This window comes from Pimephales promelas, chromosome 20, assembly GCF_988280905.1.
Source record: "Pimephales promelas chromosome 20, fPimPro1.hap1.1, whole genome shotgun sequence".
NCBI classification, from domain to species: domain Eukaryota; kingdom Metazoa; phylum Chordata; class Actinopteri; order Cypriniformes; family Leuciscidae; genus Pimephales; species Pimephales promelas.
This window is the reverse complement of record NC_142788.1, coordinates 14655212-14727300: the sequence shown is the minus strand read 5'-3', so window position 1 is coordinate 14727300 and position 72089 is coordinate 14655212. Positions and strand designations below refer to the sequence as shown.

The following is a 72089-nucleotide window of genomic DNA, read 5'->3' as shown; positions in this document are numbered from 1 at the left end:
GCCAAGTCAGAGATAAATCTTCCAGAGCCAGCACACCTGCACCTGAAATAAGACAAGAACATCATGAAAACAAACCAACTGTCGACCTAATGGAACGAGACTTACCTGTTGACAAAACAACTGAAGAGCTTGGGTCCTTGTACAGGACCTCAGAGGAGAAAATCAAGCACCAATTCACCAGGACGAAGTGACGGCCACCCAAAAAGTTTACAAATGACAAGTTTGGGACCCCACCATGCTACAATGTGCAGATGGTGGGAAATCATCACATCACTAGTCACTGTATGGTCTGTGTTGAACGTATGAAATGCCACTATACACCACATTACCCAGAAACTGTTTATTGCCCATAATGACAAAAAAAAAAAAAAAAAAAATTAATGGACTGTTACCAAATATTAGGAAAATGGACTGTTGAAACTGTTGACACTTTTTGAATCTTTTTCTTGGATGTTTTGTTATTTTTGGCTGGACAAATTAATGGACTGTTAAAGAGTGAGTTTGTTTCCTCTGTGGTTTAAAAATTACTTTACTACTCTTGCCTATTAAATATGGACTGCTGTATGGTAAAATGATTGTTTGTTGCAGAAATACTGAAAAAAATAAATGCTGTGCAAGGAAAATGTTGGTAACGGTATTGTAAAATCTGATGTTGTATACAACAACTGCTGGGGGGAGTTAAAAACTGTAAATTGAGCGTTGCTGTAACTGATTATTTAAGCAATGATGTCGGGACGACATCTTATTTTGAGGGGGAGAGTGTGGTATGCTAAATAATCCTCATTATAATTAACAGCTTATTTACAGGAGTATTACAGAGGCATGATCTGAGTCACTACACTAAAGTATGCCCATCATCTCTTCTATTTTCTTATTTCTTATCTTTCTAAAAACGAATTCACACTCTGTGCAGTATGGTTATGCCTCTGACCCCTCTATTTTAGGTTGAAAAATGGAGGTAGCTAGCACTTTTAAATGTTAATATCTGAGCCAGTGCTCCCAAAAGCACTGGGAACAACAACAAAGAAAGATGATTACTTTAATACAAACTTTAAAGGTTACTTTTTAGTTTGATATTACCAGCTGGAATGTCGATACACGATTTCTCCTTGTTTGGCTTTTCCTATGTATTTAAATATCATGTTGGATATAAACTAGATAAAAATCAATGAAAACTGCAGTCTTGCTGTCTGCCAGGTTTTGCAGGCATCAGGGTGCTATATCAATGTCAGCAGCTCCATCTTGAGAGTCTGGAAATAAACTGCTTGATAAAATATACTATTTCAATTGATTCAACTTTCAACCACAAGAATGCATTAGAGGGACATACTGTACAGTGGGGTCCACATAAAAAATCTGGATTTCAAAATATAATTTGAACCTGTAAATAAATTTGGTTTATAAGTCACTAATCAAATAAGTCAATTTGTGACATTGATCATGTCATTAATCATGATGGTGATTTCTGCTTCTATCGATTTGCATCTTGCTTCAGTAATAAGTCTCCACAAGCTTTTTTGCTTGCCAGATTTCAAGAGTTTAAATTCCCCAATGTTAGCTTTTCTTTTATGGGGAGGATCACATCCTGATAGTAATCACTAAGTAATTGAGGATACTTTGTGTTCTTCCTTTACTGTTACAAGTATTGCAATAACTGATAAGCGAACAGATTTTCCATGTAAAAATGTGAAATGGCTTATATAGAACACGTGAAGCTGCTGAAGAAATTAAGCCAGCGGACACAACATTAAATAGCCTATCATCTGCAGAGTATTTTGCTTCCCTTTACCTGACATTATCCTTCATTAACGCTGCAGGAAGCAATTGCATGAACCGGCATAACAGTTTTATTCTTGTACATGCACTAAAACACAGACAGTTCCGTTCATAGGTGGGAAAATGTGAACGTGCAGAACTGCTTGCGTTTCAGTGCGTGCGGATGGAATAAAACTCTCCGTAACATTTCACTGGCTATTGTCTCTGCCGCTTCAACTCTCAATGTACTGCACTCAACTGCTCCTGATGCAAAATGAAATGATTTGGCAGTTTGACAGTGTTGGATTTAAAGCTACAGTATGTCTTTTTTTTTCAAAGCAAGGGGTCACTAACCTCTTAATGTTACAAAGGTGTAGGTTGATGACGCATGAGAGTAATTATGGAACTTGTCGTCATGCTGATGGATCTAGTAATGTTTCTGGATGAGTGAATAGATTGATTTTGAAAAAAATCAAATGACTGTGGTATGAAGCAGGTCGTGATTGCTAATGAGAGACAGATATCAGCGCCACACGCGAGTTCATGGATATAAAGGAAGAAGGACATTTCATTCTATCTGACAAGTTCTCAATTAATACTCACACAGGTAAGTTTATTAGACGAATCAAACTCGTGAGGTAACACAACGCTGTTTCACTTGGTCTACACCACTGGCGTAGGCAGAAATTGTATTTTGGACGGGCCAGTGAAAAAGTGACCTCAGCTCTGGGCTTCTTGACCTCAGCTCTGGGTTCCTTGTCCTCGGCTCTGGGTTCCTTGTCCTCAGCTCTGGGCTTCTTGACCTTACTCTGGGTTTCTTGTCATTTCTCTGGGCTCCTTGTCCTCAGCTCTGGGCTTCTTGTCCTTAGCAGTGGGCTTCTTGTCCTCAGCTCTGGGGTTCTTGTCCTCAGCAGTGGGCTTCTTGTCCTCAGCTCTGGGCTTCTTGTCCTCAGCAGTGGGCTTCTTGTCCTCAGCAGTGGGCTTCTTGTCCTCAGCAGTGGGCTTCTTGTCCTCAGCAGTGGGCTTCTTGTCCTCAGCTCTGGGCTTCTTGTCCTCAGCAGTGGGCTTCTTGTCCTTTCTCTAGGCTCCTTGTCCTCAGCTCTGGGCTTCTTGTCCTTAGCAGTGGGCTTCTTGTCCTCAGCTCTGGGCTTCTTGTCCTCAGCAGTGGGCTTCTTGTCCTCAGCTCTGGGCTTCTTGTCCTCAGCAGTGGGCTTCTTGTCCTCAGCTCTGGGCGTCTTGTCCTCAGCAGTGGGCTTCTTGTCCTCAGCTCTGGGCTTCTTGTCCTCAGCAGTGGGCTTCTTGTCCTCAGCAGTGGGCTTCTTGTCCTCAGCAGTGGGCTTCTTGTCCTCAGCTCTGGGCTTCTTGTCCTCAGCAGTGGGCTTCTTGTCCTCAGCTCTGGGCTTCTTGTCCTCAGCAGTGGGCTTCTTTTCCTCAGCTCTGGGCTTCTTGTCCTCAGCTCTGGGCTTCTTGTCCTCAGCTCTGGGCTTCTTGTCCTCAGCAGTGGGCTTCTTGTCCTCAGCAGTGGGCTTCTTGTCCTCAGCTCTGGGCTTCTTGTCCTCAGCAGTGGGCTTCTTGTCCTCAGCTCTGGGCTTCTTGTCCTCAGCAGTGGGCTTCTTGTCCTCAGCTCTGGGCTTCTTGTCCTCAGCAGTGGGCTTCTTGTCCTCAGCAGTGGGCTTCTTGTCCTCAGCAGTGGGCTTCTTGTCCTCAGCTCTGGGCTTCTTGTCCTCAGCTCTGGGCTTCTTGTCCTCAGCAGTGGGCTTCTTGTCCTCAGCTCTGGGCTTCTTGTCCTCAGCAGTGGGCTTCTTGTCCTCAGCAGTGGGCTTCTTGTCCTCAGCTCTGGGCTTCTTGTCCTCAGCTCTGGGCTTCTTGTCCTCAGCTCTGGGCTTCTTGGCCTCAGCTCTGGGCTTCTTGTCCTCAGCTCTGGGCTTCTTGTCCTCAGCAGTGGGCTTCTTGTCCTCAGCTCTGGGCTTCTTGTCCTCAGCTCTGGGCTTCTTGTCCTCAGCTCTGGGCTTCTTGTCCTTACTTTGGGTTTCTTGTCCTTTCTCTGGGCTCCTTGTCCTCAGCTCTGGGCTTCTTGTCCTCAGCTCTGGGCTTCTTGTCCTTAGCAGTGGGCTTCTTGTCCTCAGCTCTGGGCTTCTTGTCCTCAGCAGTGGGCTTATTGTCCTCAGCAGTGGGCTTCTTGTCCTCAGCTCTGGGCTTCTTGTCCTCAGCTCTGGGCTTCCAGGCATTGATTTAATGATGTATCAGTATCCAAAGAGGCAATCAGCTCATATTCTTTTATAGTTTCCTGTCGTTTATCCCCGATTAGGTTATAATCTTCTTAACTCAATTTGTAACTTTACCAAAACCAAAATATGACCACACCTCAGATTTGGACCTCTTAAACTGCTGAAAACTCTCCTGCGCATGGTCACTACCTTCCGCCATTCCTTCTCGAATATAAGAAAAAAAAGAATTGCGTGCTATGCACCTGCGTCAAACTGTGTACATGATTTTACTGTGTACGTGAGTTATTAAAATCACGATAATTAAACACAGTTCTAATGATAATTAAATTTTAAACGACAATACTAACCGTCAGTACATTTTATCACGGTTTATAATGAAACCGGTAATCGTCCCATCTCTACTACAAATTTATTAGCAATGACATACCGCTTGAGACTTTTGCCATGATATTGATTCAGTATTGGGTATCGACTACTCTCTAGGTATTTTAGTCAGGTATTGTATCGAAGTCATAATTTTGGTATCGTAACAACAGATAGCATCGTTTTGGACATTCAGTAAGTTCTGTCGCAAAATATACCCCATAAACGTTGAACACTAAGTGAGCGTTAGATTATGATAAATGTCATCTAAGTTAAGTGATGTCTTAGTATTAGAAGTGAAAATCATCTGAGACGTTACTCACCACACTCCCACTCCAAAAAGACATCAACATGAGCGAATGACTCACTGACACATTGGCTCAGTGATGTGTAACCACAAACAAACAAAATGGATGCCTACCCTACATAATTTTAGGTGTGTACTTTGTGTAGGTCTTTTTAGCTTGTCACTAATTAGTTTGTCACTAAAAAGACAGTTTTGAAAATTAAAGCATGCTTACTAAGGCAAACTAATATTTTCTTATGTAACTCCACAGTCTCTGAAAGAAGATGAATAACTCTTGAGATGAACTGCTCTTCTTTCTCTACTAGATTACAATAGACATCATAGTGCAAAACAGCTCCCTGTGCCAGGTTAAAATCTATTGATGGACAAAAACAGCCCCAGGGAAACATACTCAACAGTGATTACAAACAATTGGTTTGTTTCTCAGAGCAACACTTGGGACCAATGGATGGGTTTTGTTTTCCCAGCCAACTAAATTTAATTGAGCAAAAGAAGAGCTTAATAAGTGCTTAAATCAGGTGTGCAAACAATAAACTCAAACTAAATAACATGTCTTGTGCCTGTAGGTCATAATCTGGCTAAAAACTGACAAGAGATTGAGCTGCATTTGGGTACTTACACAAACTAGGTGAAAAATTTGCCCCATTCACTATTTTTTCCTTGTGAATCAATAAATTCCTTCAGTGTGACAAATATTAGTTAATATTATAGTGTATTCAATATAGTCTACTCAAGACTGTAGAGAGGTAAATTTAGTCAAAAATACAGTTTGTCTTCCTCCCCAATTACAGTCAGTCCAGTTTATCTACAATTAACTACCACAATGACCCATTATTGCATATTTTGCTAGATATTGATAAGCCAACCAATACTTTCATGTTATGTCTGATAACCATTGAAGGAGACCAATTATTCCCCTCTTTACAAGTTTTCAGTCTCAGAATGTGTCTCAAAAGTTTCAGCTCAAATTTTCACACAAATTATTTATTCCAAGTTACAACTCGTAACTTGGAATGAATAATTTTTTTTTACTCGTAAATACAGTTATTTATTGAAGTTACTTGTGCCTCAAATACTCTGCCAACAACAAATAGAACATCTGTTTGTTTTTGATTACCATCTCAATCACAGTTAAGCTCATGTGACATTGCAGTTCTTCAACATCATGCAATTTTATTATTTTATCAGTTCTGATACGCAGTTTCCTTCACGTAAGCGGACGCACGTGACTGTGACTGTCAAAAAATCCGACTGTCACACGGCACTTGTGATCACTAAACAAAGTTCTCTTTCACATCATATTGTTAACCTGACAAATACACACAGAAGATCACATGAATCACAGTCGGTTATGTCTACAAATGTAAACAGCAGGGAAAGAAATCATGTGTATAGAAAGTCAGCATGAAACGTAATACAGTATATTGTTCATCCCTACACTCTAAAAAATGCTGGGTTGTTTTAACCCAACATTGGGTCAAATATGGACTAACCCAGCTGTTGGGTTAAATTTTTACATTACATTTTTAACCCAACATTTCGGGTTTGTCCATATTTGACCCAAAATTGGGTTAAAACAACCCAGCATTTTTTAGAGTGTATTAACTACCCATGTGATGAGAGATATTTTATATCAGTCTCAATATCAGAGCACATGAAATACATGAAGAGTTCAGATGCAAAAGCCTCTAAGTGCCATTTGAAATTTTCATCTAGAATGATCATTTTTATCAAGCTTGTATATTTAAGTTCAGTGATTTCACTTAAATGGCAATGATAATTACCTATTAATTGTTATTTAAGTAAAATTACTGAACTTAAATATACAAGTTTGATAAAAATCATCATTAAAGAAGAAAATTTCAAATGGCATTTAGAGGCTTTTGCATCTGAACTCTTCACATGTGTGCTGAAGCTGAGGACATTTTAGCAAGTTGGCACCTGTTTTCTGAATACAAATAGAAAAGTGCACTCCTGTGGGAATGAGATCTGTAGATGACTCTAGCCACCTCTTCCCTTTCCCTCTGTCATGTTTTTATCAAAGCTGAGCAATATCTCTGTCTGACAGGTGTGGTATGGCCAGAGACTGAGAGATATTCTGGAAAAGATGACTGATGGGGAGAGGGAATGAGAAGGACAGATGCCAAGGAGTGTCAGACCACACCATGAGATCCAATCAAACTCGGTCACTCCGCTCAGCACTGCAACCATCTGACTGGTAAACATGAATACTCAGCCAAACAACCTATGCATCCAGTCCCACCTGTATTTTAAAACTGGTCCCTCTCATTTTCACTCTTGTCAATGCACCAGAGGAAAACAGAAGAGTTCAGATGTTTCTCTAAGTAAAATAGATGCAGTTACAAAAATATAATAAAAAATGAAATGTATAAATGTACATTATGATAACTGCATAAAAAAATACAAACCAAAATTTGGTTAAAATAAATTGGCAAACCTGTTAGCCATTCTTCTTTTCATTGTTTTTTGTAACTTTTTTTCCACTTAATCTTGATGTTAATTTAATGTTTATTGTTAGAAAATTATATATTATGATTATAAATTATATATTTAGATTATATTATACAGATTTAGTAAATCCTGGTAAGAGAGTTGCAAAAAAAATGAAACCTCACATAATTAATATTTTAAAGGTCCCCCTGATATAGGGTTATTTTATTTGTTTTAATAATGTTAGTATGTTTTTTTTAGATCAAAATAGGCAATTTTCCTAGCCTGAATTTACCCTCTGATTTTAATGCTGTCTGAAAGGACATGTCTGCTGTGGGATGCAGTGTAGCCATCCACTGCTGTGATTGGCTGACATGCTTGCATATGAAATAGCGAAACTTTCTCGAATACATTTACTACAGCTATTATAGGTTTTTACTATTACAGCTATCGATATTAATGAATCATGAGAAGTTTTTAAATAATTTAGATCTATACCCATAACATAAAATGTTGCCGTGATGAGCATTAAGCAAGCAGAGGACAGTCTCTCGATCGCGAGGATGAAGATCTTATCTTTGCAACGCAGTTTCTGCACTCTCTATAATGCTTTCACCAATGCAGACATGATGATGTACATACAGTAAGAGCTTCATTGTGCATTGATTTCATGAAGAGTTGTCCAGATAAACTCGTGCTGTGTGGAAAGATTGTTCTTTGATTGCTTTCTGTATAATTTGTTCAGAATTTCAAAAGATTATTTTCATCCTACTAAAAGAAAGGATGTGAAGTTGATATTTTAGTCACTGGCTTGACTTACTAGTGCATAAACAGTATTGAACGATTTTGAGAGAAAGATTAACTTACCTGTCTGAACTTGAACAATTAGGCTACACATCAGAAATTGTTGCCTGGTAGCTCGATCGATTTATTTTCAGACGTTCATCGAGTTGAGTGAAATTTTTGGACCATACAAAACTTTGGGAAGTTGTGCCGGCGCATGTCCAGAGAAAATAAAATGAACCCATTGTTTCTTCAGAGGCTCAGATGAAGGAACTAAAAAATACTTTTGTGTTCAATTTGTACATCCGAACACTGATCAACTGCCATGCTTCGCTCGTTTGCAAGCCATGATATCTCTCGAGGGAAAACTCAATTCTCAAAGGTATTTCTCAAATTGCACTCGCGCGTTCGAACTTCCGCATTTTCTCATAGGCGAGCCAAATTCTCTGGGCAGGCAAAGCAGAGAAAGGGGAGGTAACCTTTCCTTGTTATGACATAATAACGAGGAGATTCACGATCAGCGCATCTGAGCTGCAGCGAAGAGAACAATAGCCAAAGCTCGGTTAACACCAATTGAAAATTCTAGACACAAGGGGACCAAATAGAGGCTAGGGGAACTCATATTAATGTTAAAAAAACCTTTAAAAGCCTTTAAAAAGAAATGTCATTTAATTATCTGTCTTATGAGTTTGATCCCCTAACAGAAGACATGGGGTGCGTTTCCCGAAAGCATAGTTAGCCAACTATGATCGCAAGTTCGGTCGTTATCTGCATAGTGTAACGAGCCGGTGTTTCCCGAAACCATCGTTCCAACAAACATTCGGAAACAGCATCGCAAAGTTGGGTGGTTTGAACGGCAGCTTTTGACCTGTGGTTAGAGGCATCGTTTCTATATTGCAACACATTTGGATGTAATAAATCCTTATCTTGAGCAAAATAAGCAAGCTGACATTCAGTACAACCGGTGCCATTTATTCAGTATACATACAAATGTAATTTACGTCTTTTAGTTTTTCAAAAGATTTGAAGTAACGTGTTTGAAGAGTGCGCATGTGCGCATGTGCTCTACTATGTAAGAACGAGCCAATTTTGAGTCTGGTAATAAAGCAAATCAACTGAGAACAATTAGAAATAGTCCTTAGATGACATGTCTGTAATTTATATTAAAAAAATCTAGCGTTTATTGGATCTCAAATAGTTTCATTAAAAGTAGTTATTACTCCACCACGTGCGAAACCAACGTGGTTGAACGATACTTTGCGACAGTGGGTTTCGTGAAACAGTCGTGACTAGCTAGTTGATTTCTCCAATGGTGCATTGTACTATGGTAGTGAAGCAGCAAACTACGTCATTGTACGGGAAACGCACCCCAGATCTATACCGACAGACAGCAATATTGGCATCCGCCTCAGTCCCCTAGACCCTGCTCTGCTTCTTGCCATCTCCCAGGACTACCATCCAATGGAGACTTACATAGAGGAGAAAAATGACCTTATTAAACACATCAATTCATGCAAACATTAACATTAAGTATCAATATTGGTAGTGCAGTTGCACAACAAACCACATAAAATAGATATTAAAATAGAATATATAGCGTCTTGTCTTTGTTGGCCATGACCTGTAAAGTGCTTTTTCCGGAGCTGGTCGACAGAGAGAGAGAGAGAGAAAAAAAACTTTATGAGTAATTGTAAGGCAGGCCATAAATCAACAGATACCACTGAACATGCACAGACACAGACACAGAGAGTACACCAACACACAAGCACAAAACAAAAGCACAACCAGCATTGTCTTTTTTGTACTGTGGTGGTTTTAATGCACTGAAGCCATTTGATTTATTTATAAGACACTATATAAAAGTCAGCACAGAAACAGACGGATGCAAGGTGAGTCACAAGGTCTGTTTATGAGCGTTTTTACGTGTGTCCCTCACAGTGGGTGCCAGAGGTTTGTCCTTTACCGGAGCTTTCAGCAAAAGTAAGAGACATTCGAAAGTATTAAAGACATCCATCATCCATGGACTAACATGCTGAGTTTGAGACCGTCCAAAATGAAGGCTATGTAATAATGTGCAAAGCAAACTATAGAAGAAGACTTAGAAGAGAGACTTAGAAGAAGACTTAGAAGAGACGTTTAGAAGAAGACTTAGAAGAGACTTAGAAGAAGAAGAGAAATCTGAAAAGCCACTATTTACTTCAGAAACACAGACAAACACTGTCCAACTGAACTCTTTTGTGAAAGAGCTTTTCATGTTTTATAGCCAACTCTCTTGACAGTGTGTGATGTTATTGCATGTCACTTATCAAAGCTAAACTGAGATAGACCAAAGGGCTCCAATAAATAGACTGTCTCCTAGCAACACCTTGACTGGTGACTTTCCTTCTCTCGCAGGTTCACCCTCAGTCCGACACTAGTGGATGACATGGGGGGATGGATATATATATATGGGCAACTTGCTCCTCAGTGTCCTAAGCACAACAAGAAATGTGTCCGTTAACTTGAAATGACATGACACAATTATATTTAAAAAAAAAAATGAATTACACCAATATTTAGACCAACAGAAATTAGGGATGTACTGACATTAAAATCCACAATAATCCAATTTCTGTCAGGACCGATATCGTCAAATACGATCAGCAATTAGCATACAGCTAGGATTCGCGGTATAGTTCTGTTCTGGGCATTGCAGTCTAGCAAGCATAAGAGCAGGGGAGCAGCAAATAAACCCGCAAAACAAAACCATATGATACAAGCTTGACTAACGTGACCTGCCAGAACTGACGCCACGCCCCTAATAATTACTTTCACGTTATGGCTGATAGCTAAATATTTGACTGTCAATTGTGAAAAATGGGAAAGTCAGGAAAGAAATCTTTATGACAGGCCAAGAAGCTACATTTCTAACGGAATACAGGGACACAATCTGGTTAACCCTTTTGTCACCATACCTGTTCAATCTGTACAATAGACCAACGCCACTTTTGCGTCATCGAAGGGTAACGCCCCCTTTTGGGGGAAAACACCTCTATACTGTCTATGGGAAAACAAACGGATTCCCATGAGAACAGAACTCGCACTAGATCTGCAAAGTTTCTTGATAGCAAAAATGGCACAAACTTAAAGAAGCTAACGTTACTGAATACGGGGTTACAGAGGTGTCCCTTTGAAATGGTCGAAAACTGGATTAATGACCCCACACAGCGGCCAAATATGGACTATTCAGACATCTAACGTTACAACTATCTCGTGGAATCACCAAGTAAGCACGTAGCTAGCCTTTTTTTTCATTAACACTCACAGTATGACAAACTAGACAATGAATGGATCATATTTAACTTGATTTAAGCTATTGACATAGTCTAATAAGGTAACGTTAGCTGCTAACAGCTAGTCTTTCTAATAGCTAGTCGACAACAAAACTGTCAATAGCTTAAATCAAGTTAAATATGATCCAAGTGACATTGCCTCATTGTCTAGTAGTTTGTAATAGGCTACTGTGAGTGTGTAAATGATAAATAAATAAAAAAGGCTACTTACTTGGTGATTCCACGAGATAGTGGTAACGTTAGATGTCTGAATAGTCCATATTTGGCCGCTGTGTGGGGTCATTAATCCAGTTTTCGACCATTTCAAAGGGACACCTCTGTAACCCCGTATTCAGTAACGTTAGCTTCTTTAAGTTTGTGCCATTTTTGCTATCAAGAAACTTTGCAGATCTAGTGCGAGTTCTGTTCTCATGGGAATCCGTTTGTTTTCTCATAGACAGTATAGAGGTGTTTTCCCCCAAAAGGGGGCGTTACCCTTCGATGACGAAAAAGTGGCGTTGGTCTATCTGTTCAAGCAATCTGTACGACAAAGCCATATTCCGAAAAGCCACTGTAGAGGAGGATAACATTGGAATACAACTAGGAAGACCGATAAACAATATGAGGTATGCTGACAACACAACATGACAAAAACAATTGGAGATATGAAATATCTCCTGAGGAAAGTCAAAGGATGGGACTAAACATGAAGAAAACCAAGATCACGTCAACTGATAACTTTGATAAATTAGAGCTCGATATATAGAATAATTTAAGATTGTTTTGAGAATGAGCCTTTTAGGTGCCTTTGTGACCATTGATTCGACTAGTACTCAAGACATATCACATTATTTGGCCATGCGGGCAAGATGGCTATGAAATCCCAAAATATTCAAAAGCGGAGACATCAGATTTCAGACGAAGATAAGACTATCTGTGCTCTTTGGCATTTTAGTACATTAGTACATGGATGGTTTTATGTTTTTTCTTGTTGTTCTGTTGGTTTTTATTGCAATGTACAGCACTTTGCAACTACGGTGGTAACCTGTATGGTGCTGTATAAATAAATAAATTAAATTAATGAACGAATGAATGAAATGAGCATGAGCCGTTAATTGATTCCATTTGAAATTGTATAATACCAACATATCAGGCAACCCACTAAGCAAAAACATGATGATTAAGGCCAAGAGAAATAAAAAATCATTGTGATCCTCTTAATTGTAAAAACTCCATAATGTGCATGAACAATTACCATATAATTTCAATAACAATTATTCCATATTAAATATAAAACCTTTTTTTATGCAGATTTGTGAGGCATAACTAATTTAACAGAATGAGAGCCGGAAAAAAGCTCCAGTCGTTCTATGAAATCAAACATAGTGCAGGTGGAAAGGCTTGTCACTTACAATTAGCTTGTATTTATACAACTCTACACTGCAAATTTGATGGATGGAAAGAATGAATTAAGACAGAGGGAAGAAACGCTGCGAGGAAGCTAAATAGTAACGGTAATGTAGGCAGATGGCTGATTGTCAGAATGAAAAGATGATTGGTGCCAATTGAAGCCAGCAATGCTAAGCAATTTTGTTTTGTCAAAGAAAATGCTTAGTGTTAATTGGGTTCTGTCTCGTCTTCAATGGAGAAATTGCACCATATGCCTATTCGTTTTATCAGTGTGCACTATTCATAGCAAGAACTGTCACATTTTTCTATTGCAACCACATTACATAAAAAATAGCCACATTTAATTGCTTGTGTGAAAATTGTTAAATGGCAGATTTGGCATCTATTTATTCTGTTTAGCCTTTTCCCAGCCATTGGCTTCTCTCTCTGGCTGTTAGTCTTCTTTAGATTCCTGTCCACTTCACATGAGACTTTTCTTTAAACACCCACTTGGCAATGTTTCACTTCAGCTACTTTCATTTTTTTTTCTCTAGAACAGAATAATCCACACATCACACACAATTATCACTCACAATGTTTGATCTCCAGCACAATGAATCCATGAGCAGTCTGATTGATTGGCGTATCTCGTTTTAGGCATTGTTTTCACGTTCCTGAAACCGGCCTCTTCTCATTTTGATGATCCGTGCACAGCTGTGTGTAATTTGCAAAAGCAATGGGACTTATTCACGAAACACAATCAGAGGACAATTTGGTGTAATTTTCCATTGAATTGAATGCAACAGTTAGTTTTACAGGTTTTAGGTGCAATTTTACACAGAATTTTTTTTTTTCATGAACCATCCCAATTACTGTTTTTAAACCGGTTTCACAAACACTCAGTCTGCCTTTGGTCAACAAACAAATCCACTATGAATATTTGGTTATACCTGCATTCTCTATCATTAATGTTCACTAAAACTAGCGATGCACGATACATCGGCCAACATATTGCTATCGACCGATATGTTATTTTTAAAATATTATTGTTATCGACCTAATAAGTAAATTAGGCTGATATATTTGAGCCGATATTTGTGCTGACATAAGTTTTAATATTATGTTTATGTTGTATAAATTATATGATTAAATGTCATATAGGTTTCGTTGAGTTAATTAACACGCTAACAAATCGCTTCAGTGTCCCGGTGGTCATTTAAATCTTCAGCTTCAGCGTGCATTTTCAGATCGGTGTGTTCTATATTAAAACATTACATTTTGATTGCTTTTCTCTGATAATATTTCACAATTACATAAATGAAAGCTTTAGCATAAGTTCTGCCAGTAAGACTTAATTACTGCGTTACTTAAATCTATCCAATCACATCCTTATTCTTACTGTATAAGGGTGGTATTTACACATGTTTGAGTTCGCAGATGGCGACGCGACAACAACCTCCATCCTCCCCACCACCACCAGGATGGTCCTGTCTATACTTCCTAGGGGGTCGGCTGCGCCCCTGCCTTCGTCTTCAGACAGGAGATGCTGATCCGCTAATCATGACATGACATATGTTATGAATATGAAGGAAGTTTTATGCATGTTTGTGACAACTGTCATTAAGTGTCATTGGATCAGTTTTGACATTTTTAATGGAAATATGACATTGTTTGAGATGTCTTTATGACACCTTGACATAAACCATAACATCATAACCTGTCAGAGTCTTTGTCATGACAACTTGACATTACTTAGACAACACAACCTGTCATAAACATGACATAGCAGATTGATTTTCAAACTTAAGAAACTACCCAACTTTATTGGTTAACATTACATTTAACTGTCAGGTGGTTGGTTTTGACATTGGCAGTCATGAAGTCATTATAACTTTTTAATGACAAATTCAATTAGTACCACTGTAGTTGAGGTCACGAAAAATATTCATGACACAGTTATAATGGCCTCATGACAGCCAATGTCAAAGCCAACCACATGACAGTTTAACTTAATTTTATGTCAAGTTGTCATGACAAAGACACTGACAGGTTATGAAATTATGGTTTATGTCAAAATGTCATAACAAAGACATCTTAAACAATGTCATATTTGCATTAAAAATTTCATTATTGAGCGAAAGTCACTTAATGACCTTTGTCAAAAACATGCATAAACCCATATCATGGTCATGAATGTGTCATGTCAGTCTTATGCACACCCCTTCAAGTCAAGTGTTACCCAGACTTCTGGGTGAGCAGTCCCTCATTTCATTAATGTGAACATACCTTTACTCATTATTTGTCATTTATTTGTCTTTGTCATTATCCCAGCATATATTTAGCAGATTGAAAGAAAGAAAAAATGCTCAATTTGCTCTTGGAGATCTAATTGCCTGCCTACTAGAGTTTAGACCCATAATTAAACACACATGAACCAGCTAATCGAGGTCTTTGGGTTTTCTTATTAGAGGCAGGTTAAACCTTAGCTCTGCAGGAAAGAAGATCTCCAGGACCTGGGTTGAGCACCCTTGATCTAGATCATAAATTAGGTTGGATCACAGAGCTAATGTGTGTGTGTTGAGAGCCACTGCAGACTGTGCAGCGCTCAACCCCTGGGAACTCTAAGGTTGTACAAACCAGACAAGGCAATCACCCCTAGATCAATACCTTAGCCTGAAGCCTGGAAAAGGGCTTGGAAGTAATATAAATCATTAAAAGCAAACAACTAGCCACAAATGCTAAACACGTGGGAGGACCAGAGACCAGCTCAACGGTGATCAAACGCTCAATGCTGGAACCACACTTGACCCTTGGTCCTTAGAGTAAAATCATAAAACATACACACGTAAGGAGGAAAAGGCCTCAAAGGCAACATGGTTCAAACATAGTTCCAACTCGGACTGTTTAAGAAATGGAAGCTTTAGCGTTAAGTTCTCCCAGGAAGACTCAATTGTTGCGTCACTAATTACCTTCTCATATTCAATCGTGTCTAATACTTTCAGTGTAAAAGACCGGTACTTACACATGTTTGAGTTTGCAGATGCTGACGCTTTCATTGACCTTCCCTTCCTTCCCTTCCATCCTCACCACCACCACCAGGATGGTCCCTTCCCGTACCTCACAGGGGGTCGGCTGCGCCCCTGCCTTCGTCTTCAGGCAGGAAATGCAGAGTCCGGACCCTCGGATTGCGAGCTATGGACGGGGCCTACTCCAAATAACTTTATTGCTTGCTGGGCTATCAATAAATGTATTTATTGTTACAGTATTTATTCTCCCGAGTCTTTCTGGTAGAACTAGCTAGCTGTATAGTGTGCTATCTCTGTCTTTCCATTGTGATAGACCACACTGAACGATTGTAACCTTGAAATGTTCCCTAGGATTGAATCAGAAAAGGATGGTTTGGCGCGTGACATTTAAATCAATCTATAGCCCACAGTAATATACACACAAATGTCAACTAGAGAAGTCTTTAATTCATCAAAAATGTCAGTTCTGTTATTATTTTGGCTACTCACCTGTGTCGATCCAAGTTTTCTTCTTTTTACAACTGTTGTATACAAAAAAAGGATTTTTTTTAGGAATTTTCAATATGAAAGTGAACTGCAAAGTGCAGAATACACCTTCTAAATAAAAGAGCCAACCACTGATCAATGTCACAGAGTTCAACAGTGTTCACCCACTTTATCATCGCCCTTGTCTATAGTAAGTAAGTAATAAGTAATAAGTAAGTAATAAGCTTGAAAGCCATAAGCCCTAAAATACAGTTACACTTTGTTTAGTATATGTGTAACTGTATTTTAACAGTATTTTAAGGCTTCTAACTTTGAAACAATAAAATTGGGAGGTCAACAACATGGGTAGATGCTGTGTACAATGATACTCTAACAATAGTATATTTTGCAGCACAGCAAATCACCTCAGCAAAATTTGCACTTGGCTCATCCATGCGGGGTACAGCCAATTAATCACAGCACCCTGTCATTATATAGCCTGTTTTAGACAAATAACTATTCTAATTGCATGGCTTCTGTTTTATATTTACAGTATCTGAGATGTTGTAAACCTATTATCTGGTCTGGGGCCACACCAATAACAGCACCAGTAACTCATTCTAATCTTTGTGTAATAATCTCACTCTATTAATCACATCACTCTCAAAAAACACACACACATACACCAGCAAACAAGCTACAAGATACACAAGAAGCAGCTGGCAGATGGAGAGAGATCTAAAGTCCAGACAGTACAGGGTGAAAGAGGACAAAGCATATCATCTTTTCCAAATGAATTTCAATCCTTAAATACCTTTGCGTGCCAATGAGACATTAAGCTATTTATTTATGCCTTTATTTCTTCTTTCAAATCCTCTCACTTGTCTGATCTATGAATAGCTGCTCAAAAGGGCATCTGCAATTACAGTATCCGAGTGTGATGCAGTGAGTGCAAGACACAGTGCAAAGAGATGCTCCCGGCTCAGACGAGTGCCTTTTGACCTTCTTTACACGTTTAATTGAAATCCCAGCAAGTATCATCAAGATACTTTGTGAAAAGTAGGCAGGCCTCCTCTTCTTCAGATTCTCTTTGTTAAGGCCCCTCCTCCTCATAGCCCTGTGAGGCTAGCCTGGTTCAACCAGACTCTAGTTCATTTCATTTCCACATAGAGTCTGGAACCGCTCCATTGAGAAACGTTTCCTTCCTTGTAGGCGGGTTCACTATTAAAGTTCAAATCTATTGGATCTGCCCAAAGTCACTCACGATCTGCCATAGCCAATCGCTAACGGGGTGTCGTGAGTGACGTATGTCGCGCGCCGAAGAGGATTATGTTTACAATAGGATTTCAGTCAACGAGCGCCGCAGGTTTTGTTAATCTAGGAACAATTATTAATTCGAAATGTATATTTGACACGAAGGACAGTGATATATTCATCCAACGGTGGAAGCTGTGTCTAATCATTACAAATACGCCGCTGTGGTCGTTTTCTGATCTGCCGCAAATGCTGTAACGTTAGCTGCTACAGTGAATGATCAGTCTGTCTCTATCTGCAGATGTGTAATAAACAACAATTTTTCATATTACGTCTTATTGTTTCTTAATTACCTTAATTTTGGTCTTCAAAGTATGTGTTTGTACATTTTTATATGGCATTTAGTTTTTTTAGTAAAACAAATCAACCATTGCCATCTAAAACTGAAAATCAAATATCTTCAAAGTATGGTTTTTCACATTTTTATTTATGACAATTATTTTTTTTTAAATCACAACCAATTTGTATGATTTACAACATGTAAAACTGACACACCAACCTCCTGCACCAGTGCACAAAGGGGCTCAAAATGTTCTATTCATCACAAGAATCAGTAAATATACAGGAATATGAGCGACTGACATGACTCCTGAGCGGATCTTCAACAATAGTTTAGCAGCCAGGACTCGGGGCTTCCGAACACCGCGAACACCAGGCTAATAAACCGTCCGTCCAAAATGTCACGGTCATCGTGCACGAGCTGCCCAGCACAAACTTCCAAACTTTCTGCCTCCTTCACTTGGTCCTCAGTTGTGCAACAAGAGGTGAGACGATAACAATCCGGCTTTAAATTCTGTATATTCGGCAGTTTCTTTTCCAACAACGGACCGAATAGCTTTTCTCACGTCTTTCTCCGCTGCCATTACTGAACTGAAACTGACGCGCTTACATCAACGTCATCGTTCTCAGCCACTCCCTCTATTCGCTGATTGGTCCTACAAAAAATTGATTTCTGGAAACCTAAGGATATGGAGCGATCCCAGACGCAGTACTGAAGTAAAATGAAATTGAGCGGAAGTGCGTAGGAGGGCGCAGCCAGGCTACTGTGAGGCAGTATATGTCTCTAAATTCGAGACAGTGGTAAAATCAGTGGTAAAATCAGTGGTAAAATCACTGGGCAGTGGTAAATCACACTCTTAGGATGACGTTGCACTCCCCTAATTAGCAAGGGTGTTTTTCCTGAACACCCATTGAGTAAAGGGTGGTCCTCGGCTAATGACCCTGCAGCCAGATCTGTGGCACCGGAGGAGGTGCGTCAAGCAGGAATACCCAGCAGGTGGGCTCACCATGCTTACAACTAAACACCAATAGAATTAAATAATCAAAATTAATTTCATTGCATAGCAATGGGCTAAAATCACCCAGAAGACAGCATAGCAACATCCTGGAAATCAATCAAAACACATAAGAATCATGCTAGCAAGGGCAACAGAACTTTTCTTCAGAAAAAACAAAACACATGCCATAATACTGAACGATTCAAGCATTACTCAAGCTTGATGAACTCGCATTACTTTGGGTGATTGATTAAGTCATTGTCTCTATTAGTGAGCGAGTGAGAGATAGAGTGAGAGACCAAAGGCTGACAGCTATTGTGTGGTGGGTCTGCACTTGCTTGAGTAGCTGCATACTTTGTCTGTCCTTTTATTTATCTTTGTTTGCTTTCAGCAGCAAACGAAACATGAAAACTGGACAACTTAGCTTTTGACTGCCAAGGCCCAAAAGCAGTTGGCTATAGCTTTAATTGTGTCCTGTCCACTCCATTTTTCCACACTCCTCTTTTTCTTTGGAATGTGTAGACTGATCTTTGGAAAAAGCCACTTGTTGCTTCTGTCAGTTGAGTTTTCTCCAATCTTTAAACACTCAGGGGTAGGAACTCCCTTTCAGGGTCACATTTCACCAATTTTAAAATGTTACATTTATATTTTACATCAGTGCTAGATAAGTGAAGATAATTAAGATAAGTGAAGTAATTAAGGTGTGAGATGTGAGATGAGTGAAACCTACTAATGTGATATGCAACTAAACCTATATCAATCTGTGCATTGTTCCTCCTACATCATTTCATATTTTCTTCATCCTAAAGTCAGTACATCATTATGCATAACTGTTCTCTTCCTAGAGGTCAATTGTATTTTCTGGAGGAAGCCCATTAACAACATTGTGCTCCTGCTATCATCTGATTCTCCTAAAGTACACATTAAATTATATCTTCACTCCAAGAGGATGTTAGGATAGAAAATTGGCAATGTGTAATTGTCAATACACATTACCAGGTCCTGATTCCCCTTTCAGCTCTGTGTTTCACATGCACATGGAAACAAAAAGTTTGAGTTATTTCTTGTTTTAAAGACCCCATTAAAACTAAATTGGTTTTGAAATTGGTTTTGAAATTGGTTTATGTGTCCATTTTCAGGGTGCACGTGCACCTATTTTTATTGAGGAGGCTGTCCAGGCTCATTAATGGGGTCTGTAAGATTCTTATAGATAGGCTACTTGCTCTGCAGCAGAAACAGATCTAGTCCACCAAGATCATTAACATTGCAATATTTAATAACATGGCAAAACTATTCAGAGAGTTAATTGAATCTTAAATACCATCTGCCGTCAATATGTGTCAGTCCTCGTCTGCACCAGTCTGTCTTTGCCTCTTCACTACACTACCCAGAATCCTCCTCGTCTCCACACCTGAACTCACTCCCTCACTTACCAGCCTGTTCTTCGTTATCATCATTTGTGTCACCTGTCCTCACATCATTATGGTTCATTTGTATCTGTATTTAGGCCCTGTTTACTCGAGAATGCTCGCGGGTGAAAACGTAAAAATATTTTATTTATTTTTAATTTCGTTTACACGGCGATGGCGTTTTTGGGGCTTAAAAACGCAAAAAAGTGAAACCACCCTCCAGAGTGGAAATCTTTAAAATAAACCTAGGCCAACTGGAAGAACCCGATATTGGTACGCTTCACCCCCGAAAGCGAACCTCAGGAACCTCCTGTGATGAGGATGGATGGATATATGAATAAAGAGTCCTTCAAGTCTATTGTGACAAACCAGTCCAGGATCTGTTTGAGTGTAAGCATCCTGAACTCTGCCGTTTAGCTGATGCTGATCTAGAATAGGACGTAACCCCCCATCCTTCTTGGGATTGATTAAGTATCGGAGATACTTAATAAGGAGAGAGATAGCTCACAAGCGTCTCTTCAGCACTGTCACATAACCATAATCAGCAGCACCTAACACATTCCTAGTTAGATGTCTATAGATGTCTGGGGATTGAATACTTTGAATGAAGCCGGTCTGTTCCACGATCTCCACACCTCAGTGAGAGTGTAATATTTTCTGAGAGTGTAATATTTCCAATATGAAGAGTTCAGATGCAAAAGCCTCTAAATGCCATTTGAAATTTTCTTCTTTAATGATGATTTTTATCAAACTTGTATATTTAAGTTCAGTAATTTCACTTAAATAACTATTAATTGGTAATTATCATTGCCATTTAAGTGAAATCACTGAACTTAAATATATAAGCTTGATAAAAATGATCATTTTAGAAGAAAATTTCAAATGGCACTTAGAGGCTTTTGCATCTGAACTCTTCATATATTCTAATATTGAATTCCTTCTTAATTGCTCTCTGACTCTTTTATTCAGAGAAAATATTCCACATCTGAATGTTAAATATCTCCAAAGGCTAGAATTTTATTTTGTTTTCTTCAGTACAACTTTAGTATTTGCCATCTCAAATTTTAGTTTGAATTGAAAATATGTCAACACATGAAAGACAGTTGTTGATCAAACCATTTCATGGGCAAGTATGTCATATATTAGAGCTGGGAACCCACACACACATAACACATTTCTACAATACTGAAAGTTAACTTTTCTTTCTTTTCGAGTGTGGTATGGTGTTTCTAAAGATTAATAAAAGCACCCGCAGAGAGACTGTGAATCATTCCTTTCAAGAGCTTTTAGGGCCTTTATGGGCTTAGAGCCAAACAGAGAGAGCTCTTAGAAACTCATTTTTCAAATAAGATCTTCAGGATGTGATGGACAATTTCCCCCCACTGTGCAAACGCAGGCAATGGTTTCATGGTTGTTAAACAGCACTTGACACCTTTTCTTTAAAACTGATAAATAAATGGAGACATTTGTAAAAAGAATTAATAATAATAATAATACATATTTAAAAATTCAGAACTGTGACACTTTTGAAATTTATACGGCTACAAACTGGAGGAATTATTCTTTGATGAAATTGTATTAAAACTACTCTGAAAAAATAATAAACTTAATATTATGCATAGGCTATTAGTCATAAATGAAACAAGAATGCCATTTATGTAATAGTACGGTAACACTTTACAATAAGGTTCCATTAGTTAACATTAGTTAATTCATTAGTTAATATGAACAAACCATGACAACATCTCTGTTCAGCATTAGTTAATATTTGTTAACGTTAACTCACACATGTACTAATTCATCAATTCATGTTAACAGCACAGTTAGTTCACATTAGTTAATGCACTAGTTAATCTGAACTAACCATGAACAATGCCTGCAAATAGCTTTACTGTTTTGTAAGGTTAACTTACTGTACACTTACTTACTTATTTGTTTACATAGCAGTTGACAGACACAAGTATGAACATTTCTAACTCACCATGTTACCCTAAATGTAAAAATACTGTTGTGTACCTTATCAACACTCTCAAATCAAGAATATGTTTTAACTATTCAGTATTACTTTTCTTAAGGGTTCAGCTAATGTATTTTCATGGAAACAAGTTGTACAAAAAATAAGATATCACTTTCCATTTTTTCCACATTATAGAGTTCATAGATCACAGTGGGAGTTAAGTGTGCTACAGTGGGATCCTGATGGAGAACATTGAACTTTGCACAACACTTTGATCATATAGTTAATTGCATGGTGACATGCAGCCAGTCCAATTTCCCCCCAGCAGTGCCAACAGTGCATCAATCATAACCCAGCAAAGGTGAGAAAAGAAAAAAAATAAATAAATCATGCAGGCTTGCGTACAGAAGTTCAATTTTCAGGAAGTGCGTGCATGTTTGTTTTCCTGTCCTCGTTTGTTTGCTCATTGCAGAATAGGCAGCATGTATATCATCTCTTATCTTCTCAGCACCGGCTGTAAGGAAGAGCTGGGACTCAATAATCACCCGCTCCTCCCTTTATACAGAAACATAGCATATAAAGTAGCCAAGTGTCTTACACACATGCAAATTTTACTGTGGTATCAAATGACAATACCATGGGACTTAGATAACATGATTACCATATTCCTACAGGCCTACAGTACAGACCTGTGGGAGTAGCCAATCCTACTCCATTCTTCAAAGAATACCATGATCATATTACCATAGCCTACATGTTCAAAACCATGCTGGTGGTGTTAAACATAACATTTCTTTTACAAAAATATTTCTTTTTTTTTTATTCACTGAAGCTTGTTGCAGGCTAACTGCAGTAATAGACTACTCATTTCACAAATTAACAATTTATTAGTATTAGCCTTGCTGCCTGAAATGGTTCATTGCTTTTGTCAACAAGACAAAGATCAAGTCGCCATGACGACTAGTAAACAGCGCATGTTCATTTCTTCTACTACAAAAGGCATGTTTCTGTTACTCGAGTTGTGTGAGGTAAAACGTTTTAAATTATAGTCTAAAATATGTTGCATAAGAGGGTTATATATCTAGAATAATGTGCAAAGCGTTATGTTTTGACTTTAATGTTTTGAATGACTTTCTATTCATTTATCTCATTTACTCGAATCATTTAATTCGTTAAAAAAACGATTCAATCAAAACGATCATTTCTGCATGCTACATCGTTATGTCAACAGGTGGCGACAAAGCGTCTTTTGTGAGTTATGAATGACTATCAAATCACTCTCTTATTTAACATAACGATTATTAAATGTTAAAGACGATCATTGCAATTTTACTTTATTGAAAACAATAAATATTTTAAGAAATAGTGAAGTGTGTAGTGCAAGATATACTATTAGAAAAGGAGGCTAGTTTAGGAAATCCTCATACTAGCATATTAAAATGTTGGCCTTTCTTCTCTACAATGTAGGCTACAAATATATTGTTTGTATAAAACAAAAAGTAGTCTATTGTATTCTTGTCAGCTTAAAAAGCTAATTTAACAACAACAAAACAATTTGTTTTAGGCCTATAGCTTAATTGCGCCCTGTTGTGGAAGTGAAAGATGGCAGGACGGAAATCACGGAACAGCATATCTGTGAAGATGTGCCCTCAGCAGAGAGCTCGTCACGAAGCCTACAATGAGCCACCTAAACAAACACAGAGATGGATGGAAGTGGCAAAACAGCGCGTGTGCGCACATCTAAATCATCAAAAATCCTGTCAGGTCGGCACCTCCACTGCTGCTGCCGAGCGCCAAAATCAACTCACCGCACAATTAAAAGCCACAGAGGCGAGGAATCGTGTTAGACAACTGAGACTACACTATCAAGATCTAAAGGTAGGGGGTTGGTTGATTGATTGGTTGGTTGGTGCACTCATATTCATCTTTATGTTGCCCTGGTCAATAGCAGTTGTTCACTTAGCGGTGTGATTATACAGCTGCAGCTATTAGCAGTGAGTTTATATTGATCCTTCTGTTGTTGTGGTGTGGATTCACAATGTTTGTAGATTAGTGTGCATAGTGATCAGGTGCATTTAAATTTGTATTTATTTATTTATGTTAAGGGGGCTTTCAATCATTGTGTTCTTGTGTCAGCAAACCTCCAAAGAAAGACATGTAGGAAATTGCTGAAATTTAGGAAATTTACCAGATCATCAAGAACTTCAAGGAGAGAGGTTCAACTCCAGTAAAGAAGGCTTTAGGATGTCCCAGAGTGTCTAGCAAGCCCCAGGACTGTTTCTTCCAGTCATTGTATCAACCCAGGTGCAGAGCTGCTCAGCATTGACAGTAGGTATGTGTGAGTACATCTGCAAACACAGGGAGGCCAAAACTTTTGGACAACAACCTGGTGTCAGCCCGTTCTCATCCCAAGGCGTCATCTAACTGACGCTTTTGACCATGCACCAACATCCGACGCACATGGCACCCTTTAGCGTCAATATGAGAAGTGCCTCCTAGTGGTCTAATCCTAACCCTACCCCAGACATAAACCTGCCCGCGTCATCTAACTGACGCTAAAGGTTGCCATGTGCGTCGGATTTAGACGCATGGTCAAAATTGTCAGTTAGATAACGCCCTAGGATGAGAATGCGTTGCAAGAAGCCACTTCTGTCCAAGAAAAGCATAAGGACTGACTGAAATTCTGCTGGAAGTACAAGGATTGGACAATAGAAGACTGGTGCAAAGTTAATTTCTTTGTTGAAGCCGACTTCTGACTATTTGAGAACTTTGGAAAATCGATTGACTGGAAAAGAAAAGGTGAACGCTACCATGAGTCCTGTGTCGTACCAACAGTGAAACATCCTGAGACCATGTGTGGGGTTAGCCTGACTTCGTCATACTCATATTCTAGCGAGGTTCTGAGTCTGAAACTCCTCCGTATGCTTTGATTATGAGGCGTGTCGTAACCGAACCAGGAAAAAAACAAAAAACTCTGCACTCAATTACCAATCAGAGCAACGCAGTAACACAGCAACTTTGCATAGCGCAGTTTTCAACTATAGAACTTACTTATTTTTGAAGTTAAATAACTAGTGTTGCTTCTTTTACTTACTCCTCCATGAGTGCGACCAAAGGAGAAACCACAACGACCACAGGCTTTTCATTACGTCCCATCTTCTTAACGACCGTCAGAGCCAGCTGATAAGTTACACTTTTCCCGAATCATGTAGGAAGGACTCCAAAAATATCTTTCCGATTGACAAATGCCGTGATTGCAGTTCTCTGTTCGTCTATTAAAATTAATGCGCTGTCGATTCATTTTAAAAACAGACGCGACAGTGGAATCTATACATCTCAATTCTCCAGCTCCAGTCATCTTTGAGAGAGACCAGTTAAGCGCTCTTTAATAACGTGATGATTACGTCCTTGCAGATCATTTGTCCATCATCGTATGAAGCCCGCCCTGGCAATTTGCCCTGGCCCGAACGTTTCTTGTCAGATCATAATTACTCCTCAATGGATCGAGTCCAGACCGAACTTCCCGACCAAAAAATTTTGTGGGCGGAGTTCGGGCTGGCATCCAGGCTAGTGTGGGGTAACTTTGGTATCAAAACATCCTGCGAGTACAATTTCTCCCAAAGAACCAAGAGCAATTTCCTGATGATCTATGTATTTTCCAGCATGACGGAGCACCATATGACAAAGCAATAGTGATAATGATGTGGCTCGGAGATCATCACTGAAATTATCATGGCCAGGCAATACCCCGGAACTCATATGAGAACCTGTGGTCTATCCTCATAAGGCGAGTGAACAAGGAGAAGTCCACAAATTGTGATCGAACACTAATAAGGCAGGAATGGATCACCATCAGTCAAGATTTGGCCCTGTAGATGACATCCAGCATGCCAAAGCGAATTGCAGAAGTTATGAGGAAGAACAGTCAACGCTGTAAATATTGAGTCTTTCTTTTATTTATTTTCAATAAAGCCTTTAAAACTTCGGAAAACCCATCTGAAAAAAGAATCTACAAATACTGAAGCAGCCAACATTGTCACTGCAATTACTTTTGGCCACGGCTGTACATGGTCATCCGTGATTCATTTATTTATTTTGGCATATTTAGCATCGTCGTATTTTTAACATTTACACCGCTGTGAAGCTACAAACATTTAAAATAAAACTAGGTTACTTATGAGTGCAATCTTCATCTCACTTAAAGTCGGCATGAAATGAAATGCCTGCATGTGCTTTTTTTTTTTTTTTTTTACATTGCTCATAATTTTTAATCAAAATGTCATCTGGTGAAAAGACAGACAGACAGACATACATATGCAGGATTTCTCCAATCATTTAGTCCACATAAACACACCCCTGCAAGCTGAAAAAGAAAATGGTGTTAGCTTGAAACCATTTTCACCCAGAAATTGCAAGTAAATTTCCTTCAAAATTCCTTTAAAGTAAAATAATCTCAGTTCTTTAGGAGGATACTCAAAAGAGTATTTGCCTCAGTGACACTTGCCTTAAAGTCTAATCTCTCTCCTTTGCAAATTTTCAGGAGCAGGAAATCAACTTAATGATTTCATGCCAGTCTACCGCACAGAGGGCTGTACGCCTGGAGCATTTACTCTCCGTGAGTCAGAGGAAGATAAACCACACTGACTGCATGGACCAATTACAGGTGGATATTTTTACTTAAAACTGATCAAATCTCATAGATTCCCAATACCTTTCTTTTGTTATCAGTATAAACGTATAGCTCAGGGAAATGTGCGAGTCAGGTCCCAAAATGTTCCTCAATGCCTGCTATACAATGGAAGTATAAGCACAGGGAGTCTGATCTTTACTTCATTTCCCCTTTCCCACTGCTGAAATGCCATAATAACATGAAGCAACCCCCAGTCGACAATTTCTCATTGACCGTCACAGTCCTGATGCTATCTCTTAAATAAGCATGACCAGAGAGAGAGAGAGAGAGCTTCAGATCTCCACATATTCTAACAGGTGGAGGGACATGTTCCAATTATCTCGCCTCAGCAAGCAGATATTGAAGAGAATGCTTGTTTAGTCGCAGCCTTTATTTTACCCTAAAAGGTTCTGCTTATTCTTCTTTGTTTAAAAGAAAAGTTCATAAGAATCATGACAACAGGGGTCCCAATCTGGCTGTCCTTTCATGTTATCTTTAGAAGTAAAATGTCAATGCAGTGCCAAGTGTCATCGGTGTAACATCGGCTGGCTTGGTCAAACTGCTGCCATGCGAGAGCCTACATTGATGGAATTGCCAATACTGAATCATGACATTCAGAGTGTGCAGGGACACAGTCGAGCTGTTTAAAAAAAAGAACATGCTCAAATTAAATATGCATGATTTATTGATCTGTAGATCGATACATGGCCTTCATTAGCCGCTGGCTTCACAAGTAAATATAAAACATAACACTGTTCGGTTCAAGAGATTGTATGTGTTTTTAATGCTAAAACCCTCTATAAGCACATTTTAGGTTTTATTTTATGTTGTTTTTTTTTTTTTTACTTAAAGGAATAGTTTACCCAAAAAGTTTGTCGTTTGAAAATGATGTTGTCATGCACTCATCCTCATGTTCCACATTACAAACCTGACTATGTTTTTTTCTTGCAGAACATAAAAGTAGATATTTTGAAGATACAATTAAACCAGTGTTGTATTAGTATTTATAAACTAATGTTTTTTTAATTAGCTTTTATATTTTAATTTTAGTTTCATTTTTAGAAATTTTGTTTTAGGCTATATGTATATATATATATGTATACAGTTTCAGTTTTTATTTATTAGTTCAATCATGACAACCCTGAACAGTTTTAGCATTATTGGATATTGCAATGTTATTTGGTCTTGGTCTGTTTCACTGCTGCTGCAGAGCAAATAGCATGTACTTAATACTGTTAGATACACAGACACGCTGCTGTGAGCTTGTAAGATATGTTGCTCCTGCATAAATATAGACATACATCAATCCCCTAGTAGATCTAGGCAGGTGGAGCTGGGGAGTTTTAGCATAGACAGTATAAGAAGTGGACAGAGCCATCTCACTGGAACTCCATTGAGACAAGTGGCGATTTTTTAGCACTTCCGTTCCTGACGCGCAGTCTCAAACCGACTCAAACACAGCTTGACGACATAGATGTGACGTGAGCAACCCGTCTGTCTTCTAGTGTCTGTGGCATGAAAAATCTGAATCATTCCCTTCCGAAACTCGCAGAGGTGGAGAGTGTGAGTAGGAGCTGTTCATGAGCTAGGAGCAGGAGAAACTTTTGCTAGGTATTCTGATTTTGTCATTTTGCCTCCACGTTTCCCCGATTGCCCGCAAGCTTCTCCTCCTGTCCATACGGTAATCTCACATGGTTATGATGCAATCGTAAAATAATGGACAAATGGGGTCTTCAAACGCCTCAGATGTAAAGTTATTCGCAGTCAAAGTGACGCCAAAATGAATGGGAGTCAATGGGAATGCTAACGCGAGTGAAATTCTGCTACAAGATGGCAGCTCCCGCGAGGCATCAACTTCCAGTCGATGGATTACCCCCTTGGGTTTTAGATGAACTAGCAGGATTAGATCACAGCGAACAATGAACCAACTGTTTAAATGTTGAGCAAGGAATATCATTGGCTGCAGGGTCAGCAGAGGCCAATCAGCTTGTGCCATGCAGTAATGATGTGATTGCTTGTAGACTGCATGTAAAGGACCTGCGCCCTCTAGAGTTTCATGACTGAACTAGACGTTTATTTTTAGTGAGTTGCCAAGGCAACATTTATACATTTGTTTTTGTTTTTCATCAAATTTTTATGTTTCATTTTATTGCAATGAACAAAAATGTTTAGTCATTGTTTTGGACCTCACTGACTCTTTGTACAGTACATACAACCAGAAACATGCTTCAATATATTTTGTGTTCTGCAAAATTCTGCAGAATTTTCATTGTTGGATGCCTTCAAAATCCCTTTTAACTTGACTGCTTATGAAACGTTTATGTCAGCGTTCCTGATTTGTAAGTTTGCTACATGACTAGATGTTCATATTGTAAATAAACTTGGAAGGGCATCTTTAATAACATGATGAACTTCTCAAATAAGGTTTTCATTGTTTATTTTGCTTATCTGTTTTAATCCTCTATTTAGAGACGAAGAGTTGAAGAGATCCTAGAGGATGAGGAGGGCCTGACCATCAACCGCAGATAACTGAAGAGACAAAGAAAATATTTACTGAATGCTCTGAGACTGAAAATACAGACTATATTGTGGCCTTGCATGCCAAATATTTAGCATGTGTTTGATTGGACTGTCTTAAAAATAGTCAACTAACCTTGGTTTATGAGCATACAAGATATGAACAGTAAATGTGCTTACATACGATTTTTATGCATATATTTAGAATTTATACGCATCTTTGTGTTTCCATCCCTATCCAAAATGTGCAGGTGGAAATATAGCTAATGTTGCAAACTTCAAGAAATATATTACTACCACAGACCAATAAAGCATTTATGTTTAGGGATGTAGCTGATTTTAAAATTCTGGGTGATACAAATTATTTACAGAAAATTATTTTAATGTTATAGATGGAAATTGATAAATGACCAATATTAAAATTCTAAAATTTATGTAGATATAAAGCAGGCGAATTACAAGTTATTGTAGTAATTATTTATTATTTTGTTTGTAAGATTTTCATCTAATATGTATAGGCTATTTTATTTCAGCTTTATTTCAATTAAAGCAAACAATTTTTAATGGTTTTAGTAATGGCTGGTTATACACTCAAAAAATGATATGTTGGCTTTAATTAACTTTTTTATGTCAACATGTTCCACATAACTAGGTTACGTTAAAGAATCATGTAACTTCAACATAATGGAATTAAGCAGTTTTAAGTGATGAACACTGAAGCAGTGTTAAAGTTAATGAGATAATGAAGTGAATTATTCAGGGATGATTGATTATTATTGAAGACACCTGATGGAATTGCCCCCAAAGCGAAAAACGCAAATATCTCGTCGAAAACTCATATTAGCCAAACTCATATTAGCTGAAAATATGAGTTTGTTTAACGTAACCCAGTTACGTGGGTGGAACCTGTTGACATAAAAAAGTTAATTTATGGATTCTGGACACAAAAAAGTTAATTAAAGCCAACATATCATTTTTTGAGTGTATGACTGCAAAGGTCTAAATGTAAAAAGATATTGAATGCAATTGTAGATTGGCCTGTGGTACCAGGAATGTTTTTAATTCTGTTCATTTTTAGCAACATTCATTTTTGAGCAATATATAGGACTGACTGTTGTATAAAATCCACTGTGCAGCTCTTGCAATAACCAGAGTTCTCAATCTCTGATCTTATTGTATCATATTTCATATTTTCTGCTATTTCTTCAAACTGGGTTTTGGAAACCAAAGGGGGTTGCCAAAATGGAGACTGTTCAGTAATCCCATCTCAGCAGATTATTATCGAAAAACCCATAGACAAAATGAAAGTCTTCCGTTAAAGCACAGAGATTTTCTGGGTAGAAAAAAAAAGAAAGAAGAAGCCCAGACTGACTTTACTGGCAAATAGAGGTGAGAGTAAAGAACAGGGCAGCTTGCAATGTCAGTAGCAGTCAAACATGCTTCAGTCAGCAAGACTTTTGTGTGAGTAGCCTATGTGTGTGAATCTGTAAAGCATCAGTGCCATGGGGTGAATCTAGCAGCGGGGGTTCGGACTGAGCGATGATGAGTCTGTAAGGTGTGCATGAGTAGTGTCTGAGGAATAAAACTGCCCTCTAATCACCTTTCAGATTGCTGACGTTATTACAGAAAGAGAGCCAATGACAAAGCGAAGTGCTTTAGGTGTGGTGCTATTTGAGAGTTATAGGCTACACTCATGTCTTCACCCTGAGCAAACATGTTTGTTCTCTGCATCAGAGAGAGGTAAACAAAGTCAGAATTCAACCTAATTACGATTTAAAGTCATTATGTCAGCATTGTAATTAGAGGGAGGGAGAAAGGTTGGTCAATTTCATGTCTCTTAAATTAAAGATGGGTGATGAAGATGACATGAAGCAGATAACACAATTAGCTGAGCTGCTAGCAAGGAAATAGCCTCAACAACATAGACTCATGAATTATATCTAAAAGGAATTGATTTTTAAAGACATTCTTATTGTGCCTAAATGGACAAGCAAAATAGGTGTTTTTAGTGGGGAACTGGGGATACGCATTTAGTCATGATAAATCAACTGCAGACTTCTTAATGGTGTACGAGGGGGTTCAGCCCTAGGCAGAGAGCTTTACTGACACCAAGTGGTCGCCGCATGTGTCCCCTCGTAACCCTCAGCCATTTACTTCAACTGTTGAACAGTGGAGTTTTATGAAGAGAGACACGTTACTTCAGATGGCATTAGTAAAAGCACATCGAATCTGGCAATAAAACGCATCAAGATAATTCAAAGCAATACATTTTGCATGTTCAGCCTGTTAAATTGCATCTATTTGATATTGATTATTGTATTTTTATGGTTTTATCTTCAGGAATCTTGCAGAAATGATGTTGGGGGATTTCTGGGATTCGTTGTTCTTTTAGTGTTTGGCGCTCCCTGCTGGATATTTACAAGGTTTCTGTGAAGACAATCTACCGTATGAAACAATGATGATTCAATTTATAGAAATTCTATTTTAAATCCTCATGTCTGCTTTGTGGTCAATAAACTCTTATATGCATGTAAAGTAAATCACATATTTAAGTTGGGTAGAATGTGAATGTCTGGGTTATTCACCTAAGAGAGAATCGCCTACATCAAAGGGAAATTATTGTATTGGTAGGCTACACAGTTTTATTTTGTTACTTAAATCAACAGAATGTTAAGGCTACTATTATTACTATTATGGGCAGATCAACTTGAAAAGTTCCGCTGGAAATGACAATTACTGAGGAAGTCCTTCGTCAATCGACTGAGTAGAACTGTCTAAATCAGCGCATGCGCAATTCATCCTCAGCCTGCCTCCGTAAGGGTGTCGATTCTCAAGCTGGAACATTTGAGGAAAAAAAAAGATACTGTATTTTACTCACAAAACAGGCAAAAACAAACGGATGTGCTTCAGAAAACGAAACGGCTACCGCCCTCCAGATCATTTTAATGCCAAAATTGTAAGTATTGTCATCGTTAGCGTTTTTCAATAGCATAAACGTTGAGTTTGCCAGTGGATGGTGGGTTCTTTCCCGTTTTTCCCCCCCGAAGAATGAATCGTCCTCTGTAAACCCCAACCTTCTGTCTCTACATTTGTTTTTTGTACAGTCTTATGGGCAGGAACTTACTTCAATGGTTTGGTGTAAACGAAGCTTTCCTAGAAATGGAGCGGTTGAATGTATCCGAGATATACAGCGCTTATTCGCAGTCGAGGAGGGAATGCCGCTTATTTTCACGTCTCCTGTTTCGCTTCATCAGAATGGGATAGATATCTAGTCGGAAGGCGAAACTGAGTTGTCATCTGCTGTAAGATGTATTTTGTGAGCCCCATGCAGTAGTCGTGCGCCCGGTGTGTGTGTCACGGGCATTACGGTTTGAATTCTCCTCACAAAAACAATATTTGCATAACACATTATGGTATCACCACAGCCGATGCTTTAAATCTCTAACGTTACCAGTAAAGCAGTGTGAGCTGATACAATGTTGGTTTGGGGCATTTCAGTTCATCGGAGAGTGAAAGCTAATGCACGGATTATAGCGTTGTATGAAGGGGGTATTTTTAATTCAAACATCTAGGAAGTGGGGGAGGATAAAGCTCAGGTTATCATTTGTCACTGACATATGATATTTCTTTCAATCAACCATGTTTTACGTAACCATTGAGAATAAAACCCGAACGCTTTTTTGTGCGTTTCTTTTTCGTCTCGAAAGATGTTCTTATCGTTTTCCCTTTAGCTGGTTGTATAGTAAAGCGCGTTCGCGATGCACGCGCGAAACCTTCGGGTGAATGAATTCTGTTTGCGCGTTCTCGTTTCGATCGGGGGGGCCGGGGCCCGCGGTGTCGCGTGGCGGTACAACGCTTTGAACGCGTTCGCGCGTGTCCCTGCAGAAATGGAGGGGAGACACAGAGCTCGCGCAGTTCTGACGTCAGAAAGAGAATTCCCGAGGTTAAGAGATATTTATGTCCAATCAATGACTGTCTATACGTGACCTTTTGGTTTCCCTGAGGGTTTTTATTTTTTGACCACACCAGAGGCATGACTGTTGCTTGACGAAATTAAATGGGTGAATTCAGGTTGATTGTCAAAACAATATTTGTTGCATTCATTTCCTATCACTGTAAAGGTGCTTTGAAACAAGGTGACAATGAAGGTGACTTGACTTAGTTAGGACACATGGTTCCATTGATCTCAATGGCAAAAAGTGTCCCAATCAACCCGAATTCACCCTAATCATCATAGTGTATGTAGCCTTCTTAGTTTGTGGTGACAACAACAAGGTCTATATTTAGCGAAAAGAATGACATGCTTTGAAACACCAAGCAAGCCTCCACGTGGGCATGCCAGTCAAAGCTCAGCTGCTTTGATATCTTCAGCATCTCTGCTGTACCAGGAATCAGGTTGTGTGAGCTTACTTCATTTGTTCCTCAAAGTCACACTCTTACATTCACAGAGGACGTTGTGTTTGTATTGTCTTTATTGTATTGGTGGTAATTAAAACCATATAACCAGAGAAGAGATAAAGTGCTCATGGCCAGTCAGGGAATAAATACCTTCAACAAGCTAAACCAAATAAATCTGCTAAATCTGCAACCAAAAACTAAAGATTATTATTAGTGATGATTTTAGGACCCCATATGTGCTTTGAAAAAGCTATTTGAGCTAAACAATGATCTCTTGGTCTGTCTCTCTCTTTAAAATAGTCAATATAGACTTTAGTTATGTGAACCATGATTTGCTATATATTAGGCAGTTGCAGGTGGTATTTGATTGGACAAAAATATGTAGTGCAGGATGAGTCATTTTGAACTTTTTTTGTCCGCTATGGCCAGAAGATTAAACAAAAAAAAAAAACCCTGTTTAAAACGCAAAGCCAGTTTCTTGTTTAGAAAAAGTCTCCGCTCCACTTCATGCCTAACAACGCCCCTTAGCTGTTCTAAATTCATTGTAAAACACTGCTTTGCAGGGCTTATTGCTTTTATAAAATGGTTACTCCATAAATAAAGAAAATCATTTTAATATTTTTTTATTCATAAAATAAACACCAGCAACAAAAAAATATAACATAACACATTTATTCCTCCACCAAGCAATGTAGTTCCAAAGAGGTTGCCAAGCAACACATGCAGCAACAAAGAAACACAAACGGCAGTTGCGCAGTAATAATGTAATGCGGTCACAAGTGTGTATGTTTCTTGAGTAATAGGCTATGCACGAACCCTGCTGACGTATGTCCGATGGGATCTCAGCCAGCTTCTTTACTTCCGCATAACGCGTTCTGCAGGCAAAGTGTATAGCGGCAAAGCTTTAATAAAATTAATTTTCTCAGAAACGAAGACAACGATTTTGAAAAACTGATTCGCTAGTCGGATTTCGCACGATGTGAGAGAATACTCACCCTCAAAGTTGTCGATGTTGCTCGAAATATATAATTTAAAACCCATCTCTTTTTTACTCTTATGTGTGACAGCTAACTGCCACACAGTGTTGTTAACATCATTCACGTTTACCGCTGGAAGTTTTTGTAAACAGCAAGTGTAATTTGCCACTATCTCCACTATCACTAATTTTTTTATTATTAAAGCGGACTAGATATATTTAAAATAATGTCGGCCACTTTTTATTGGTAACATTAGACATTTGGCATTATCAAGACCTACAAATATCCCTGCTTTTATATACATTATAATCAACATTATATATTGTAGTTCAATGTAGAACTTACACTAAAACTCTGAAAAACGGAATTTTTTCTCACATAGTAATTTTTATTTTTGGGGGACTATCCTCGATACATATTGTCACTATCCATGATAACGTATTGTTGCATTTTTGTATTGCGATATATTGTGACACAATATATTGTTACATCCCTAATTCATAGTTGGTCATTTTACTTTCTGAAACGATTGGGGGATGTAGTGGTGAGACGTAGTTTGGCGGAATAATGTTGTCTGATCAGATTGTCAAACTTCAAATTTAGTTTTTGATTTTATGTCAAGCATGCTCTGGAAGATTTTAAAGGGGTCATATAATGCCATTTTCATACAAGTTAAATTTGATTCTGAAGGGTCTAAATGAAAAGTTTGTAATATACTTTAATTAAAAATTCTCATTAGTATTGTAAGAAAACGCGAATTTTACCTTGTCTAAAACAGCTCTGTTTTCAGCACAACATTTTAGTGCATGTACCTTTAAATGATAATGAGCTTCGCTCACTCCGCCCCTCTTTTTTGCTGGACACAAGGCATGTAGAATGTTGCCTAGACAACAGTTGAGGGTATATTTTGGAGAGAGAATGGCAGCGGGAGTCTCTGACGACACTTCTGTGCAACTGTATCTATTTGAACCGGAGTCCCACCCGGAACAAGATGACGGCTGCAAAGAAGTTCGACCGTTAAGGTTTCGAACGGGACTCTGAATGGTTGCTTAGCATAATGTCACTTTGATCTATCTTTGTATGTACTGGCTGGGTAGAGTCACTTAGTGAGTAACTCAGTTTGTAATAACACAATAAGTAACCATAACACGTTGTTCATTTTAAACGTATACTATGAATTAAATTGAGAAGGTAGAAAACATGCCGTACTGTACCTTGAGTGTAAACCTGTAGTTGCATTCATCGTGAAGCGTGCAAGCGATTTGCAAAGATTAAGATTAAAGGTTTTTAAAACTTAACACTCACTTCTTCTGGAGGTGCAGCAGGAACACGAATGGTTAGTACCGATTCTTTTTTTCAGGAGCAGCTTCTTAGCAAAACCAGCTTTTTACTGACCCTCATTTATAAAGCAGTTTGGTGAGAAATGATTTGCGCAAACATGAACACATTGATGTTGATTGTGATATAACAATATAATACACTTGTAGAAAACAATTATATTTTTGTATTATTAACCCGCCCACCAAGGTTATTGATGTGAATGATAACATGATAAGCATACAGTAGCAGTACAGAAATGGTTTCAGCCTTTTTATGCTATAATTGTGTGGCTTATGCCAAGTTCACACTACAGGATTTTAAGCCCGATTTATGCCCGATTTGCAAATCGTTGAGTCGCCGACAGGTCAGGGTGTTATCGCGTGCAAATCGTGGGGGATTAGCGGACGTTGAACGCTTGCCAATCTGTTAGTATGAAAGAGCCAACAATGCAGCGAAAACGCTCGCAGACGCCTCGCCGAGCCCAGAAAAATAACTAGCCTGCTAGATATCCAGAGCCGTCGCGCGACTCAAACTCAGTGATGTCATGGGTACAGCCAATCATAGCAACGCATAGGTTGAGGACACCAGGTAAATCTTCTTTTTTTTTTTTGCATTTTTTTCCTCAGAGAAGATCGTAGCGCAAACAGTGTGCAGCACTAGTTTCTGTCTGACGTCCATATTCACGTGTTGTGTTCTCTTCTTCGCTGGGTATAATTGGCACAATATTTATTTATTTACTGCGTGTTTTTTCGTGACAAAACGTGGTTTGTAGACAAGATAAAATCGTTGAGTGACAGAGTTGTTGTCAACTCGTTATTTATTTGATTATTTTCAGGATTTAGACCGTAGCATAGTACTGAAACGGCTCTCATTGAGTCACAAATGATTTGCTCTTATCATCCAATCGTGGTTGTATCTCTATGTAGTGCGTTGTCAACTCGTGTAGTGAGTTACCTCCTGTTGTGGATCAATCACGTTGTGTTGTGTGGTGTGAACAGCTAAAAACTTGAACACTCTTGATTTCACTGAGAGCAAGTTTTGTAGTGTGAACCGCACAGTTCAGCCCGACGTTTTAAAATCATTTAGTGTGAACTAGGCTTTAGTTCTGTCACTTTTTTGTGTGTAAAGTAGACAGGAAATCATGGTCTGACAAGTTTGCATTGTTTTTGCATTTACATATTTTTGTAAAAAAAAATAATGAGTTCCGTTAGTATGGTTTGCTGATAAGATCCTTTTGCAAGAAGAAAAAAAAACTCATTCTGTCTGCTGTATAGGCATTATTCAAAAACAGTTACTGAATGAACAAAACCAGAGAAAATAGAAAAGCAATGTGACCAGTCACTGGAGCAGAATCCTGAATAAATGATTCCCTTATTCAGGGCCTTCAGGGTTGTGCAGGGTTCATAAGGGGCTAGTCGTCCTCTCTGAAGCACTGATTGAACCAGAACACCGCTTGGCAAAACAAAGCTCCTTTTAAAACAAAAAAAAGTGTTTCACCATTGCAAAGGTGGCATTTTAACATGATGTATAGTAAGCTAAAGTTAAACACTTTTTTAAGACAGTAGCATCTGTGAGTTGTTGTTGTTAACTTGCTTTAGGGTATTGATTCATTAATTCATTAACTCATTATTTTGCAGTGTTATTTAGGGGGCAGGAAATTCTCATCCTTGAGAACATTTGATTGGTTGATAATCTTTTAGAGTAGTCCTGACCTAAAGGTTACTTTTTTAAATTGATTTATTTTTATTTTTTTTTGTGTTGATTTTGAATTCAAATACGATAAAATGTGTTGCTAAGTGTATAGTACTAGATAAACAGACAGTAAACATGTCTTTTCTATTCTAAATTCAATAAAGGACTCTCACTCTTCTGATGTGTTAAACTTGGTGAATGACGGGCATGCTGGAGTGTTGTAGGTTCAAATTGCACATTGCTGTAGTTTAATTGAAAAAAAGTGTCAGTTAAATGATAAATTAGTTAGGTCTAGTAAAAGTGTTTTTTTTTTTTTGTAAGCAGTATGTAAAACTGTGATTATGTTGTCAATAAAGATAAAATGATTGTAAAGGCAAGGATTGGGTTGTTAAATTGTTAGAAAGTTGATAAAGGGACAAATTCTGTCCAGGAAAGACCAAAAATGTTTTTTTTTTTTCATGATACTGCTTGTTTTATGATGAAAGAAACACTATGCTGGCGTCATTGCTCGGCAAAACCAGGCCCTGACTTGAACGCCTGGCTTGGCGAAATAATTCTGATAGACATTGTTTTGACATTATATTCTGGAGTAAATAGTTTTACAGTCTTTCAGTGAAGAGTTGAATCAGGACCCATCCCTGACAAAGTACTTCTGGTTTTCAAAGATGAGGTCATGACATCTTTTGACTCTAGCAAATAAAAGATGAATATGCAGCAAAATAAAAATGAGTTGTGACAACATAGGCCTATTTATTTTGCTGCATCTAACTATGCAAGTATGCATGATTATTATGTTGCACTTTACTATTTGTATTTAGCATTGTTTATATCCCTGCTGTCCGTAACTCTGTCAGACCAGAACAAATTTTGGGGTCACGACCCAACAGTTGAAAGCCGAAGAATTCAAGTGTACGCATAAACAACCTGAGTTCATTGCACCATTGTTGTTTTGTTCGATTTCATGTTTTGGTCTGAGGAAAAGTGTGGAGTGCATGTTTCCAGCATTAGCGTGGTGTTGCTATAAGAAATACATTAAGGATGAAGCTTGAGTCACTTGTTTTCTTTCTTTCTTTCTTTCTTTCTTTCTTTCTTTCTTTCTTTCTTTCTTTCTTTCTTTCTTTCTTTCTTTCTTTCTTTCTTTCGTTCTTTCACACTCCACTTTCCTCTTGTCTTCTCTCTTTCACAATCACACTCTTTCACACTCTTCTCTGCCACTTTTCTTTATACTTCCTGTTTCTATTTCTCTCTTTACACTATTTTGACAAGGCTATGATTATCACATTCTCAATTCCAATCCATCATGTCTCGCAATATATTTACTCACCCACCTCATGTCTTTCTAAAACTATATGACTTCATACTGGAAGCTATTTTCCATGCAGCTTTCAAGCTTCAGAAAAACGTGTTCTGAAGTCAAATGAGGACTTTTTTGAAGGACCTTTGTGAAGGAAATAGACAATTTTTTAGTTATTATTCAATGAAAAGCTCACTCTGTTCTTAGCGCATTCATGTGAATTCATGAACCAGCCGTTCATTTTAAACCAATCATTTCATTGAATCAGTTGGTTTGGTTCACAAAATAAGTTTAAATGATTAATAAACAAATTGACTCAAGTTAACAGCCCTTTCTGTAGGGGAGATTATAATCTTAAGTATCTCAAATAATCATCATTTTAGTTTGATCCTCTCAGAATTTTTTTTATATGAATTTTTCTTTCTCCATTCTATGTAACTGCATTGAAAAGAGCAGCCAGCACTACTGTCTTCAAAATATCTTCTTTTATATTCCACAGAGGAACGAAAGTCATACAGGTTTGGAACAACATGAGGGTGAGTAAATGATGACAGAATTTCATTTTGGGTCAAACAGTTCTTTGCTATGGAAAATCAGTTTAGTTTGGTCATTTTCAAGTGTCCAAATGCCATTTCGTGACACATACATCACTAAAATATCACATTTTGTCCGTAGAGAGGCTGGCTAAAAGAGTCCACTCCCTCCCTCTTTTGTTTTTGCCTTCCATCTCTGTTTTTTCTTACGCATGTCCTCGCCAATGTCCGCTTTTCTTCCCCAGTCTTCTGTTGAACGTTTCCTCTTTTCATGTGTAGCTCCCCTTCCTCCTCTCTCCTTCACAGAGTTAAAAGGGAAGTAGGAGATTGTGGCCATAGCAGACTCAGCAGTGCCTTTAGTTCCCTGCGTAGTCGCAAACCCCTCTCCGGGAAATCTAGTGGAGGTTAGCTGACAGTCCAGAGATATTATCTAACCCCTAAAACCTGGAGCCATGTAAGTATCAGTCGACCTGATCTAGAGTTCTATTAAAAGTTCATACTTTTAATACGTAGTATGTTATATTGTTATATTTGGTCCTATCTGAGATAACATGCCAGTTTCTTACTGGGTTATGAACTCTTTGACCTTCTTAGCTCACATTTGTGTGTATCTGAGGGTGGCACGGGATCTTGGCAGCTGGCTGAACATCTGGGGCTGTTTTTTTTTTTCATGATTTGTGGGTGATTCTTGGCAGATTTTTATTTAACGTCAGACGACAGGTCACAAGTGATATGTGGTGATTTAATAAAGTTTGATTTTGTTTAAGATAGAGTTCTCAAAAGGTATTACTGTAGACTTGGACTTTTAGAATAATATATTTAATGTCATGTCATTTGGATTAGGGGAGTATGCGCCACATTTGATTTAATGTAAATAGTTTAGCCTACAAAACTTTGAAAACACATTTTACCAGACCTTTTCAAATGAAGTTCAGTGGAAGAGAAACTCCAAGAAACATTGGTTGTGAAAAACAGACCTAACCCGTGACATTAAGATACTACCTATTGAACAGACTGTACTTTATTGGCAGGGTTCATATTGGTCCTGAGTGTAATTTCAAAAGTGTAATTTACAGGCCTGGAAAAGTCATGGAAATTAATGAAATCATATAAAGGTGATTGAAAGGTGATGGAAATGTCTTTAGATAATATTCTTATGGAAAAAAATAATGGACACTCAGATCCATTTGATCTATTCATGTCAAATTAAGATTGATACATTAGCTAAATAGCATGAGACGATGAGATGAACTGTCAGAAGTGGATGGGGGATGAGGCAAGGACTCAGTTGCAGAGTTTAATGGGCTTTTTAGTAAAAAGAAAACAAACTATCAAAAATGATCCTGTATGGGAAACACTGTCCATTATCAAGGCAGGGCTTGATACAACAGCGAAGATATGATGACAATCTGGCACAAGAAACAGCAAACAGAAAATATAGGAAAGGAAATAAGGAGGGTAAAGAGGCAAAGGAACTGATAATCAGATAATAATTAGGTATCAGAACTTCATCTTCTGTCGGAAATGTCCTACTTCCCACTTTTGAAGTTGTGATTATGTCGCGTTCATGTACTTTGTTGTTGGAGAAAATAGGATGAGGACATCGGGTTTATTCTTGCCTATTTATTGGGGGGAATCTTATTAAAGCTAACATGTATTGAAGACTATGTAAAGAAGTCATTTTTATCTAAATGTAGTGTCCCATTTGTTGAGAGCTACATAAACATTCACTGACAGGCCCTCAATTTTGATTTGTAAAATGGGGAGGGTTGGGTTGACTCTTGGGGGGAGGGATTTTTGTAGACATTAGGGCTGTGAAACGATTAATCGCGATTAATTGCATCCAAAATAAAAGTTTGTGTTTATATAATATATGTGTGTGTAGTGTGTTTAATTATTTTGTATAAATAAATAAACACGCATGCATGTATATATTTAAGAAATATTTCCATGTATATACTTTTTATATATTTATACAAAATTCACATTATACATAAATATAAATATTTGATAAATTAATAACATTTTCTTAAATATATACATGCATATGTGTGTATTTATATATACAAAATAATTATACACACAACACACACATATATTATTTAAACACAAACTTTTATTTTGGATGCGATTAATCACGATTAATCGTTTCACAGCCCTAGTAGACATGTTTTTATTATTATTATTATTATTATTACATTTATCAGCTAAATGTTTGCTCACTCAGTGTGTGTGGTTTTTTATGATGGGGTAACTGCAATAGTTACAACATAGCACAAGGAAGCTTGAACTGAATTTACAAAAAAAAGTCAAGGAGTCAAACTGCAAATAGTAGCACAAATATAAACACAACAAATATAAACACAATAGCATATTTATAAATGACAATATATGATAAAAGCAGTGCTTTAAGTATTTCAGGTAGGTCTAACGGTAGTATCCATGTACAGAAATGCTAGAGAAATTAATTAAAGTAATTCAATGTAAAATAATACTGATTAGTCTTCAATTGTATAAATTAAATACAGACTAATCCTAACAATTAAAGCTATTAAAATGTATGGTTTGTAAGATTGTTTAATGCTTTCATACAGCAAGGATGCATTCAATTAAATGATTAAATGAAAAGTGACAGTAAAACCAAAAGTTATTTTAATGCTGTTAAAACTGTTATTGCACCCTTGGTGACTAAGAGACTTCTGTCAAAAACATACAAAATACCCCTCAAAATATCTTTTGAACAGTAGTGTAAATGTGGCGGTGGTGTGAATGGACATATGACAAGCAGTTTGATATACAATGGAAGGATGGATGTGTCCTGTTCTCTGTTAAATTTCATACAAAATGGTGAAGTTTTCATTTTAATCTCTCCCCTTAACAATATTATTTAAAAACCTAATGATCTGCCACCATATGCTGATTTTAGTCGACGATTAAAATGAACATGCCTGACTAAATTATCTAATTCGTAAAACACAAAATCATAGATTTAATTGTGAGCATTTGCTTGATGTGACTAATATAAAGTCTTTCTCTCTTTTTCTCCCTCACCGTTCTCTCTCCCTATTTGTGTGTGTCTGTGTCTTACTGTTGCCCTGTTTGTGTGTTCCTGTGCATTCCGACCTGTGCTATATGTGTTTGCGTGTGAAGGAGAGGTCCGCGGCCTGCGGGGGGATGACATGCATGTGTCCAGGCATTTAACATCATTGAGGATTTTAAGACTAGTAGGCTGCCCTCCGCCAAGCCATGATGGACATTCTGGTAACTGGCCTTTTTCTCTCATTGCTGTTTGTGTTTGGGGTGTTTTTGTGGTGGTTTATTTCCGTGAAGAGTGTTCTGATGTATTTTGCTCATTTTGGTTTCTTCAAGTGATGTCTTGAATCTGATAGATACTGATGGATATTGTTTGTTGTATCCTGGACCAGACTGAAATGGAATTACAGTACAAACTCCATAATTCAGAAAGTTCACCCAAAAAAAAAACATTCTGTCACCATTTATTGTCATTTATTTATTTGAGAACATGCATTAGAAGTCAATGGTCACCAAACCTGTTTAGTTACCAAAGTTATTTTTTGTTCAACAGAAGAAAGAAAGTCTTTCAGGTTTGAAACAACTAATTCATTTTTACTAATTTGATGATGAGAGTGAAGTACTTCTAGCTCAGTCTAACTGCATTTTACCAAGTTTAAATCCCTTCCAGAGATTTTCCCTCTAAAGTCAGTGCAGAAAATGTGGAATCCGTCTGGTCCTGGTTATACCCATATATCATGATGTTGTGTGTTTTCTTTTCTTCACTTACGATGTGTTGTTCGTGTTTAATACTTGGGAGAATTATTCTGGTCGTTGCTGGAATTCTTTTACTTTACAGCATGTAAAGTCTCTCCCGGTCTGCTCTCCTCTCCTTGAGTCTCCTCTTTTCTCCTCACAGCTCATGTCTCCTCTCATTTTTTCCACCTCTTGTCACCTGTCCTTTCTCTTTTCCACATGCACAAACACACCAATTTATAAAAACCTCACATAAATGTTTTTTTTTTTAGATGAGCCTAAATTAAACTAATTATGATTATTATGTCCAGTATCTGAAGACAGTATCTGTGTTTAGCATGATTTAAGGATGTTTTACTCAGAGTTTCCGCTAGAAAAAATGGTTTCGTTTTGGTTTCGTTTTACGGACTTTTTAATGATATGCCGATCTAATATCGTCTATTAATTAGTCAAGTTGAGGAAAACTGGAGGCAGGCTATGTAACTTAAAAAAAATGACATAATCAGGCCGTATAGAATACAACATGTTATATTATTAGTCTAACTTTCAAATAGATGAAAAAAAAAAACATGAACATCCAAGTGGCGTCAATCAACATCAATTGTTTTTTACTATCGTTTCACACACATTCACTTTTTGAAACATTGTGGCACGGATGTACAGTACCTGATACATATAAATAAAACATCTCCAGTTAACTAGCAGATCATTCATTTAGTTTGCTATTAAACAAGAGATCTAGCTCTAAAATCTGTTGTTTTTGGAATCAAGCTGAAATCACAAAAATAAAATGCACACAAACGTGTCCCTGCTTGATATAGGCTGTAAGCACTGACGTACATAGGCTATTCAGTTTTGATGAGAGAATAAAAAACGTACGAATTGCTTACGAATGCGCGGATTAGAATGACTGATCTTTAAAATGAAATGTTCCTGATTCGCCATCGCCCGTCGCATCTTGCCTCCTTTTAAAAGCTTTTAGTGCTAGCCAGCCATATTTGAAATGCCTCACTCAATCTTTCATTGTTTAGGTCTATATTACAGCCGTTTTAGGAGTGCGCTTTATTTAAAATGTAGCATGCGATGTTGTTTAATAACTTTCAAACGCTAGAGCCTGTTCCTTTATAACATAGCCAAAAGTTGTTTATTTTTGCTTTATACATTTTAGGCTTAGTCTCAAATTCATATTGCATTAGGGTGGCTGGATTATTACACAGTTTTAATTGGACAATTTGACCGGCGAGATTTAATTTTGTCGAACATTTAATTTTAATCCCGTAATTACCGCACAACGGAAACCCTGGTTTTACTACATTTCTGGTATTTTCAGAAAGGCGTCACCCTTCAAAAGCGTGCACACACACACACTCACGCTTCCGCCCTGGGGTGCGTTTCCCGAAAGCATCGTTAGCCAACTATGGTCGCAAGTTCCGTCGTTATCTGCATAGTTCAACGAGTCGGTGTTTCCCGAAACAATCGTTCCAACGAACATTCGCAAACAGCATCACAAAGTTGTGTGGTTTGAACGACAGCTCTCGACCTGTGGTTAGAAGCATCGTTTCTATATTGCATGACATTTGGACTTAATAAATCCTTATCTTGAACAAAATAAGCAAGCTGACATTCAGTACAACCGGTGCCATTTATTCAGTATACAAATGTAATTTACGTCTTTTAGTTTGTCAAAAGATTTGAAGTAACGTGTTTGAAGAGTGCGCATGTGCGAACGTGCTCTACTTTGTAAGAACGAGCCAAATATTGAGTCTGGTAATAAAGCAAAACAACTGAGAACAAGTAGAAATAGTCCTCAGATGACATGTTTGTAAATTATATAAAAAAATCTAGTGTTAATTGGATCTCAAATAGTTTCATTAAAAGTAGTTTATTCCACCACGTGCGAAACCAACGTGGTTGAACGATACCTTGCGACAGTGGGTTTCGGGAAACAGTCATGACTAGCTAGTTGATTTCTCCAACGATGCATCGTACTATGGTAGTGAAGCAGCAAACTACGTCGTTTTACGGGAAACGCACCCCTGGCTAGTCTCGGTCCATCAAAGCTCACAGAACAGCAGAGATGGATGGAGAACGAGATGTTCATTAAGAGACAAAGACTGCTAGGAAGCTAGGAAGACAGCAAGAGAGACAGAAAGGAGAAGTCTGAAGAAGAGGGAGGGAGTGATAAGTCACATGATTCATGGCCAGTCCGCCATGGCATCTGGATAAAGTTAGAGGAAAGCAAGATTTAGATCTAAAAACAGACAAACAGACAGACAGTCATTCTATTTGTGTGTGTGTGAGAGAGGGAGTTTTCCTCTCGTCTTTAATAGCACAGAGCAGCTTACTCATATATCCAGCAGTTTATTTAGTTGCATGTCTTTCTGCAGAGCACCTCCCAACTCCATAGACTAAAGTTTGGCTCATATATTTGAATATAAAGCAAACATTCTCTCTCTCTCTCCCTCCCCCTCTCCTGGTTTAAGTTTCTTGCCCTCTGGAGATCTCTGAGTTTCTCACGCTTGATGCCAGGTTGGGGGTTCTCTGTGCTTGTGCTCTCAAGCCTGTTGGTTTTGATACTCCTTTTAGAAAACAAGCGGCTACGTCTTTTTTATAAGGGATGGAGGTGGTGCAGCCTATAGTGGATCTGGGCTGGTTTCCAGAAATCTCAAGGTTTCAGTCCAACAAGGATTGATTCATGCTGTAGTGTTCATGCATGAATGTTGCAGAAACATGGGCAGAATGCTAGTGTTGTGCATACTGCGCAGTACACAGTATGCACACTAGAGCCTGACCGATAAAGGATTTTGAAGGCTGATACCGATACAAATATTTTTGGGTTTTAAAATCCGATATTCCGATATATCGGCCAATATTTTTTATTTTTTATTTTTTTTTAAACTGGACATGATAGTCACAAATTTTGTCATGCTTATTTGAGTTAAGAGAACTGATGCGGATGTTCTTTTAATTGTTATTCAAGCAATGTATGTATCGTGACCAACTCAACGAGTGTTGGCAACAGGAACGGTGTAGAGTGCCCTCTGGTGGACAAACTATACAACTCCAACACTCATGACTAGGGTTGGGTATCATTTGAATTTGAACGATTCTGATTCCGATTCCGATTCCGGTTCCTAACGATTCTCGATTCCGATTCTTTTAAGAGGCAGGGTCAAAAAAGTTTAGCTAACCTTGCTAACCAACGGCCTTTCTGAAGGAAATAATCCTTTCTGAAGGAAATACTCCTTCTGTAAAAATACTCCTTTTGTCACAAATTTTGCATTTTGTTATTTTTAGAAAAGTGAAGCCACACTTTGGATCGCCGACGTAAGCTACTCATGTTCGACTCGCGTGGTTATGCCAACACTTCTGGTAGACGCTTCTTCGTTGGTGTTGTTCAGCAGTTTCTTCTTCCGCGCGGCGGACTGTGAATATCGAAACTAGGAATCGAAATTTTAACTTTTGAACGATTCCGGGAAAACGAAAAGTTAGTCCCGGTTCCAATCGATACTCGATTCTCGATACCCAACCCTACTCATGACATGGTTCAAGCGTGTTTTGTCCGTTTTTATTTTTTATTTTTGAAATATTCATTTATCGGCCATTATAACTGCCGATTCCGATAGTTTGGAAAATGTCTAATATCGGCCGATAATATCGGTCTGGCTCTAATACACACAGTATCCACCTTATTTTGCAAAAAAAGTTAGCTATTTTCTTGTGATGTGTGAGCTTTCTGATTCAGTAGCCGCTATAGGTAAAAAAGTTGAAGAATATCAAAGTGCAATAACTATTTGTGCTACAAACCAGTATGTGTTTATAATTCTGATAACGAATTAAAATAATAACAGATAACAAATAAGAAATAAATAATTAAATGGAATCTATATTAGCAGTAATGTGCATATTCGTGGCTAACCCCTGAAGATACTGTTAACTTCTTAAATTTGGTTGGATTTTGAAAAGTGAATTGATGTCACCCTAGTTGACTGTTGGGTGTGTTTGCAGTGTGAATGTTTCTGATCAGGCTCATGCTGTAACCTCTAAACAAACGTGACAGTTTAGTCATGTGACCGAGTGGAGGAGAAGTTACAAGTGCGGCTCTGTGTTGCTTTAAGGGCTGTTATGTTTGTTTGCAGTGATTTAAGACCAAAGCGTAGCCAGTTCCTGGTGGGCCGCTGCTCTGCTGCGGTTGCTCTTCAGTAAAACCACTTCCTTTTCTCATTGGTTCTTTGAGGCAGCTCCCTCTTATTTGAAACTCTTACTTTCATAGACCACTAATGCTTCTTTTGTACATCTTAAGTCCTTGTTTTGTGTTGTTTTTACCTGTTAAATGTGGAGCGGTTACAACGTTGCCTCTGGCTAAATTGAATTCAATTGTCTTCACATGTTGATCCCATATAAAGCACTGTTATAAGACACCCTGAAGCTTCAGGACTAGCACAGTTAGTGATGACTAGAATCACACAGTGTACTGATGATCATGGGGTGGCATGTGAGGATTAATGGGAAAAGAGGCCGACATGGCCACTGTTTCCCAACTTCCAGCAGGAAGTTGAAACACTGTCCGTCTAGTTCAAAATTGGTGGATGCGGGAAAGGCCCGTTTAGTCATCCTAACCTAATAAAATCATTTTCTTTATTCAATCGCTGGTTTGGATTGTAACAGGTACAGTTCACATTTGCCCTGTTATCTCCAGAGGTCGTGACCTTTTGCTTTTGCCCATAAGCTGCAGGATAGGGGCTGTTGTATTGACTAAGAAGAAACTGCTTAGTGAGGCTGGCTGTGACCACGGGCACGGGATGCTTCTGCTTTTTAATGCCAGCTCAAGTGCAAGTCACTCAAGTGTCACGCGTCAATGTTATTAGCAAACACTGGCATGACAGAAACCTCAGCTTCTCGTCATGTAAATTTTCCAGATCAAATAAAACTATTCTGACATGCTTATGAAAGGTTGGCTATATATATATATATATATATATATATATATATATATATATATATATATATATATATGTATGTATATACTTATAATTAGACAAAAGATTTCTATTTCAAATAAATGTTGTTCTTAATAACTTAAGAAGAATATCGAAGAATCCTAAAAAAAAATGATCACAGTTTCCACAAAAATATTAAGCATTCATAATAGAGTGCCAAAGTTACGACGTCACCCTGTAGGCTAAAACGCGGAAGTGAGTTAGCATTTTAGCATTACGATTCCCTCGCTCTAAAGCCTATGGGATTTTTGAATGGGTTTTTGCTAAATCGCCTGAAATAAGGTCTGTGGTGAATATTTTCACGTTTTGATTAATGACATAAAACACACAGTTATAACCTGCTTGTGGTTTTTTAAACTTTATTGTGTCTGATTGTGTTTTTTAAAATCTTTATATAGGCTTCAAAATGTATAAATTTTGGATTAACTTGTAAAGATTATCTTGCTAGACAAAACGTGCAAGGGTCGCAACCCTTTGTTAAACACAGATCTTATTTTTTGTGATTTTCCAAAAGTCTACTATGGGGAAAATGCATAGCTTTTCGACCGAGGGAACCCATGCGCCGCTAGCTTCCGAGTTGTCCTACAAAGTGGCGTCATCACTTCGGCACTCTATAATACGTGATTCTCGAGCAGCATATTCAGCTTTTACATCACAGGAACAATTCACTTTTTAAAATATATTCAAATAGAAAGCAGTTGTTTTAAATTGTATAATTAATGCAGCCTTAGAGAATTCATTTAAAAAAATAATAACATTTATTTACGAATATTTGAACGTATTTTGAATATATACTATATGCTAATATAATATAATAAAATCAATTACTGTAATTTTTTTTAATGTTGTAAATATAACAGATTATTACATTGATTTACGTTATTACAGATATGAGTGCATTTGACAAGAAAATGCTATTTAAGTCAAATTTCACTTTTATATCATTGTTACTTTTTGTTTATATTAGTGAAATTTACTAGCATTTCTGAGTGAAAGTGGTTCCAAAGTAAATCCTACACCAATTTTGTTTCTGTGTATTTGATGAAATGACCAAATCTGCTGTGTAATAAAAGGATGCGTTAGATGAATTAGCTAACTGAACTCGTTGAGCTGTGTTGTGCTGAGATGTGTGCTTGTTGATAAAGATTTGGAGTTATGCACGGATGTTAGCTTTAGTTGCGGTGTTGTGGGCTCAGTGTTTGTCAGGACTTCTGGTTTGATCTGGTGAGAGGTGAGCGTAGAAAGAGGAAGAGGTTGCGGCTGACTCATTAGATTTCAAGCGCCGTGTGCCACTTACAACATCTGAAGAGTTACAACACTTCCTTTCCTCTCCTGTTCCTTTATCTGTACTCTTTACACTTGAAAAACTGTTAGCACAATGTCACGGTGAACTTAACACAGGCACAAATGGACTGCAAAAAATGGACAATGTACCCAAACATATTTTTTTATAATAATATGTGTTTATTAATATTGAAATAAGTATTTAATAGTTTAATCCATGGTCATGTGCAATGTACAAAGCCTTAGGGGGCTCGTGATCGTTTTCATAGTTGAGGTCTCCGTTTCCCGTGTGACTGCACGAAATTAGCCGAAATTTACGGTGGGATCTACGAGTCCTTACATGGACATCAAACTACAACTCCTGACAGTATTAAAATATCTATTGGCCAAATAAACTATTAGTGTTATAATACTATGTGGCTGTTATTTCACACAAGGTTTTTGGCTTTTCCAGGGTGAGTTGATGATTTAAGAGAGACTGTTAATGCACTCCTAGCTCACAAATCGTTATGCTGGTGTAAAACTCGTTCTCTTTGTTTCACTGGGAGCTTGAGTTTCAGAGCCTGTCAGAACAAGATCAGAGTTAGCAAATGCTCTTCTCTTCTGTGAAATTTTCCGATGTGTGTTTTGTGGTGTGTTTTACCCCAAAGAGTGAACATTGTGTGTAACAAGTAACTCTGTCCCGCATTGAGACCCATTCTGATTTTCAGACCTCTTTTTAGAAGTCTGTGACCAATTTGACTTGGTCAGAGCTCCAAGTTTGGGTCCCAGGTCTCCACAGGGTGGTGTCGGGGCACTGAGCTGCTCTGTCTCGCTCTTGGCCCCGGTTTTCTGGAGCTTTGAGTACTCATTCTGCCTGACGTTTTTTTGTGAGCATTAAACATTGCACAACTGCTGGACAGAACTTAAAGGCTTTTTCTTAACAATCATAGACTGATACTGGCTTGATTAATTACTTGGAAAATATTTTGTTTTATTTTTAAATTGAGTTTGTTTGGACAATTTTTGTTTTGTCTTGTTCTGTCTTGTTTTGTGTTTCGTCTTGTCTTGTGTGTTTTTATTTTATCTTGTCTTCTGTTGTTTTTTGTTTTGTCTTTGTGTTTTGTTTCTTGTCTTGATTTTTTTGTCTTGTCTTGTTTTTGTCTAGTCTTGCGTTGTGATGTTTTTGTTTTTGATTTGTTTTTTTGTCTTAACTTGTGGTGTGTTTTTATTTTGTCTTGTTTTTTCTTGTGTTTTTTTTTTTTTTGGTCTTGATTTTTTTTTTTTTGTCTTGTCTTGTGTTGTTTTTTTGTCTTGTCCAGTCTTGTGTTGTGATGTTTTTTGTTTTGTATTGTCTTGTGTTGTTTTTTTTGTTTTTTTCATTGTCTTGTCACCTGTTTTTTGCATGTCTTAACTTGTATTATGTTGTTGTTTTTACTTTGTCTTATGTTTTGTTGTTTTTTGTCTTGTTTTCTTTGACTTGTGTTGTTTTTTGGTCTTGTCCTGTTATGTTTTTATCTTGTCTTGTTGTTGTTGTTTTTTTCTTGCCTTGTGTTGTTTTTTTTGTTTTGTCTTGCCTTGTGTTGTTTTTTTCTTGCCTTGTGTTGTTTTTTGTTGTGTTTTTGTCTTGTCTTTCTTTTTGGTTTTGTCTTGTCTTGTCCTGTGTTTTGGTTTGTCTTGTCTCGCCTTGTGTTTCTTTTCCCTCTGTTTTGTGTTGTTGTGTTTTTTTGTCTTGTCTTGTCTTTTCTTGTCTTGTTTTGTCTCGTCTTCTCTTGTTTGGAGCTTTTTATACTCATTCTACCTGAAATTGCTTTCATAAGCATTAAATATTGCTGGACAGACCTTTTTGTTTTAGACTTATACATGGATTTCTCTGCAACGTCATCACTGCTTGCGCACACAACCGGCAGGCAGAAAAAAGACGTGTAGTAGAGGTGTGCAGTCATGAAATGTGGCAGGTCGTAATAAAGTAACGTAAACAAGCGCAATGTAACTCATATTAAAGGAAATTCGAGCTGTCCAGTAGATGCTGTACATTATTAGCCTAACATGATAATTCATACATTTCACACTTGCACACAATTAGCGGGAAGTAAAGCTGAATGCGTTTTTGGCGTGCCGTCCAGAGGGAGGGCTCCGAGCTCTGAGTTCGGCCTGAACCCGGGGTACTCCCCCCGTATGTAAATGGTTAGGACAAGAAGTGTGGAGAAGGGGTGGAGGAGGGATGCTGCAAATCTGTCAATGGATTGAGATGAGACTGCTGAATCTATATACACCTCTTATCGTTGATTGCTGATGCTGAGTGCTCTCCACTCATTTTAATTATCTGAACGTGCTCCTCTCAAACTTTGTTAAAACATCATATATCACAGAAGCACTTCAAAATTAAAAGACAGACAGACAGATCCAACTAAAATCACATTTTATTGAGTCAGCAGTTATACAAACAATAAGGAAAGTTTTAATACTTAAGGTTGTTGCAGTAGCAGACCAGCTCACCAATCTGGCTTTCTGCCTTATATGCGCACGCACCCAGTAATGTTTGTAAACAGGAAACCATGTATTCATACTAGTAATATATTTATATAAGTTGGTTCTAACTAGTCAATTTTTATTTAATTTTATTGTTGGTGAATTTCCTCTCTATTAAAGAACATAGACTTAGAGGAAATTCCTCATCACATTGATTGCTATTAATTCCTAAGTTAGGGCTTAGCATTTTGCACCAGTGAAATAGCTGTCTGACGTTTGCCCTTATTCCTTTAACCTTTGACCTCCTTTTTACTGGACACCAAATTCCCCCTTAAGGTGCGGCGGGGGTGACTCACACCATAAGGGTAGGCACCACTTTTAAGAGTACCGCTTTTATGTCAAAGTGAAATTCCAGTCTCAAAAATCAGAGTGTGTTTGTCTTCACTTGTTTTGTATGTGAACTACACGTCTCTGCCTGTCTGTGGAATCGTGCCAGCATCGCACGTTTTAGTGCAAACTGCTGAACATCATTTAATCAAAATTTCATTGAACAATACAGTGCACACTTTTTAAGCAGCCGTGATCCAGGACGTCCTGTATATTTCCCATTCATTTTCTGGTTTCTCACTGGTTCCTCACAATGCAAACAAATTAGTTTTATGACCTGGTTCCTCTTAATGAATCTGTCCAAAAGACTAAAAAGAGCCTCAACATCATTAAATCAGACTCAACTCCAACGGTTCGTTCAAAGCTATTACAGACATTCTTAATTATGGCTCCTGTCTCGTTGTATATATGACAGAATGTAATTAAAAAAAATACTGTCATTGTTTAACATGAGATCCAGTTGTAACATTGATTCGACTGTATGAAAAAAAAAAAAAAAAATCCACCCAGTTATGGGAGTGCGATCACAACTTTCTCTTTTGCCGTTGCATAATGATGTACAGTACACTTACTGTATGTGTTTTAGAGCCTGTTTTTATTTGTCTGCATTAGGCTTGAATTTCCTGCAGCGCCTGCCGTTATTCGAACAAGCCTCTCTCAGACTCGGTCCTCTAGTGCTGATCTGTGTTTGATATTATGAGGGAATAATCACACAGATTAATTCTCAAATGAACTCTTAATTGCTTTAAGCCCCCGGGTATGAACAGCAGAGCTTTATTCAGCCCTTCAGCACCAGAGAAACACCACCCAGAGAGACACGTCCCAGCATGCCTCCATTTCGGTTCCCACTCTCAGAGTTTCACCCTCTGCCATGTGCTTCACAAGGGCCCTGGTGACACTGGAGCTTTCAACTATCAACTTTTACAACATATCCCGTCTCTCGCTCACACATTTAGCCTCTTTACTAGTTCTTAACTGCAGAAATACATTTTCACTGGGTTGCAATGTCAAGTATTCGTAGTTCATAGTATGGACCAGGCACCACGGTTCGGAATGCAAGTGATTCGCCAATTAATTGCAAAATTTTATCATAGAGCGAATGTTTTTTTATTTGCATGTGTATTAAAATGCTGTCAGATTAAACATTTAAGTGATTTTAAACCATTTGAGTTTAAGAAGAGGCGAAAGAGAACTCAATTTGTGACTTGCGAACGCATACTGAGCAGCACGCAAACACTGAATTTGCTCTCTTCCGTGTCTGTTTGTGTTTGAATGGATGCATACACGCATAATTAAGTCAAAAATACGTGTAAACAATTGAGAAAGAAAAGGTTGTGTATCATTACTGTATATTGGATCTGCGCATTCGGCCTTAAAGTGACATTGGCCTAATACACCTGCTGCCATCTGTGTCATTAATGTTAATCAAAGAACAAAATACAAAGATAAAATCCCTTTTGTAACTGTAAGAAAGATTCATTATATTTTATTTATATAGTGAAGACAATGCCATGTTATTTGATTATTCAATTTTTGTACCTGAATACTCTTAGACTTGCCTGAGAAACATAAAGCACTATTTATTTAATTTGTATGTTTGTTCTATTGTATTTATCTATGCTTGTTTGTTTATTATTTTCTATGTAGATTCACCCTCCCTACAAAATTACCCCAATCATCCTAGAATTATCCATTCTTTACAAATAGAGCCATTCAATTCATCTGGTAATTTTTAATACACCACAGAAAAACTAAATATTGCAATGTCAGCTTTTTCAAATATTATCTGGCCCTAGTTACGGATGTCCATGATAAAGAGAAAAGAAACAAGCTTTTTTTTTTCTTCTTTTTTTTTAATGAATATCATGATTTCTTTTTTCCAAAAATATAATTGCACCACATTTTATAACAAACTTATGTTGTCTTTGATTTTCTCTATTTTTTTTAAACTACTTCTAATACATATAACACTTTAAGAGACACGCAGTCAAAAGGCTCTGCAGGGGTCCTCTCGATGACATGTTTTATGATTTTTTTATACATGTTTTACTGAATTTTGGTTGGATCACATGACTGAACACATTTGCCCCCATGTGCTTGTTCATTTATTAAAATGCTTTAGCACAGCCACCGACAAGAATTGGCATCCAGTAACCAAGGAGGATTTTTTTCGCATCATCTTGTGTGACTTCTACATTGGGATTTGTATCTCAAGAGACACCCAGAAGAACGCTGTCTTTACTCTCTGTCTTTCTTGCATTGTGTATTGCTCTCACTGTGGGTCAAATGGGACGGTATTTGGGGTTGCCAAAACTTGACCAAATCCCTCCTAACATGATTGGAGGGAGGGTTAACAAGATTAGAAAGGACTGAGCTTCCACTTTGTCTCAGCTCAAGACCCACACACACATTTGCCTCTTCACATTTTTACAGAATCATATAGTAGAACCATAAATACTACGCCTTTAGCGCATGTTATGGTTAACATGTCGTTCATTCTGCGGTGCTTAACACAGTTGTGTATATGTGTTACATCTCAAAAAAAAGAAGAAGAAAAGAAAAAAGGACGCAGACTAAACAAAAACAGAAATGTTCACAGGACCTCATTTGAGACTGTCATTGTGCAATGCTAAAAAAAAAAGCAAACAGGAGAGGCGTTTAATACAGACAGAATCTCCGGAGGGAAGTACAACACCACGCGCTGTGAGAATGTAGGGACGGGGGAGGATCTATACCTTGTTTGCTTTCGACAGTATTTGTGAAGTGTGGAGTGTGTTGTCAAAATTTCTGGCCACCATTGACCCCAGTGCAGAAAATAGCTCGCCAGAAAAGAAAAACAAAGCTTGAGAGAGGAGGGAGAATGGGGCTCTGCCAATAGCTAAAAATACTTCAAGCGGCTGCAACCATCTTTGCAGAGGAGATAATTTCACGCACGAGGGGGAATGAGGAGAGAAGTTGCGAAAACTTTGTGGAAAGTAAAATGAAAGTCAGGAAAGCAAAACAGCGAGGGACTAGGTGTTGACTGTTGAGGGGACGTCGTCTCCTGTCTCTTTTACAGAACAGAAAAAAAAAACTAAATATAGTTAATTGTAGCTGCCTGGTAACATGTTTTGTTTGGTGGACTAATACATATAACACATTAACACATTAACAATATCTTAAATGTGCATTATATATATATATATATATAAATATATATATATATATATATATATATATATATATATATATATATATATATATATTTCTCTTGGGGATACATATATATTTCTCTTGTTATCAAATTAATAGATATTAGAAATGTTCACAGGTGCATTTGTTTGCACAGGACAGTTGTATCTCAATATGATGGATCTCATCAGGGGACAACCTGCCTAAAAAGGCTATATACTCCTGGTTTCTTCCATCAAGGTAGACATTTGCTGCCATTGTGGGTATGAAGTTCTACTTTGCTGTCACCCTCATGCACACTTCCTCTTGCTGTTTTAACTTGGGTTTCCTCATTACAGTGAACAGTTTTTCCTCACTCCCAGGCTGGCACTCAATCTTTTAGAGACACTCAGGGGTTTGTTGTTGGTTTTGCCAGAGGCTGTGGAAGTTTTGTATGTATGGAAGTTTTGATTTTAAAACGCTCTCCATGCATGCGAATATGACCGTGCTCTCTAAAGTTGTCAAACAACACAAAAGCCTTTTGTTTTAATGCTGTGTGGTTCTCTTTCTCAACACACACATACACATATGTAAAGTATGTTTGTGTGTCTAATAGTCTATTGTGATGGCATTAGAGATGTTCGGTATGCAGTGGGATAGGGCCTCTCTATTTAGGACAGCTGGCCCAAATGTAATTGGAAAAGAATTATGGCTTAGGCCTTTTAGTGAATTAAAAATAACCTCTGAATTGGGAAGGTCATATGGGGGAGGAGAGGAGAGTTTAAACACACCACCCCACTCTCTGTTCCACTTTAAAGGAATGTTCCAGGTTCAATACTGGTTCATGCTGTCAATTACCACAGAAAATAATTGACTTGTCTCTCAGTTTGTGAAAACAGAGAAATCACATTTATTGTAATGCAGTCTTGTGCCATTTCCAGTCAAAAAAGTGAATAAGTGTGATATATATATATATATAAATTTCATATATTTAGGATGCATAAACAGTTAGCTATAAAATTAGTCTGACAAAAAAGTAATCCGTTTTAATCCAGAGTATTTCAAATGTCATTTTTTTAAGAAACATGTGTATTGTACATAGAAGTGTGCATATAACCACCAATAATTCATGAAATCCAATAATTCATATAACCACCAATAATTCATGAAATCCAATAATTCATATAATTAACAATCAAATCCAACATAAAGACTGGATTCATCAAGAAACATAGAAAAAACATCTACAAGATTTACAGCAATCCTAGCTTCTATGTTAAATACAATTCTGTTTTCTTTCAAAACAAATGTACCTTAGGAAATTTCCAAAATAAAGGTCTCTCGAGCATTTTTTACAAAAAAAAATTAAAAAAAATTCTTGCTTGCTTGCTTTTAATGCGAAGTCCATGTATGGTAACCCATACTCAGAATTTGTTATCTGCATTTAACCCATCCAAGTTAGTGCACACACATTAGGACTAGTGAGTAGTGAACACACACATTGCAAACCGTGGCCACGACTGCCCCCATTTTTTTCAAACCATCAAACCATACAATGTCATTTGTGCTGCAGACTGCTGGTAAACTCAGTACATCAGTTGAGACATGGTGGCCTTTTTTTATGATTTTTCAAAAAAAAAAAAAGTCAACTTGTTAGTCGACAGATTCGACAGGTTCTTTTTTATGAGTTTATAAGTTCACAGTATAAACAGTTCATAGTCACAGTTCATTCATGGAAGAAGCACCCTTAGGCTATAACAGGCCGGTATTTATTGTGCCGATATAAATATATTGTTACAATATGCGTCACATGACTAAACGTGTCATCCATGTCAAATACCTTCAATTTCACAGTCCATACTACTTTTGCTTTTATCCAATTTGGAGAGTTTTTTCAAAAAAAGCTTTGTTTTCGTTAATAAAAATGCTGTCTCAGTGTAGACAGAAGGCCAAAACAGAAGAGAAAAACGTGAGTTTTCAAACGAAGAGGCATTAGTGTGGACAAGGCCTTAAACTGTGGTTGGTTTATACATTTGTTTATTTGGGTTTCTCTGTGCGCGCTTGTAGTGGCAGAAATCGAACTAATGCCATATCGTGTGATGTATCACAATGGCCTAACACTCTTCTTCTTTTACCTGTGTCTTAGCCTCTTTTAAAGGTGGATTGAACAGAGATGATAGAGTAGTAGCCAAAAATAGCTGCTCAAGTAACAGTAAAACTAGTGGTGCACGATATATCGGCCGCCAATATAATATCGGCCGATATGATAGATTTTTTACACATCGGCATTGTTCTGATGTCAAAATACTGTCGATGTGAACAGGCCCACAATCATTCCTGTGTATTTGACGTGTGTGTGAGTGTGAGTGTGGGGGCAGGGATGTTTGTTTTTGCATGAGTGCATATATTAGGAATGCAAGTCCTTTCAGTTTAAACATCAAGCGCAAGAAGACTGGAACTTGTTGCCTTACTAAGGCATATTTTTGTCCAGCCTTATTTGACCGGTGAGTGATTTAGATGTAGATGACTGATGGCCGCGCTTTTTTAACTAAGAGAATGATCAGAGAAAGTGAAAGTCTCATACGCGCTGTCTTCAAACTGTCTTGCGTCCTCTCTCTCTCTCCCCTCCTCCCTCACACATATTACTCGCGCATATTAATTGAGTTGACTGAATATCTTTGTGAATACACGATGGTAAAAGGTCAGAAGAATTACGTTTTTTTTGTTGTTGTTGTTGTTTGTTTATTCTCTGAACTACCACTGGTTGTGGTACTTGAATTGTGCTAAAATAATATTGCCTTGTATCTTCTCTGAAAAGCTTTCCACACATTAAGATGACATAAACCAATAAACAAACAAACAAACAAACAAAAAATCTATCTAGTGATGAAATGTTTTCTGTGTTGAGACAAATCTTGTGTGATGTCTTAAACTGCCTGGATAATCACACAACTTGTGCCGTGGTCCGTTAATGACGCGTTCGATTCGTGAACAAATGACTCCTTTAAACGGATTCACTTTAATGAATGGTTAAAACAACCAAGGGGGTAATCCATCGACCGGAAGTTGAAGCCTCGCGGGCAGGAGCTGACATCTTGTAGCAGAACTTCACTTGCGTTAGCATTCCCATTGACTCCCATTCATTTTGGCGTCACTTTGACAGCGTATAACTTCACATCTGAGGCGTTTGAAGACCCCATTTGTCCTTTATTGATTTCTAGAGAAACACGAGAATGTATAAATAGCTCCATTACCTTGTAGCTTATGTTATGGCCCCGTAGAAGCAGTTTTAGTGAAAGTAGACTAACGATTGCGTCATACCCACGCGACTCTCTGTCGCACGTAGAGAGATTACCGTATGGACATGAGAAGAAGCTCGCACGCAATCGGGGAAACGTGGAGGCAAAATGACAAAATAATTAATCAGAATACCTAGCAAAATTGTCTCCTTCTCCTAGCTCATGGACAGCTCCTATTCACACTCTCCGCCTCTGCATGTTTCGGAAGGGAATGATTCAGATTTCTCATGCCACAGCACTAGAAGACAGACGGGTCAGTCACATCCCACTATGTAGTCAAGCTCTGTTTGAGTCTGCGCGTCAGGGACGGAAGTGCTAAAAAATCGTAAAAAACGGGCTTCAATCATCTCAATGGAGTTCCAATAAGATGGCTCTGTCCATTTCTTTTACTGTCTATGAAAACAACTGATCAGGGGTGCGTTTCCCGAAAGCATCGTTAGCTAACTATGGTCGCAAGTTCCGTCGTTATCTGCATAGTGTAACGAGTCTTTTTCCCGAAACAATCGTTCCAACAAACATTCGCAAACAGCATCGCAAAGTTGTGTGGTTTGAACGACAGCTCTCGACCTGTGGTTAGAAGCATCGTTTCTATATTGCATGACATTTGGAGGTAATAAATCCTAATCTTGAGCAAAATAAGCAAGCTGACATTCAGTACAACCGGTGCCATTTATTCAGTATACATACAAATGTAATTTACGTCTTTTAGTTTTTCAAAAGATTTGAAGTAACGTGTTTGAAGAGTGTGCATGTGCGAACGTGCTCTACTTTGTAAGAACGAGCCAAATATTGAGTCTGGTAATAAAGCAAAACAACTGAGAACAATTAGAAATAGTCCTCAGATGGCATGTCTGTAATTTATATAAAACAAATCTAGTGTTAATTGGATCTCAAACAGTTTCATTAAAAGTAGTTATTACTCCACCACGTGCGAAACCAACGTGGTTGAACGATACTTTGCGACAGTGGGTTTCGGGAAACGGTCGTGACTAGCTAGTTGATTTTTCCAACGTTGCATTGAACAGAGCTCTGTTTGGAAATAATGAATCATTCTAAAATGACTGGTAATTAACTAGTCTTTAATAATATGGAAACTTATTGTAAAGTGTTTCCGATTTATGTAAATGACATCTAGAATGACATCTGGTGAAATTGTTTTTATATCACAGAAAATGTATATTTACCAATATTGTGCACCCTAATTCTCACTATGTGTTTTCTATACATAGATATCGACATCTGTAAATATCGGTATCGGCCATAACAGCAATATTAATATCGGTTATCGGTATCGCCCACAAATTTTCACATCGGTTCATCACTAAGTAAAAGTAATAGGCTAATGTTAATTATTGCTTGAATAAGCGTAACAAAGTATCCAGTTTGTAGCAATTTGCTAGTTACTTTGGATCTTGAATTTCAGATTACATGTAAATCATGTAAAACCTGGATTCACATGAAGCAGAATATCCCAATCCTCTCAAGGCTGATGGGTACAGTAACACAGAAGCCGTAATTTTCCATGCAAAGTCACAAACCTCATAAAATTTTTCCCCAACAGTTGACTGTCTTTATTCTTACAAAATGTTCTCAGTTCAAACTTCTCCATTTAAACAGGGCAACAAAAGAACAGACTATGGAACAGAAGAGAAAGTATGTGTAGAGAGAGAGAGAGAGAGAGGGAGAGTAGCATGTTTGTTAGTATGTGTGTGTATTTGCTTGTTTTACTGAATTTTACTGTTGAATTTCAACCATAATTGGCTTGCAAGGTATATACACTTCAGTCTTGATCTTTTAGCTGTGAGCAGGAGTCCTGCATGACTAAAAAGATCAGGCCCGCATGTGTGTCACCATCATCTTGTGGCCCAACTGGGGTCTTTACGCCTGATCCAAAAGCCAATGACTGCAGCGTTCTGCAGTAGTTGCTGTTTCTTTGATGGTCTGATGCAGGCAGGGCTTGGCTGTGGATTTCCCAGCACTTTCCATAGCCTGATGGTCGATGTTGCCACAAAGCCCCTGTAGCGAATCTCTACCAGACGGACCAATGCTCTCCATCCTTTTTGCTGATCATCGCGCACCTCTTCCTCTCATTTACTTCCTCAGTAGCATCCTTCCAGGGTACTGTCAATTCAATGAAATACACAGTGTGCAGGGTGCTGAACCACAATACAAGGGCTGGTCTTTACTGACAATTTACTGAGTTTGCGCACTTCAGCCAAAATATTCCAATCTCGTGCTCCTCCGAAATGTACAGACCAGGCTTTCCCTGTACCTTCTGCTCTTCCTGAATAACCTGAATAAATGGCACTGTCTGGATTGTGCTTGGTGTTCTGAAAGGTAAAAAAAAAAAAGTACTTTGAATTGACACACATAGAAGTTTTACCAGCTCTCTGCTCGTGTTATTTAGGAAGTTCTGCATTTTTGTAAGCAGTATATCTGCAGCAATCAGCTCAGGTTCCTCCATGACCTTTCCAAAACATTTCGTAATTCCTACTTTTAGGGCCTTAAGGAGGGGTTGACTGACTTGACAGGTTGACTCCAGCCTCTTCAGCTTGTCCAGCAGTTAGTAAAGAGCTGGCAACAGGACAGATGATTCCCCTTTGAGTATTTGAGGGCCTTTGCAACAGGCTTCATTACAGCAGTGTACTCAGCCAAAAAGCCCATTTCAGCTCGATTCACCCAGCACAAAAATCCACAAATAGCTAATAATAATAATAATGTAGTTTAGCTGAGCGCACACACACACACACAGACACTATACATGTTAGAATATCTTTAGAATGCTAACATGTCTTGCAACTTACGTTTTTTTTTTTATCTTTAATGTTATGCATACACTTCAAATTGCTCGTTCTCATTGTGAGTTCCAGTGGGTCTGATCTGAAATTTGCACTCGGGGTTCAAATGGCAAGGCTGACTGTCATGATTGTGGTCTTATATTTTGATATTCTGTTCTGCTTCCTTAGTTCCTGTTGTCCTGCTCTGTTTAGTTCCCGGTTTCCTTGGTTACTAATTATCTCCTTGTTTGTTTTTATGGTTATGAATAATTATCTCCTAGTAGTCATTATGCTTTCGTTCGGGAACTTCTACTTCTCAGTGGAGGAGTTTCCAACGAATTGGGATCACGCTAGGGAGACCAATTGCCTTTGAGTGAAGTAAAACGAGCCAATGAGCATTGGCAAGCAGGACTTTCATTCGGCGCTCCACCTGCCAGTGCAGGTATATAAAGCAGAAGCAAGCACACACACATATGATTTTGCTTCGGAGCCGACCGGTTGTGTCCTCTGAGTGGATCAGCTTCAAGATTGGTATATTATTCTCAGGGAACGAGGGGTACCATACGTAACCAAGACGTTTTCGACCCATTTCTCAATCGCTTTGGCACATTTTTCGAAAGTCTTAACATTCTCTAAACTGTAAGTGCAATTGTCACAATGTATCCTGGAACATCAGAACTCTATAGCATGTCTGCAAAATGTCGTAACTCACCCAAAACATTTAATTCATGCTTCAAAACTAGAGCCAGACCGATATGTCGGCCGGCCGATATTATCGGCCGATATTAGGCATTTTCCAAAATAACGGTATTGGCAGTTATAATGGCCGATAAATGAATATTTAAAAAATAAAATAAAAACGGACGAAACATGCTTCAATCATCTCTCCTTGGCTTGTTATATTGAAAATGTATGTTTTACAATTTGCAGTATGATGTTGTCTATTGCTAAATTATGGCTCATCATAGACAACCACAAAGCAAGCTAATGCCACTATCATCAGTGGAAGATCGCTATCGTTAACATTAATGAGCTTGGAAACCACAATGAACTTGTTCTGCCTAAATAAAGTAATAATTACTGTATTTATAACTAGCATATCTCTAGTTACAGTCCCTGCATTGTAAAATGTAAGTTATACTTGCGAGGAGTGAACATTTAGACATAGAGAAAAAGTATCAAACGTATCTTGTGCAGAAAAGTTAGATTTTCTTTTACACGTGTGTGAAAACCAACAAGATTTAACAAAAAAAAAAATATATATACCGGCCGATATATCGGATTTTAAAACCCCAAAATATTTGTATCGGTATCGGCCTTCAAAATCCTTTATCGGTCGGGCTCTATTTAAAACTAAGTTATTGTGTCAGTAAATTGGCACTAAAATAAAAGGTGTTTTTGTCATCGTGTTAGTCACACTGAACAAAATGTTTAGATATTTTCACCATGGAAATATTTGTTACAAATTTCAAATATTTTTTTTCCTACTTTTTTGTTGATAGTAAATGTTTTTTATACTATAAGAAGTTCAGTTTTGTTTGTGAATCACACTGAGCATTTTAAATACAGATTCAGACAGTTCATTAAAAGTTAATACTGTAGTACACAAAAAGAAAATTCAAATTTGTACTTATACAGTATTTTATTTATTTATTTATTTATTGCATGATAATCATACATGATAATCTTAATCGTATTGAGTCATGAGGCGATTCACACCCCTACTATAATAGGCATCGCCATGACACTTACCGCCATGGGTTTTCTTAAGTTGGAGCTGTAATTCTTGTATGCAGAGATAACTTTGGTGCACATAGCAGGCATTGCATTATATAGGCTTGCTGCTTGGCTTGAAAAGATCAATTGATTAAATGTGAGGCCATGGGTGCCTCCATCGATACAAATTCTTCTTTCCCCTCCTTGGCCATATCCTTCATAATTGAGCCTGCTCAAAAGTGACCAGTTGCTTCTCATGCATTCAGAACATGCAGCACAGCCAGTACATAATATACACTATTAAAACTATACATTCATTATTATTTAACATTAATTGGAGGAAAATCAATGAATGTAGCAAAGTAAAAATACATTTCTGTAATAAAAAAAAGAACTAAGTTTCAGTATGGCCAGTAAAACCTACTCTTACAAGTACAGTTTCTCAAGTAAATGTTACACAGTATATGTAGTGCTTTACCCTCTGTTTGTTAGAGGATTCTGATTATGTGGGGTTGTTTAGATGGACCGATTATGACCTCATGACCACGTGCATGATAATTTCCAAACTCAAGTCATCCGATGTAGAAGGTTTCCTGTGTGTGTGTGTGTTTCTGCACAGGGTTTGGTATTTACTCTAATATGTCTCAGTACACAGGCCCTGTCCCGGCAGACCGCGAGTCTCCGATGACGCGGAGCGAGACGTCCCCCAGCCGTGCCCAGCATCCTTCCCCCACACAGAAACCCAACACCTGCTGCTTCTGCTGGTGCTGCTGCTGTAGCTGCTCATGGTACGACCCGCTCTCCACATGGTACATTCCACTCATCAGCGCTGCTAGTCTTACATTCCACGTCCATTCCTTCACAGAGATTATATTCACCTTCATATGGAGTGCTGCAGTCAGGATGTAATTTTGTTGGCCAACTGGAAGTTAGCGTCATCCTGCTTCCCTCAACAAAAACACAATAGGTTTTTTTTCATTGGCTTTTTGGATTATTGCAGAAAACAAGCTCTCTGACCAACAAAAGTTTTGAATTTTTACACATTTTGTTCATCGTCTTCATTAATGAACACAACTTCTATGATTTTTTTTTTAATCAGCAGAAGGAAAAAAGCTAAACGTTGGCTATAAACAAACTACACCTTAACCACATTACTTCGGTGTTACCAACATCAAGCTTAATTGTATAATAAAAACATAGTCTTTTTTTTACGATACAATCAAATCCCTGTGCAAAATCAATCCTGTGTTATTTTTTGCTAAATATCCAGTTACACTTGGAAATAATGCCACATTAAGTTGAATTTGTTATGAAGCTCCACCTCCTTCTGTCATGTCAAGAAGATCGCTCATCACCACATTCGTTTATTGTTATATGTTTGTGAATGAGATGTGTTATGTATTTCAGCGTGTTTGTGAGTGCAGGTGAATACATGCTGATCATACACACATTGTCTGCGTTCACGTTAAATTCAAGTGTAATGTCAGTCAGGAGAATGTGGTTAAGAACACTCATTCGTTACATCAGATGCCCTGAAGGAAATGGAAGCCACATTCACTCCCACACATCTCTCACACACTTATTCACTCGCACTCATTCTTCAAGCACACCGGTTTCAGCCGTTAGTAGAGATAGTTTAGGTCCAAACTCTGGTGTCCTCTTAATGACAGAGCTTCATTAGAGCTGCTTCTGTAGATACTTCAGAAACCGGTTTGTTTTAATGATTCAAAAAGCCTTGCAGCACAATCAGAGTCATTTAACCGATTGCCAAATGAATGACTCTTATGCACTGGTTCTTTTTTACCGTTTCTTTATAGCGGCCAGTGTAGTCCAACGATTTCTGAACAACTGACTTTTGTGTTCCAGTCCAGTTCTAGTTGATTCAGTGATTCAAAACCATAGTGCAACCAGTGTGGTCCAATCGATTCATTAACACATGTCTCTAATGAACCAGTTCTTTTTAGAAATTCAAAAGAACACAGTGTGACTAGTGTAGTCCAACTGATTCTCGAATCTGAATTACTCAAATGAACCGGTGATTTTTAGTGACTCAAATTACAGCATAACCAGTGAATTCCAAACAATTACAAAAATAAAGACTCTTATGAATAGGGTTGGGTATCGTTTGAATTTGAACGATTCTGATTCCGATTCCTTGTTTCGATTCCGGTTCCTAACGATTCTCGATTTCGATTCTTTCAAGAGGCAGGGTCAAAAAAGTTTAGCTAACCTTGCTAACCAACGGTCTTTCTGAAGGAAATACTCCTTTCTGAAGGAAATACTCCTTTTGTCACAAATTTTGCATTTTGCCGAGATTTCGTTATTTTTAGAAAAGTGAAGCCACACTTTGGATCGCCAACGTAAGGTACTCATGTTCGCTCTCGCGTGGTTATGCCAACACTTCCGGTAGACGCTTCTTTGTTGGTGTTGTTCAGCGGTTTCTTCTTCAGCCCGGCGGACTGTGAATATCGAAACTAGGAATCGAAATTTTAACTTTTGAACGATTCCGGGAAAAACGAAAAGTTAGTCTCGGTTCCAATCGATACCCGATTCTCGATTCCCAAACCTACTTATGAACTGGTTCTGACTAGTGTAGTCCAACTGATTCTCGAATCTGAATTACTCAGATGAACCGGTGATTTTTAGTGACTCAAATTACAGCATAACCAGTGAATTCCAAACAATTACAAAAATAAAGACTCTTATTAACTGGTTCTGTTCAGTGATTTAAAGCCATACAACCAGTGTAGTCCAACCTATTATCAAATGAATTAACTTTTTTTTTTTTGTTATCAAAAACCATACAGTGAGTCAAGTGTAATCAAACTGATTCCCAAACTAATGACATTAATTGACCTGTTTTTTTGTTTGTTTTTTCAGTGTTTCAAATCTGTACAGTGCAATTAACCAGTTATTATAAGCAATTCAAAACTATAAACCATGACCAGTGTTGTCCCAAACAAATGACTCTTGTGAACAGGTTCTTTTTAGTGATTTGTTCTCCAACTCATTTCTGAAATTACTCTTATTAAGTGGTTATATTTAGTGATTCAAAACAATCGGGTTTGACCGGTGTAGTCTTACTTGCTCCTGAACAATTTACTCTTATGAACCAGTTCGTTTTAGTAATTTAAATCAGACAATTTAATTAGTGTAATCCGAACGATTCCCCAAACAAATATCTCTTAGGAACTGGTTCTTTTTAGTGATTCACAGCCATATGGTGTGACTAGAGAAACATGTAAAAAAAAATCAAAAAAGTCCTCAAGGCTCACATGAATTTACCTGGACATGAAGTTGAAGGGCCTTGCATGTTGAATGTGATTGTGTTATATGCGTGTTTAGGCACTGCTGTTATTTCTCAATGCCGTTTTACCACCTTCTAGTCTCACTGTTAGGAGTGAAGATGACAAGAGCAGGCGGAGGAAAGCCCAGGAGACAAAGCTGGAGCCCTTTCCATGTGAAACTTGGTGAGAACACATACTCACACAGTTATACATTGCCATACACATACAATCCCATATACTTTGTTTTATCATGAGGGTTGGGCTCTTTTGACATCTAGACCAAGTCAATATGGTTTATTATGTTTGTTAGGGAAGTGAATGTACACAATGTCTCTCTCTCTGTCTCTCAGCCCAAAACCGACGATGGAGGAGATTAAACTGTGGGCACAGTCTTTCGATAAGCTGATGAAGAACCCAGCAGGGCGGAACAAGTTCCGTGAGTTCCTGCGGACGGAGTACAGCGAGGAGAACATGCTCTTCTGGCTGGCCTGCGAAGACCTGAAGAAGGAGATCAACAAGAGTGCCATCGAGGAGAAGACGCGTTTGATCTACGAAGACTACATCTCGATCCTCTCGCCCAAAGAGGTACACACACACACGTAAAAACACACAATGGGCCCTATTTTAACGATCTGAAATGCATATCAAGCGCGAAGCCCAAGTAACTTTATGGGCGGGTCTTGGGCGCTGTTGCTATTTTACCGGCGGGATAAATGACTCTTGCGCCCGGCGCCTTGTCAGGGCCGTGAAAGACAGAGAAGTGCCGTTGTGTGGTGATGGGAGAATCCCACCCAAATCCGTGTCGGTTAAACATTATATATATGTTTCTTGCCACTATTGGGCAAACAGGTCTGATCCGTCAGTACTACAATAAGCCTTAAAGTCCCTGTGAACCGGAAGTTGCAAACGATTTTTCTCCAGTGCTGTGACGTATTTCCAAGTGAACCGGAATATTGAACAGAGGGCACGGTTTTACTCTCTCTCGCTCATAGCAAACGAACGGTTTGAGGGGAGTGGTTAAGCGTTTCCCCACCCAAGCTGTGAAACCTACGTCATCAGAAAAAGAAACCATTCCAGACCGAAAGTAACTTTTCAGATTTTGATTAAAGATTACCAAGGTAAAACATTTTTTTATATATATATTTACTTGCACGGATTAATTGTTCACCACAAGACTAGTAATATGCGCTAACAAAGTAAATGGGTTCAATTTTGATTTCACAGGGACTTTAAAAAAATGGGTAATTAGGTTTTTTCCTCTTCATGTAAACCACAATGATTTCCCTCATGTGTTAATATTTTTCCTTATTATAATGTATGATTTGCAAAAATAAAAACAGCTGCATCTGTGTTGATGAGAGAATCAAAGTGTATTCGCGTTGTGCACCCGCTACATTATGGCCAAGCATGCATGGTTAAAATAGCATTATGAACAAGGTGCAACGCGCCACTGACTTTAAACCAGTTTTTTTCTGGTCAGTGGCGCAATTGTTTTCTGGAAGTGTAAAATAGCACCAGGGAATGTTTGCGCCGAAACACGCCTCCTTTTTGCGCCGATCCGCCATCCGCCATTTAAGTTCATTTCCTAGTTTACCGACGTGCGTCTTTGCAGGAAAAAAGCCCACTTTGCGCAGGTGCAAAATAGGAATGATACATGCATTAACGTATAAAGTCATTTGCGCCAGGTGCAAGATATAGCCCTATAGCTCAATGGTCCAGAGTAAACTTCTCTGCTGTCTGCTGCCTATAGCAGAAATTTAATCCTGTAAACTCATCTGTGAGAGGGTGCATAATCTGAAATCATTGTGTTATTTTAAGCCTCTTATTTGTGTACTTTTGATAAACATGATGATTATTATGATTTGATAAACATGAACACTTTTGATCCACATACAATCAAAATCATAATCACGAAATCAGCCCCTGAAACATGTGTTTAACGCTGTTAATGTGTGCTCATATATATATATATATATATATATATATACTGTATATACATATTTATATATATATATATATATATATATATATCATTTGTGCATGTATATATATATATATATATATATATATATATATATATATATATATATATGTGTGTATGTGTATCCTTTCTCAGCCTCCGAAGACAATGTCCATTAAAAGTCCAGTTTGCAGTAACTGCAATGGAAAGATTGGTGGCTGTTCTTCATCACCTCTGTTTTGTCTCTTCTTTGTGGAATGCAGATTTCAGCCTCTGCGCAGGTCTGTGATTGGCTGCGTTCTGGCCAATGAGAAGCAACTAGGGACTTATCTTAAAGTAAACTTATTTGGAAGCTTGACTAGAACTTCACACCAATAAAAGTTGAAAAAGTAAACGTTTAAGAGATGTGTGACAATTCTGCCAGATGTATGATTGAAGCCAATGTTGTATACGGCTCATTTCCTGAGATACAGGCCTCTAGCACAATAGTGGCGGTCGATCCTGCTTTCTATTATGAGCTGTTTGTTTTGCCTCCTGTCGGTGTGAAACGGCAGGGTTTGCATGAATTGTACACACTTGTTGAGTTCTCGGTGCGCACGTGTTAAATGTTCCTTTTTGCCTTTTTCATCATCGGAGTCAGAACTCACACCTTCAAACTGCCACTTTCTAGAGGCAGCTGAGTAAGTAAATGAAGGAGCAAAGGTTGAGCAAAGGAAGCTATAAATTGATCCCTGCTGGATGCTCTACTGTAAAGCGGTTATATAAATAGGCCATAGAGTGCAAGAGTGAGTGAGTGAGTTCAGATGGATGAGCTTTGTTTTGCCCTGGCCTGAACTGCTAGTTCCAGTAGAGTGTACGAGCTCTTGAGTGTCTACTATGAAAATGAAAGGAATCATTAAATAGAGTCGTGGAAGAAAGTAAACTAGAGCGGTCGGTGTAGGAATAGATTAACGATTGTTGGACTAATGGAGATTTTTTTTTTTTTTTTTAAGATTATCAAGACATTTTGAGGTACACTACTGTTCAAAAGTTTAGGTTCGATGAGACTTTTTAATGCATTTAAAAAAAGTCTCGTATGATCGCCAAGGCTGATTTCATTCATTGATGAGAAATGTTAGTACAATTTAAAATAACTGTTTTCCATTTAAATATATTTTAACTCTAATGGCAAGCTATTTTCAGCATCATTAGTCCAGTCTTCAGTGTCACATGATTTTTCAGAAATTATTCTAATATGATGATTTGATGCTTCTTATTATTGATGTTGAAAACAGTTGTGCTGCTTCATATTTTTGTGGAAACAGTGATGCGTTTGTTTCAGGATTCTTTGATGAATAGAAATTTCAAAAGAACAACATTTATTTAAAATAGAAATCGTTTGTAAAATTATAAATGTCTTTACTGTTACCTATGATCAATTTAATTAGCATTAATTCAAAAAAAGAAATCTTTGTGATCCCAAACTTTTGAATGGGTTATTTATTTGTTTATTGTTTGTTTTTGTGACATTTTGACTGATGTGTTATCATTTCAGCGAGAACCCATTACACTACTTTTATGGGTTAACATTATTATTAATGCAACCTGTATCTCTATGAAATGATTTTACAAATACTTATGCAGTGATCATGAATGATAGGAAAAGTAGCGGTTGAGCGTTCGATGTCACTGTTCAGCTTTTTTTTAATTAAAATAAACATGTAAATGTTTCCTGTGACTGTACAAAGTGCATTAATAATTAATGAGGTAAACGTAGTTTCTGATTGGTTTACTGTATTCTTGCATACAAAATTCAAAACAAACCTTCATAACTCAGGGTTAAAAAGCCCCTTTCAAAAGTCTCAAAAGACAGGCAAATCCGAAAATCTGACCTTCTTAATCGTGAGTTTTAGCATTTAGCAAAACATTGTATTTTAATATTCACAATGCTGTCTTTCTGTCTTGAAGGTGAGTCTGGACTCTCGCGTGAGGGAAGTGATCAACAGGAGGTTACAGGATCCCACCCCTCACATATTTGAGGATGCACAGCTGCAGATCTACACCCTCATGCACAGAGACTCCTACCCACGATTCCTCAACTCCTCTGTCTACAGATCACTGGTGCAGGGGGGGTCGCGCTCCTCGTCTGAGTCATAGACCCCCACCTCTTTCTCTCATTCTCTCCATCCCATCTCTCTCCGTCTTGCTCATTGCACAACCACTCGAGGAGAAAGTACTCCTTTTTTTCGTGTCATCACAGTCGGATTGTCATTTTTGTTTTTTGCTCAGTCCATGTTCCTCTCTCATTTTTGAGAGAATCCCACATTTCTTCTGAACCTGCACAAACTGAAACTGGAAGACACAGGGTTGAAAATGCAGTTTTCATTTTTCCAATCCTCTATTTCCTCCCCTCGTTCCAGCATCAACTACTGATTTTCATAGCAATCTTTTTTCTTTTTTTTTCAAGCAAACATGCTTCACTACTTGTATCTCCTGACGTCTCTAGTTGAAGAGAGCTGAGAGGGCCTCTGCAATAACATACACTGGAGTGGCATGACCGATCTGCTCCTCTCTCTTCACCCTGACCTGTCCACTGTCTCTGTGCTCTGATTGGCTCTTTGAGGCGAGGGGTCTAGAGGTGATTGGTGGCATCGTAAAAGAGAGGGACAGCATTTTTTCCAGGTGCTGAACAAATAGGTACAAAAATATCCACACACTATTTTTGAAAGCAATCAATTTCCAGGCCCAGACGGAATCTCCGTAACTTTCCGGATTTTCTGCTCTGACTTTGAGGGAAAATCTGCGGAATTAATTTAAATATGAATTTTTTTAAAGTGTACTAAACTCATACTGTTAGCTGAAAACATTATCAACTTAAATTATGTTTCAGATTTCTGTGTTTTACAGATTTCGTTTGGGCCTGTTTATTTCAAAGAACAGATAACAACAACTTAAAGGAGTAGTTCACTTTTAAAAAAATAATTTGATAATTTGCTCACCACCATGTTATCCAAGATGTCCATGTCTTTCTTTCTTCAGTAGAAAAGAAATTAAGGTTTTTGATGAAAACATTCCAGGATTTTCTCCATATAATGGACTTCATTGGGAACCAAACGGTTCAAGGTCCAAAAGAGAGTTTCAGTGCAGCTTCAAAGGGCTTTAAACGACACCAGACGATGAAAAAGGGTCTTATCTAGGACCCTTCGAGTCATGAATCGAAAAAAGATTTTGATGAACGAGTTTGAACAGGAGAGTCACGAACGCTCATCACAGAACAGAGCAAGGCGAGCATTTGTGCTTATAAAACGTCAACTTTTAATTTATTTTTTTTAAATAAGCGATCGTTTCGCTAGATAAGACCCTTATTCATCGTCTGGTGTCGTTTAAAGCCCTTTGAAGCTGCACTGAAACTCTCATTTAGAGCATTGAAGTCCATTTTATGGAGAAAATAATGGAACGTTTTCATCAAAAACCTTAATTTCTTTTCAACTGAAGAAAGAAAGACATGGACATCTTGGATGACATGGGGGTGAGTAAATTATCAGCAAAAGTTTTTTTTAAAAGTGAACTACTCCTTTAACAACATAGGAGAGAGA

At 38.0% G+C, this 72089-nt stretch overlaps 2 protein-coding genes across 8 annotated transcripts; both read left to right on the top strand.

The window, feature by feature from the left end:
• The first annotated feature begins 22992 nt into the window (after positions 1-22992).
• Positions 22993-29665, top strand: LOC120463790 (protein LKAAEAR1). Its single transcript, XM_039653110.2, has 4 exons — positions 22993-23063; positions 23600-23913; positions 26576-26698; positions 29174-29665. The coding sequence occupies exons 2-4, from the start codon at positions 23638-23640 to the stop codon at positions 29231-29233; spliced, it is 459 nt and encodes a 152-aa protein (XP_039509044.2). The 5' UTR covers positions 22993-23063; positions 23600-23637; the 3' UTR covers positions 29234-29665.
• Positions 29666-32007: 2342 nt separating this feature from the next.
• On the top strand, positions 32008-71531 carry rgs19 (regulator of G protein signaling 19). Of its 7 annotated transcripts, XM_089124087.1 has the most exons (8): positions 32106-32177; positions 39402-39438; positions 39742-39889; positions 42586-42696; positions 63916-64076; positions 66666-66737; positions 66905-67139; positions 70462-71531. In XM_089124087.1, exons 4-8 carry the CDS (start codon positions 42682-42684, stop codon positions 70648-70650), a joined length of 672 nt encoding a protein of 223 aa, XP_088980213.1. In that variant the 5' UTR covers positions 32106-32177; positions 39402-39438; positions 39742-39889; positions 42586-42681; the 3' UTR covers positions 70651-71531. The 7 variants fall into 7 exon arrangements, with proteins under 7 accessions (XP_088980212.1, XP_039508996.1, XP_039508995.1 ...); XM_089124088.1 differs by lacking the exon at positions 42586-42696 and having other exon boundaries at positions 32077-32177; positions 39681-39889; XM_089124086.1 differs by lacking the exons at positions 39742-39889; positions 42586-42696 and having other exon boundaries at positions 32008-32177; positions 63916-64055; positions 66654-66737.
• The last annotated feature ends 558 nt before the right edge of the window (positions 71532-72089 follow it).

Coding starts and splice junctions, on each gene's coding strand:
- LOC120463790 (XM_039653110.2), top strand. CDS start 23,638: ATGGCAGGACGGAAATCACGGAACAGCATATCTGTGAAGATGTGCCCT. Junction 23,914..26,575: donor TACACTATCAAGATCTAAAG/GTAGGGGGTTGG, acceptor GCAAATTTTCAG/GAGCAGGAAATCAACTTAAT. Junction 26,699..29,173: donor ACTGCATGGACCAATTACAG/GTGGATATTTTT, acceptor TCCTCTATTTAG/AGACGAAGAGTTGAAGAGAT.
- rgs19 (XM_089124086.1), top strand. CDS start 32,008: ATGCGCAATTCATCCTCAGCCTGCCTCCGTAAGGGTGTCGATTCTCAA. Junction 66,738..66,904: donor CCCTTTCCATGTGAAACTTG/GTGAGAACACAT, acceptor TCTGTCTCTCAG/CCCAAAACCGACGATGGAGG. Junction 67,140..70,461: donor CGATCCTCTCGCCCAAAGAG/GTACACACACAC, acceptor TCTGTCTTGAAG/GTGAGTCTGGACTCTCGCGT.